This window comes from Hyaena hyaena, unplaced genomic scaffold (assembly GCF_003009895.1).
Source record: "Hyaena hyaena isolate Hyena2069 unplaced genomic scaffold, ASM300989v1 scaffold_193, whole genome shotgun sequence".
Lineage (NCBI taxonomy): Eukaryota > Metazoa > Chordata > Mammalia > Carnivora > Hyaenidae > Hyaena > Hyaena hyaena.
In genome coordinates, this window is record NW_024080823.1 from 1,439,478 (window position 1) to 1,510,959 (window position 71,482).

General features: G+C 48.3%; 1 protein-coding gene across 3 annotated transcripts; it reads left to right on the forward strand.

Annotated features, from left to right (window-relative positions):
- The first annotated feature begins 10,933 nt into the window (after positions 1-10,933).
- On the forward strand, positions 10,934-57,622 carry CAPN9 (calpain 9). 3 transcript variants are annotated; one of them, XM_039241257.1, is made up of 20 exons: positions 10,934-11,146; positions 17,660-17,729; positions 21,243-21,361; positions 22,886-23,019; positions 27,415-27,583; positions 28,768-28,851; positions 35,108-35,193; positions 37,742-37,819; positions 39,526-39,686; positions 40,939-41,096; positions 41,264-41,472; positions 44,628-44,664; positions 45,972-46,052; positions 47,916-47,973; positions 49,369-49,433; positions 50,156-50,224; positions 50,545-50,623; positions 51,477-51,593; positions 53,888-53,946; positions 57,299-57,622. In XM_039241257.1, exons 1-20 carry the CDS (start codon positions 10,934-10,936, stop codon positions 57,323-57,325), a joined length of 2,073 nt encoding a protein of 690 aa, XP_039097188.1. In that variant the 3' UTR covers positions 57,326-57,622. The 3 variants fall into 3 exon arrangements, with proteins under 3 accessions (XP_039097188.1, XP_039097189.1, XP_039097190.1); XM_039241258.1 differs by lacking the exon at positions 37,742-37,819; XM_039241259.1 differs by lacking the exons at positions 17,660-17,729; positions 21,243-21,361.
- The last annotated feature ends 13,860 nt before the right edge of the window (positions 57,623-71,482 follow it).

Below are 71,482 nucleotides of genomic sequence, written 5' to 3' on the forward strand. Positions count from 1 at the left end.
AAATTATCTTTTCATGGGAGCCTGAGCTAATAAATCCCTTTTGAACGTTGGAGCATAAGGATTGCTTTGAGATTTTATGAAAGCCATTAGCTCAAAGGAGACAAATAGTTCTTTTCCTGAGCCATTCATCTGCGCAAACATAGCATGTGTTTGCTGCCTAATGGCACCTTTCCCAATGTAGAATACAATTTATGAGAATCTGAAAATGATGTGTCAAAAAGATGAAATGAAAAGTAACAAAAGGTAGACACGTGAAGAGATGCTGAAGATAAACCCTTACCACAGAAAGGGATGGGAATTAAATAAAATCAATGTCAATTACTAAATAGGCAGCTGGATGTATGATGTAAGAGAGAGGGCAAATGGGGTCTTTTTAATATAATTAATTATTTTAATAACCTCAGCAGCACTATGGAGAATTTACAAATGTCTGCAATGAGAGGTTGTTTTTTTTTTTTTTTTAATTCCATCTCTTTCCTGCTATAGAAGAGCTATACAAGCTTTGACCTCTGGTAGCAAAGAACCTTGTTTGTCAGCAGTCATTCCCAGGAATGATGCTCTCTTTACTATGTCCCTGCTTATAGCAAGCAACAAATTTGTCAATGTTCCCTGTAATTAAAATAATAAGTGCCCAATCATATGATATTGTTGATAAGGCTAAGATACCTATGAGGTGAAAGTATCTTTTTTCGTTCTGATTATTGTTTTGTGTTACTGAATCTCAAAAATCAACAACAATGGTAGTTCTGGACATCACACTGGAGATGAGTGGTTTTCAACTCAAGGGAAACAAGCTCACTGGGGAATCTGGTGAAAACTCTGGATTTCCTAGACTAGAAAAATGAGCAGGGACCAGAGATAATTTCAGGGTTGCCAGTTGGCCATCCCTGGCCCAGCCTCGCCAGGAGAGTTGTGAGTGACACCCAGAGAATCTTAGCTGTGGATTCTCACAACAGACATCCCTGGAGTCTGCTGACTGGGCAGGAAAAAGTCCCAGGTGACAGGGGCCTGTAGGGCAGGCACAGAAATTGCCTTGGTGGCTACCGGTGACTGTCCTTCCTCCTACATGATGGAAGATGCTTCAGGACATTTCCGACTCCACATTGTTCATGCCCAGAGCCACATGGCTTGTTGACAAAGTTCCCTGGAGCTTCTGGCCTCCCTTGGTCCAGTATCCCTAGAAACGAGCTCAAAATAAAACCAAGGTCCATGATGCCCGATGTTCCAGGAAATCCAAGGGCTCCTCAAAGCTAGGCTGGACTCCTCCTGGGACCCTGGGACAGGCTGTGTCATTGTCAGGCCTTCTGGATTTGGGATGATCTGGGACAGTTGAGTCTTCTGCCTGGATGTTCTGGGCTAATTCCTCTGATGCATCAGAGGGTGCCTGATGTGGTGCTTGGACTTAGGATAGAAGAATCTTCAAGACCCAGAGCAAATCCCCCATAGTATCTCTGGAAAGGAAGGAAGGAACCTCCCAGACTCACCCCAATCCATGTGTCCTTTGGGTGATCCAGTGGAGACTCGGGGTGGATTAATATCTGGGATAGGAGGTCTTATGTACAGGAATTAGGGTCAGGACAATTTATACCCTCACAGAGCCAATGGGATCAATGCCATGGGGGTGAGGGTTTCTCTAGCTCTCGTGTGCTGCTTTCTCATCCAAAGCCAGGAGGTCCCAGTGATGGTGGTGACTGTCCTAAAAGACCCCCGTTGTCCTCCTGGGTCGACCCTTGGAGACCTGGTACAACCCTCAGCTGAGCCCTCCCCGAAGCCAACTGAACTGACCTTTCTCATCAGTTCTGAAGACTGGGAGCTCAGACCAAATTTATTTGATTTAGAAAATGATGTGTAACAGGGATTTTGAATTAATTAATTAATTAATTTATTTATTTATTTATCTTTAGCTAGAGAAAGCCCATGAGTCAGGGGGCGGGGCAGAGGGAGAGAGAGATAAGGGACTTGATCCCACAACCCTGGGATCACAACCTGAGCCAAAATCAAGAGTCAGACACTCAACCAACTAAGCCACCCAGGGATAGTTTTTCAACACTAAATCCCAAACCAGTGGATTTTTACCCCCACCCCCAGTCGTGCTTGGTTCTTAGCTGCCGCATGATGACTGTCCCATTAATTCCTTATTTATTATTTCACGGGAGCTGTATCAGTTAGCTTCTGTTACATAACAAACACCTCCAACTGAAGGGCTTTAAACAGCACGCTGTTCTCCATGAGTCTGTGGTTGGCGTTTTACATCAGGTTCCACTGGGCTCCGTGTTCTGGGGGAGGAGGACTCTGTTGCCTCCGCCTAAGCTGGCTCGGAAGGGAACGACAGAGCCGGGGGGGGGGGGCTCTGGACCACCGAGATGGCTGGACCCTCTCTCCCCTCAGCCCCTTGCATAGCAGCTCACCCGCCAGGACTTGTGGATGCGGTACCAGAAGGGTTCTCAGGACCAGGCAGAAGCCCCAAGGTGTCCAGGGGCCCAGGCCGGGGACTCACAGGCCAATGAATCTGCAGCCTTGTCCTGATGCGGACTAGGCAGCCCCAGACTCAGGGTGGGAACACAGACTCTCCTCGTACCAGGGCGGCTGCAAAACCTCTGTGGCCACATTTACAATCACCTTACAAGGACAGAAACCAACCAAGGGTCCAGCCCTGAGCTTCAAAATAGAGACTGGAAGTCCACAGTGAGATCACAATCTGAAGATAAGCACAGTTAGTTAGTTGAAAAAGAATTTTCTCTAAACTCCCCAAACTCTTTTGTGTACCTAGAGCCAAACCTGGCATACTAAGGTCACTGAATACCCTAAGTCAAAGAGTCAGACAGAAGGAGTGTACGGGGTAAGGAACGTTCCCATGGGGCACGGAGAGGAAATGGGAGATGTTCCTGGTAATGGGGTGGGGGGAGGGGGAGAAGCCAAAGGTAAGAATGAGCTCCCATGTCTGAAGTCACAGCCTCCACCCACCCAACACTCCTCTTGGTCCCACCTGCAGACGGAGAGCAATAGAAAACCCCAAACGCTTGTAGAGGACTCAGAAAACAGTGCTCTCTGCGCCAGGTTCTGTTTGCATCTGTGGGAGCAGACAGCTTCACAGGCGGCTTGTGTGGGCACCAGACAAGAAGTGGCACTGAGGCTGTTCAGGTAGAGGGAGGCCTGTGAGCCCACCCAGGTTCCGGGACCCGAATATCACGTGCAAATAAGCCAAGAGTTCCCACAGGCCCCAGGATCCCTGGCTGCAGGCCACACTTGCAAAAGAGGGGCACCTGGGTGGCTCAGTAGGTTAAGCATTGGACTTCGGCTCAGGTCATGTTCTCACAGTTCGTGAGTTCGAGCCCCAGTTCGTGAGTTTGAGCCCCGTGTCCAGCTCTGTGCTAACAGCTCAGAGCCTGGAGCCTGCTTCCAATTCTGTGTTTCCCTCTCTCTTCCCCTCCCTTGCTCATCCTCGCTTTCTCTCTCTCTCAAAAGTAAATAAACATTTTAAAAAAGTGTTTAAATAAAGAAAAAAGCAAAAGAACGTTTATTAAGAGTACAGAGGTAACAGTTTCTAGGGAAGCCAGAGACCCAGAACAAAGCCAGAAGTGATGCTCAGCGCCATCATGTGGCTTCTTTATAGAAATGCCACTGTCACTGTCACTTGCAGGCAGAGACCTAGTTCCTCAGGAGGACACGACATCCTCACACAGGATACCACAAGCTTGTCGCATGCAGGCCATCAGGACCCAAATGCCTCCACCAGCACCTTGCACCCACAATACACCAAACAAATTCCTTCTCTCCTGTTTCTCCACCTGAGCTCTGAATCCGTCTCTCCCAGGGACACCTGAGAGGCAGAGCCTGAGTGATGCAGTCTGGGCAGCCAGGAAGACCTGGGAATAAGGTCCACTCCCATCCCCAGGAGATGAGGTTTATGAGATGAGTAGCTCTCTAGTTGCAAGAAGGGTGCTCACATGACCCTGGGCAGCCTCACTGTGACCATTTCCACTGTCGGGGAGGGGACTGCTGAGAATGAAGAGTCAACTCTTGATTTCGGCTCAGGTCCTGATCTCACAGTTCGCGAGTCCGAGCCCCACACAGGGCTCCATGTTGATAGTGTGGAGCCTGCTTGGGATTCTCCTTTCCCTCTCTCTCTGCCTCTCCCCATCTCTAAATAAATTAAATAAATATAAATAAGTAAATAAATAAATACTTAAAAACAAGAAATTGAAACACAAGTGACTCTAGTTGTGAACCATCTGCCAAAAATGCAGTGAGAAAAGAGGTAAATGCCCAGAGGCCCCTGCCCTGATGCCCTGAATAAGTCAGATACCCCCTATTCTGGAAAGAAGTCAGATCCCCCCTGTTGGAAGGAAGAAGGGAAAGGAAGACCATTGAGTGGGGAGAAATGGCCTCAGAAGGTGTTTGAACTTTGAAGTGACTGCTACTTTACAGGGCAAGAGACTATTTTAAAATGAAAGAGGGTGCCACACGGCAAAATTTAAATTCAATGATTACTACTGCATGGAAACGGGGGCTCCAGAGGAAGAGGTGATAAAAATGTGTCCTTTTTTTTTTTTTTTTTTAAAGTCAAGTTAGAGTGTTTGCAAGTGAAACCGTGGAGAGTAAATTCCCATTCTGCTGCGCCAGGGGTTCAAGGGCACCCCAGGATCTGTGGCCAGCATCAACCTGCCACTCCTCGGGGAGCCCAGAGAAGCTGTCATCTCGGAATGAGATCACCCTTTCAGGGAGAGAGGTGCTGGAGGGTCAGCAGAAGGAAGCCAGGGATACTGAGCTTCCTTCCACACTGAAATTGTAAAGCATTAACCCCCTCAGGACTATAAAGGCAACCTCAGCAGTGCCACCTTGGGCCATAGGGCATGAGCCTGGTGCTTATCTGGGGTGATTGAGTCTTGGAGGAAACTATATTCCACCATCAAGCCAGAAAGTCAGCCTGCAGCTGAGGGAAATCTAGGCAGCTTGAGCAGTTCCCGGAAACCTCAAGGGAGTTGATGAGTGTGTGTGTCTCCACACTGCAAGTTGCCTGCAGCCAAACCCCTGAGACCAAAGACTGGGCAGAGCACATGGGGGAGATCTGGGCCGCGTGCCCAAAGATGACCTCCTGCCCCATGATGCAATGCCAATGTGAGGCTCCTTCCCGCTGAGGGGAGGCTGGGTGCCTCACTGGGGGGGAGAGGAGACCCAGGTGATGGAATGGGGGCTATTCCAGGAAGGACACATCCTAGGGGAGGAAGTGAGAGTTTCCCAGTGTGGACATGAGAGGTAGCAGAGGGAGCCCTAGCTCTCACCTTCTAGGAGGCAGAAACAGCATTCATGACCACGCCTCCTGAACCTCCTTTGCAAGCCTTCTTGGCAGGAGAGACAGAGCCCCTCTAGAATGAGGACATTGCTGATTGGCTTTGAGCTTCAAGTTAGACTTTTTACTGTCTATGGTGACATAAGGGTCATTCCCACCTTAGAATGAAAGCCCTCTGGGATGGATCCACGATAGGCCAGGAGACTTGGGGACCTCTGGTCTGTCTCAGGCACCACGGAGGCCCTTCTCTCTGTACCCAAATGCCATAGGGCAGACACTGGAGACAATGCTTACCTCAAGGGGACCCAGCTTTGGCCAGAAGAATGCCTAAGACAATAATGCTTAAAACTGGCTGCAAACTCCCTGTTGTACACAACAACCTGGAAAGGGGTAGGATGACTGTGGGTAGGGCCCAAGGGCAAAACAAGCACCAAAAGAGAGGAAATTATATTTCTGCAGAGGGGGGAGAAAGTGTGTGAACTCCAAGATTCTGTCCCAGTCCCAGCACTTACTGTAGAAGCCCCTTCACACACACTGTGAGTGTCACTTGCTGGGCACAGTGGTCAAGTATGAGGGGGTTAGTTTGGAGACCCAGGAGGGGGAGCATGGAGAACATTCCATGCTGAAGGGATGCACCCCACCAGGTTCCTGAGGCCAGAGGGACTCGGTATGTTGGAAGGGAGGACAGGGGCCTTCATGGGCCCTCTGTGTCCCTGCTCACTGTCTAACTGCCCATTTGATGTCGACTCTGACTGTCTCCTGGGCATGAGACTTAGATTCAATTGAGTAAGCCTATAAGGTTACAAATATAAAAAAGGATTAAAAGGCTTATGGAGGAGTCTCCCTGACACCCTAGCTCTGGTTAGCTTATCCCCAGAAGAAGGAACCCTCTTAATATGTCTGGTGTATCTTCTAAGAGCTTCTTAAGCAGCTAGAAACACATGCTCTCTCCTCCCTTTCTCCACAAATGGAGACTCTGCACACTCTGGATTGTTCAGAAGAATAGCCAGCAGCCATCCGTGTTGTTGTAAAGTTTCGGTCTTCGTGGTGTTCAATTTCATGGTTATCTGTGCCATATTTTTAAAAAAACATCTGTTTAGTTTTGAGAGAGAAAGAGGGTGCACATGTGGGAGAATGGTCCCTGGGTAGGGAGAGAGGATCCAAAGCAGGTTCTGTGCTGAGAACAGAGACCCAGACTCAGGGCTCGAACTCACCAACCGTGAGATCATGATGCAAGCCGAAGTCGGACACTTAACTGACTGAGCCATCCAGGCGCCCCTGTGCCATAATTTTTTTATTATCACCCCTAATAGTCGTCCCCAAGTGCTTCTCAACTTTTTCTAAAGCAAATAGCACTGCAATGAAATAAATAAGGTTGCGCATCTTTCCCTTTTCATGGTTGTAGGTTTATCTGCTGGAGAAGTTGGTAGGAGGAATGGCTAGCTCGGGGGGTGGGGGGGCCTGGACATTTGTAATTTTGATAGATTTTATTATCTTTTTAGTTTTTAATCTTTATTCATTTTTGAGAGAGAGGGAGAGAGAGAGAGAGAGAGAGAGACAGAGCACGCATGGAGGAGGGGCAGAGAGAGAGTGAGACACAAAATCTGAATCAGGTTCCAGGCTCCGAGCTGTCAGCACAGAGCCAGACCCGGGACTCGAACTCAGGAACCACGAGATCATGACCTAAGCCGAAATCAGATGCTCAACTGACTGAACCATCCATGCGCCCCTTTTGATAGATTTTAATAAACCATGTCCAAAGCGCTTATAACAGTTTACACTCTACACTCCCACCAGCAATGACGAGGGCATTTTCCTACCATCATATCCAAAGCTTTGAATGTCTAGGTCTGTCCCTCATCCGTTCTTTTTCTTGGGTCAGAGAGCAGGAAGCCCCATCCCAGCACCCCACCAGGAAGCCCTGACACTAACTCTCCAAAGGGAACCGGTCCCTTCCCACCATCTGGCCTACCACACCTGTTGCAAGCCAGGCCCCGCCCACCTGCACACTGAGCATGCGCCCTGGCTCCCCTCCCCGCCACCTGCACACTGAGCATGCGCCCTGGCTCCCCTCCGATCTGGTGTCTTCTTCGGCCCCGCCCCGCACAGCAGGGGGCGGGCACAGACCACACCCATCGCCTGCTGAGCCAGGCACGGAGAACAGGACCATCCCGTTACAGGATCAAATCTGTTGTGTGTGCTTGTGAGGAGTTTGTCCTGCTGTGATGTCCGACCCCACTGGAGTCCGAAGACAAAGAGACTGCACCCGGAGGAGGGTTCAGACCTTTGGTTCCTGAGTTTTGCCCGGAAGCGTCACAGACCCCCCCACACACACACACCCACCCCCCAGGCATGATCTTCGCATCCCTGTGCCCTGAGCATAAACACCTGGGCTTGCTCTGGAGAAAGGAGAATAAAACGTATTCATTGCAGGCCAACGGTGTGGAGGGGGAGGACCGGAAGGTCCCCCGAGGCCCTGGTTAAGGATCGATTAATTTAGAATTCACTTCAGCAGATCGCTCTGCCAAGGGGAAGGAAATACAGCTAAAATGACGAATGGTCCCTGGAGGCTCACAGGGCTCAAAGCCTCCCAGGTCGCTAGGCTGGGGACAAGCAGACAGAATTTATGACAAGACACTGCCTTCCCGCGGGCAGACCCTCGGACCTTCCCCCCAAGGTGTTGAGAGCTTTTCCGAGGGCCTGCCAGGCCTCCAGACAGTGTCACTGAAGTTCCTCTAAGCGTGTTCCATCCTGAGAAGCAGCAGAGGTTTGGAAAATGAAACTCAAGAACGGTATCTGCTTTCCTGAGGCATTGGTTCAAGGCTCATCCAGCCGCTATGCCCGCAGCTGGTATGCAGGGCCAGGCTGGGGGGCGGGCCTCAGAGGCGCCCGGATGCAGCCCCGAGTCTGTGACAATGAGCTCTCGCAGGGACATTTGCACACGGAATCTGCCTTCCTGCCCCAGGGTCAGGCTGTTTCTCAAGGGACAGGGCTGGGAGGGGTCGGGAAGGCTGAGCGCATAATGACACCTGAGAACCCGCAGGCAGATGCCCTGGGGCAGGGTCCTGTCCTCCGTGCTGGCACCGTGGCCCTGGGGAGCAGCGCGCAAGGTGAACCCCAATAGGCTGGAGCTCACTAAACGCTTTAGTGCATTTTCCACTCAGAGGCATTTTTGCATTGGTCACAAATGACAGCACAGTTCTCTGATTTCCCAGTAACTGAGATCGGTTTTTAGTTAAAAACAAACAGATTCTGCCAGTCCCCAGGAAAGATCAGGGTGGAAAGACCCCTGCCCAGAGAGGGGTTTGTAATGGGAATGGAGTGAGGACACAATTCCTGGAGCGTGGGGAAGGTCGGACATTAAGTGGCGTGGTGGGTGCTAAATTTCACTTCTGCTGGGGCACTTGAAGGGGAAATTCTCAGGAACCTGGGCTGGTGATCATTTCCTTGATGGAGGTGCCACCAGAAATGGATGGCCCTCATGCTGTCACACCTGTTTCCCTGGCTGTTGTCCTTAATCACTGCTAAGTAGAGCTGTCTGCTGGGACACAGGACTCAGCGGCTCCACTGTTTCTAATACAGAACCACGGCAGAAGCCTTTGTTGTGCGGATGAGGAGACACAAGAAAAGAGCCTCAGAAGTGGGGTTGTGAGAGCCGGTGTCTGTGGGATGGGGCAGGGGACAGCGAGAACCCCACATGTGCGGGACTCTGCAAGTTGCTGTGATCCCATAATCCCACCGCAGCCCCGGGGACCCATGTTGACCTGCCTCACGCTGAGAAAACAGGCACAGACTGTCCAAGGTCACCCCAGGCAAAACTAGGAGATCAAGCTAGATGTCCCCCACTTCGACGTCTACACATTCCCAGTAAAACAATATGCAGGATCCACGCGACAGAAAGTGTGTGGAACTAAGTGAAAGTCCTGAGAATTGGGGTGTTATGCCTGAGTCGCAAGTCCCCAGGGACCTCCAGGAGGGGACACCGATGAAAGTACATAAGGGTCTTTATTACAAGCTTGAGCAGGGGCTCACCCAACAACTGGCGCAGTGACAGCAAGGTGATGCCCCGAACAATAGCGAGCAGGGTTTTTATGGGGTAAGGGATGGGGGTGTTACAGTGTACACGTTGTACGCATAGCATCATCACATAAGCACCAATCATAGTTGTACAGCACCCATGGCAACAGTTTTGACCATTAAGTATCTGTGAGGTGTTCGTTACTTTTGGTGGGACCCAATCATGACCTTTGAGAATCCTTTGAAAATTACCAATTATGAGGTGAGTTTAAAGGGCCCACGCGGGGTTCAGGCAAGCGGTGGGTGCTTGGCTAGTTTGTACATAGTTATCTATAGTCCCCAGACCCTGACTCAGACCACAGGAATGTTACTCCTATCTTTCTTAACTTTTTTTGATTGGCTGACCTGAGAGTAGTCCGTGGGTGGCTTCAGCTAAAGTTTTTCCTGGTACTGGGGCTATGTGCAGCCCGTGGGTTGCTCTCTGAATGGAGGCCTTAATCTCAAAATGGCGTTACTTAGGCCCTTCAGGGGGATCCTGTAAAAACTCTGTCCTGGGCTTTTAACGCAAGACCCTGTGACTCCAACAGCGACTGTTACTATTTCGAGGATCGCAGAGAAATCGTTGTAGAGTGTTTAGAAGACCAGGGGCTTTACGGAGTGGCTAATGCTTTTATTAAACTTTATAGTTTATAACTATAGTTTATAGTTTTATAACCACCTCCAATCCCCAAACTTCATTTCTTCTTACATGCGAAGTCCTCTCATAGAGTTTTAAAGGACACGAAATTTTATTGATATGATGTCTGTTTTTGCAAATGTTTCCCGGCACCTACTGCCAGGAATGTTGGAGAACAGAGGCGCCTGTACCCTGGAGGAGGGGTGGACGGCCGCTGTGAGTACACCTGTATGGGGGGCCAGTCACCAAATTCTGGCTGGATGACATCCGGCCCTCCGTCTGCTTTTGTAAGTAAAGTTTTATTGGCACCCAGCCGTGCCGATTCATCACGCGGCATCCGTGGCTGCTTTTGCGCTATGACCCAAAAAGTGGAATGGCTGTAACACAGACCATGAGGCCCACAGAGCCGGAAATGTTGACTAGCTGGCTCTTTACAGAACAAGTCTGCCCACCCCTGCTCTGAATCAAAACAAGGCCGCCTGAGAGAGAGCCGGGTGAGCTCCGTTCATGTACTGAGTGCCATGATGATTCACTCACCTCCCTCATTGCTCCATGACTTCAGATATGATTCAAGACCACCCCATGCACTCTCCTCCCGTGCAACAAACACTGCGTGCCCCCTCCCGGACCCATCTGCTCTCTTGCTCCCTTTCCCCATAAAGCAATCCTCTCTCTCCCATGGGGTCTCCCCAGCTCATTCAGCATTGCTGCTTCTGCCCGGAATTGGCCCAGGCTCGCTGCTCCCTCTGGGTCCGCAGGTCAGGAGGGAGGCAGAGAGCTCTCTCTGCAGTTTGCCATCAGGGCGTGCCTCGTTTCAGCCTTAACAGGGAGGTTCCCAGGCAAACAGGTGGAGGCCAAGGGCCACTCAGCCCAGGTGCCCCGAGCTGGCTCCCTCCTCACACACTTGCCTCGCTTCTTCCCACCTGTGGCTGACCCACGGGGGAGCAGCCATGCCCTACCTCTATAGGGCCCCAGGGCCCCAGAAGCACCCGGTTCCCAAGGACGCGCGCACCACCCACTCCTCAGGCCAGAGCTTCGAGCAGCTGAGGCAGGAGTGCGTGCAGAAGGGCATCCTGTTTGAGGACGCAGACTTCCTGGCCAACAGCTCCTCTCTCTTCTACAGCGAGAGGCCCCAGATCCCCTTCGTGTGGAAACGGCCAGGGGTGAGTCCCGTAGGAGCTGAGGGGGTTGGCAGGCAGGGGTGAGGCTCAGCAGCCCAGGAGAGGGGGTGCCGGGAGGGTGGGCTGCACACAGACACATCTGCCAGCACATCGGCCAAGTCTACTGTTGAGATGCTGTGCGGTTTGCGCAGGAAACGACACACATGGGGCACGACCGGCGGGTCAGGGACGCTCCCCGGGGGGTGCCATTGGTGTCTGGCTCCACCCCATCCCCAGCTCTCTGACTCCCACCAAGGTGAGCCCAGGACTGGGACCCAGAGCCAGAGAGGGGCTTGTCAGTAAGCGGTAAGTGGGAATCAAAGCTTATCTGAGCCAAGTCTCAAGTGACACGCTCTCGCCACGTGCTGGTGCACGTTATGTGCCTGTAGCTTCTGGCGCAGCCCAGGGTGCTCAGTGTGGACGCACCCTCACTCAGCAAGTGCTCAGTAATGTGACGGATGGGACACTTGGAAAACAAGGCTTCTCTCCCCGAAGCATGCATCCCCCTTCCCAGGGGGGAGCCAGCGTCTGAGCTGCCCCACCCCCAACAGACTGAAGGAGATGGTCCCAAGGGGCGCCAGCCAGTGGCTCGCACAAGGAGTCAATATTTGCTGTGCTGGTTTAGTCAGGCCTTGACCTCTGCCCAGGCGCCTCTGCCTGTCATTCCCTCCAGGTGGGGACTGGCCTGGGAGGGGCTCCTGTGGGGGCAGGGAGAGCACAGAAAGGGCTGGGCGGAAGGAGAGGCCCTGGGTGCTGGTCCCACGCTGCCACTGTGGTCCTGGCACTGGGTTCCCGAGCCTGTGAAGGCAGAACAGAGATGACCAATGTAGATCCAATGTCCAGCAACAGTTTGCAGTAAATGGCAGTGATTGTCCCACCCACCCCAGAGCAAAGCCACCTACAGCCTATTGACCTCCTCTCTGGACCCCGCACAAAGAGTGCCCGCAGGACGCTTATCAGTTTATCATGGGTGCCCTTGGGACCAACATCTGTGGGAAGACCGAGCAGGGGTGGGCGGAAGGAACCTTGGGGCTGTGATGTGGCCCCAAAAAGGCCGCAGTGAGCCGCATGGGACGCTCTGGAGCTGGGATGGGCTCTCGGGGTCTCCTGGGGTCAGGGTGACAGGTGCACCTGTGTCTGTGCCCTTCACAAATGAGTCACTGGATGTGGTACCCCTGAAAGCCGTGACCTTGGAAGAGGTAGCTTTCTCAACACCCCCAACCAAGGGAACAGGCCCTTCCCCACTGCTGGGGGTGTCCGAACAGCGCGCCAGAAACCCTCACTTTTCTCTATCACAGAAGGAGGGTAATAATGCTGCCCCCCATGCTGGGCTATTGCAGGGATTACTGTGTTAACGTGTAGAGCACGCAGAAAAGAGCCTGTAAATAAGTGATCGCTCCCGCTGTAATTGTAACCGGACACCATCACCTCTGGGCCCAATAGGCGCCCTGCCCCGCGGTCCACACCTGCATCCTCTGGCTTAACCTGTAATTCTGCTGCCTACAACTCCCCTTCTCTTTGCCAGAGTTGGACTTTTCTCCAGCATAAAAGGTTAATGCACATTGGCCAGGGCGGAGAACGCTTTTGTTCCCGTTCCCGGAGGTGCCCCCTGTGGAATAAGGGCTCCCGACACCCCCGAGGGATTCCAGAATCCCGAATCTCAGCTCTAGGAGGCGGTCATCTTCGCTACTGAGCTCCCTTGGGGTTGCCCCAAATGATGGGTGAGGCTGCCACTCACGGACCAGGGTCCCTGGTACACCCCAGCCCCTCCGCCCTCGGCCAAGGGGCCAATGACGTCTTTATCTTAATTCAGGTCCACTGTGTTGCTGTCCGTCCTGCCCACTCTTTCTCAGAATCTGCTCTGCCTTTGACTTTGCGTGCCCCTGAGGCGTCCCTTCTGTCCTCATTCCCGGGAACACACCTATCTGCTTCCTAGCCGTGGGGTTTGGCAGACTTCTGTGAAATCAGGAGCAAGGGGCTGGGTGGGGGGTGAGGACTGATACTCCTCTTGCTGGATGGAGGTCCAGGGTCACCGGGCAAGGGGCAGCAGGGAAATGTCAGCCGTGTCCCTCCAGAAGGCCTGTGTGGCTTGGGTGCTGTTGGCATTTCCGCCCACGCACTTAGAGGGTGCGAGCCGGGACGGTAGGTGCAGAGCTGCGCAGGGGACCATGGGGCGGGGTGCCCTCCCCAGCACCACCTTCTTGTCAAACACAGCTGTGCTTTGCAGGCGGGGGGTGAGCCCCAGAGCGGCTGGAATCAGAGAAGACAGAGGGTAGCGGGCAGCCAGCCTTGCCCCCCAGGGAGCCCAGGGCACGGGTGCACTGAGGGGGATCGTCTGGGGCCCACAGTGGGGTTGGGGTGACAGGCTGTGCTTGGGGAGAAAGTGAGATCACCTCCAGGGGACCTCACCGAAAGGGCTGTGGGTCTGAGTGTGGAGGGGTGGGGCTTGGGCACAGACGGCCAAGGTACAGTCAGCCGGTGGCCAGTCTCCCTGGGCCCACAGCCCGACTCCCTTAGCTCACAAGTGTTTCATCTGGCCTTTTCCTCCACAACTCCCTGTCCCCTCCCTAACTGCTCAGCCTAACCCAGACACCTTGTGAAGATGCCCACACCCCTCTAGCCCGGGTACACTGTGGCATGTGGCTATGACTGCGCCCCACAGGCAGCTCACCCCTATCCCTGTGCCTTCTGAGGTCGTGAGTGGCTTTGGGACTCCCCTCCCCCAGCCCAGTGTCCTCAGCCCTCCACAGACCTGGGAACACACAGCTGTCAATCACAGGACCCAGCCTCTCGGAAGTTGTTAGAAATGTGACTTTCCCCCTTTTAAATTAACTCCTTAGTACAGAAAAGTCGATGTGTGTGGCCGAGCCCCTGATGATGGACAAAGTGAACAGAACAGGCCCTGAGCAAACATTCCTAGGTGCTTGGTACTCTGTCCTCCAGGAAAACCTGCCGGTGGTGTGGAGGCCCAGCCCCTCGACCCCCACTGTCCGGGGAATGGTCTGGGTTCGCATCAGGTTTCCCAAGACTGATCTTCCCATCGCAGCGCTGTAGGAGGTGACCCTCATCCTCAATTCCCCCGAACAGCATCTCACGTGAACAAACGTGCCCCGGGCCCCAGGCACACGCGCAGAGCACCCGGATGCACACAGACATGGGCCGTATATGCCCCCCTCCCCCCCTACACCGGTCACACACGTTTCACACGCATGAGACTCACTTCCGTGATGGCATCTAGCGCTTGTTGGCACTGAGAACCTCGGGGACGACGCACGTACCCGCTGCTCACGGGCGCCCGGCACTGACCACCGTCCCAGCCACACATCCGGGGACCCTGCCGCTTTACACCGGATGGCTGACGGGGGTTCACTTGGTGACAGTTTGAGTTTTCTCCTTTTGTGCTTTCCTCCTTCAGTCCACAGTTTGATGCAATTCGGTAAAACTCTCCTGGACAAAAACTAGTAACTGCAAGATGGATCTGAGCGGCGGTGGCTGCTGCGGGCATAGTGGGCGCAGATGGGGGCATGGGCCAGCAGAAGGCGGCAGAGGGGAGGGCCGAGAAGTGGGGCGGGGGTGGGGTCTTGCTCACGGCTGCCGGGCAGAATGTGCCAGCCTTCAGAGTCCATTTTGCATATAGGGGTGAGCGGCCGTGGCTGTGGGGGTCCTGCCTGCGAGGGCCCTATAGCGCCCCCTGATGGCGGCTGGCTGTGCGGGGAGCACCGTGGGAGTCCCCGGGGTGCCCTTCGGGCAGGGCCTCCAATACGCATCTGGACCTGGCGCCGAATGTCCAAGTGGAGGGGGGGGCGGTCTGGGTGTCACGTGACAGGGCCTGGAGAAGTTAGAGGGCCTGCACAGAGCCCCTCTGCTGATCGGGGAGAGCTACGCCGGAGACCTCAGCTTCCCGGTTTACCACCTGCGGCTCTGAGCCACCTGCACCCACCCCCCAGCCCCCACTGCGGAACTGGGCTCAGCCAGGGGAGAGGGCGGTGTGGGAGGGTCCCCAGCGGCCGGCCAGGAGACCAGCACAGAGGAGCTGCCCCCACCACCTTGTGCTGCCTTTCCGGCCATTCCGGAGCCTGCAGTGATCCAGGACCCCCGGCCTACCTGGCGCAAAGGGTAGAACTAGAGGAGACTGAATTCGAGATGGGATGTTGGTCAGCCCTCTGCCAGGCCTCGGTTTGCGGCGAACCCACGACACAGTGCTCAGAAATTCTCCTGGCCGAGTTTCCTGAAATATTGTAAACATAAATCCAAGGAGCATTCTCTGGGCAGATGTTCTGGGTGTCGTGGTCACTGCACCCCGCGGGCTGCAGAGAGAGCACCGTCACTGTCCACTTTGTCTTGAGAAGTTCCCCTTCCCGCCAAGGAATCGCCATGCTCCCGTGATTCTTTGGGACCCCGCCCAGAGGAGAAGCAGGGGCCTGGAGAGCTTGAGAAAGACCATTCAGGGCACATCGGTCCCTGGAGGCATCCACCTGGGGACCGGTGAGGCCTTCTCCCTCCAGGCCTGTTTCTGGAAATAAGGGGGAAGATCCCTTACTCAGCCTGTACTCGGATCCAGTTAAAATGACCAAGCACCTGCTGTATGCCAGAACTTTCCTCTGTGTCTCCTGATTTGTTGTTTCCTCTCCCCCGACCTTCACACGACTCCCTACTCCTCTGTCTGCTTCCCCTGGACACCCTCCCTGACCGCTCCAGCTAAAATACCTGCATCTCGCGCCCTCACTTTCCATTCAGGTGCTTCTCCCTCCTGAACTTGTATGTCTGCTTGCTTGTTCATGGTCTGTCCCCCCTCACTCGGCAGGGGACAGGGGCAGGGGACAGGGTCTTGGTCTTTGCCGTGGTCCATGCCAGGAATGGAGACTGGTGCCCCAGAACACTGGAAAGAATATATGAATTTTATATAATTGCATTCAAGTGCTTTTTTGTTACTGTTTTATACATATCTCTCAGTATATGTAAATGTATGTGTAAATAACTATGTATACATAATAATATAATATGTAAAATATATAATAGAATATATATAATGCACTGAGGTCAAGTTACATGAGAGATAAATGCACATATCTCCCACACAAATAGTATACATACACACATAGTATATATACACACATATATATACGCATATACACAGTATATATACAGTATACACACACACACACATATATATACACACACAGTAAAACCTTGGATTGCAAGTAACTTGTTCTGTGAGTGTTCCACAAGATGAGTGAATATTTCTAATAAATTTTAACTTGATAAACCAGCAATGTCTTGCAATACGAGTAGTACGTGATGCCAAATGTCACATGATCACAACTGAGCCAATGGATCGTGCTCTCTCTCTCTCTCTCTCTCTCTCTGTCTGTCTCTCTCTCTCTTGCTATGGAATTGTGGGTGATCATCTCCCATACTCAGATGCTCCGTCTCAGGCTGCAGTGTTTAGCAGAAATCAGAGATTTTTCAAAACATTGGAAGGTGCCCATGACTGGCACGAGTGTATTTTTTGTCACTTCAAAGCCCCTGTGGACAGTCCTTTGCTCTTGCATACAAGAGTGAGCTTAGGAATGCCTTGTTTCCTTCTAGATCATTGGATAGGTTCCTTGTTAAAGTTGCACAAAAAGAAAAAGATTCCACTGAGCCCATAGATAGCAGTGGTTCCGTCAGTGAGAGTGAAAGTCTTCCCACACAATCACCCTCCTCTCTTGTCTCCCTCACACTAGCCACGAAGGTTTTCAGAGGTAAGTGCAGGTTAATTTGTTTTTTTTAAATGTATTTTGTATTTTCTTTATTTTGTTATATTATATTACAGTATTGTAGTTGTTCTTATATGAATATTTTTGGGTTGTGGAACCAATCATCTGAGTTTCCATGATTTCTTATGGGGAAATTCGCTTTGATATACAAGTGCTTTGGATTACATGCATGTTTGCAGAACGAATTATGCTCGCAAACCAAGGTTTTACTGCATATATATATATATATATATATATATATATATATAAATACACACACACACACACACACACACAATACATATTTTAAAAAAGAAAAGCTGGATGGGTGGAGTGGAAATTTGTATTTAATCCTAGACACCAGTCTGTGGTGTGTGTAATTACCCCACTTTAAGTTGAGGAATTCGAAGCCCACAGAAGGTATAATGGCCATAAGCAAGAAGTCAGGACTTGAACTCACGCCACCCCCCACCCCCGACTCCCAGCCTAGGGCCTGAGTGGCAGTGGGAATCTTCAGTTCGTGGTCCTGCTCTGCAGCCAGGCATGGCAGGAGTTGCTGGTTTGACCAGAGGTCTGCACCGAGAGGCCCCCCAGCAGGCAGGACCTTTCCCCATGGGGTGCTGTCTCCCAGAGAGTCTGTGTGTCCCTCCACGGGAAAAGAATCAAATACAGGAAGAAGGCCTCTGCTCCCAGAACATAGAGAGATGCTGGGGCTGCTCCAAGCGCACTAGCCTCGTACGCGGCTGGCCTCACGTCAGTAATGCCTTTGTTTTTCCAGGAAATAGTGGAAAACCCAGAATTCATTCTTGGAGGAGCCACCAGGACAGATATCTGCCAGGGGGAGCTTGGTAAGTGTGGGAGGATGGAGCATGGATGGGGGGGTGGACCCAGCTCCTGTAGGGGAGCAGGAGGGGGCCTCTGAGCTGCTTCCATGGCAAGGACACCACAGGGCTCTGGAAACCCAAGGGACAGGGGGCTGGGGTACATCACTGCCACCACCTGCTGCTTCCTCGTCTCCTCCCTCCCAGTCTGCCCGTTTGTGCCCCCAGATGGACCCCAGGGGACTCCAGGCTCCTTGTACTCTTGTTCCCAGCGGGGTGGGGGAGATGTGCCTCAAGTGTGGGGCTCACGGCCCAGGACTTTACAGAGAACAGAGATGTCCAGTGACACTGGTCTGGCTCCCTCCACCACGACACAGCGAATCCTTGCATGCATTAACTCGTGACCATATCATCTTCCCAGTGACCCTTCCAATTTTGTAGATGAGAACCCGAAGCTGAGGGAGGCTAAGTAACGTGAGTCACAGGAGCAATAGCTAGGCAGTCAGGATCTGAACTTGCTCTTAACCATTCTGCCCCCCAGGGGCTCAGACGTTGGGGCACCTCCCCAGAGTTTAACAATCTCCTTCCTCCAATTGACCTCAGGGTGTCCCCCAAGTCAGTTAACCTGGATCTTGCATTTCAGGATTTAGTCCAAAATTTATGGAAAAAAAAAAAAGTTACCGGTGGAGCTGCAAGCTTATGAGGCCTGGGTTTATAGCTGCCCATGTCACTGACCCACCAACCCCAGTGAACCCAGAGGATGATAGTTGGTAGATAGACAGATGAGAGATGATAGATAGATAGATAGATAGATAGATACACAGATAGATGATAGATACAAAGAGAGATAGATGATACAACATGAGTCCACTTACCCATGGATTTTAGGTATAAATATAGTATTGTACTGCCAATGGATTTTCTCTTCCTCATGATTTTCTTACTAACATTTTTTTCTCTAGCTTACTTAATTTTTTTTCTAATGTTTACATTTAACATTGCAGAGAGACAGAGCATGAGCTGGGGAGAAGCAGAAAGAGACAGGGAGACACAAAAATCTCAAGCAGGCTCCAGGCTCTGAGCTGTCAACACAGACCCCAATGTGGGGCTCGAACCCACAAACTGTGAGATCATGACCTGAGCCAAAGTTGGACGCTTAACCGACCACATCACCCAGGCACCCATCTAGCTTACTTTATTGTAGGAATGCAGTACAGAATACATATAACATCCAAAATATGTGTTAATTGACTTAACACTAAGGCCTTCAGTCAACAGCAGGCTACTGGCTGTTAAGTTTAGGGGGGATCAAAATTATATGTGAATTCCCAACTGTGCCGGAGATCGGTGCCTCTCACCCCCATGTTGTTCAAGGATCAACTGTACATAGAGGATAGAATTATACATCCTACCTATAACTTTGACCTGAAAATATTTACATTCAGATTGGTCTTCATTTATTGAAAGTAAGTCTTCTCTGAGAGACTCCACCTGTCCCTTCCTCATCTGCTCTCTCACCTCAGCCCTCAAATCCTACTCTGCCTCCCCTCACTGCAGCCCCCCCAGAAAGGCATCGAACAATCTTCTTTGTGTTTCAAAGTTTTGGTTTGTCACAGGAGCGCAAACATCAATTTGGAATTTCAACTGTATATTTAACCTTAGCTTGTGTTGATTGTAACCATAATTTTGTTTTATTTATTTTTTTAATGTTTATGTATTTTTGAGAGAGAGAGAAAAAGAGAGACAGAGCTGAGTTGGGGAGGGGCAAAGAGAGAGGGAGACAGAGAATCCGAAGCAGGCTCCAGGCTCTGAGCTGTCAGCACAGAGCCCGACATAAGCCTCGAACCCACGAACCATGAGATCATGACCTGAGTTGTAGTCAGATGCTTAACCAACTGAGCCACCCCGCCTCCCCTGTAACTATTATTTTATAACACTTTTATTATTTCCTAGTACTTGATATATGTTTGGGCTATGAGAGCTAAGAATAAAATAAACAACTGTGAGTCTGCCACCAGAAATAAGAGCTAGAACATCACCAACACCATCACCCACCTCTCCCTGCTAGCAGCCTCCTGCCTGCTATTGTCTGTCCATCCAGCTGCCAGACAAACTGACCTTCAGCGGGTACCCTTTTCTGGGCACAGCGCTGGGATAACCAATACCATGTATCCATACAGGCCCAGCAGAGACAAAGCAATATTGCTTTGCTATTGAGTTTTCTCCTTTGGTTTACATTGTATGAATACCACCAGCTTCTGAATCTCCTCCTTCAAAAGCTCAGGGCTTTCCTGGCTAAATAGACCTGATCTGCAGCACTTTCAGGAAAAGAAACACACTTTCCTACACTAGGCAAAGCCAAAACTTGGAGAAGATGGGGGAGGAAGTCAGCCCACTGCAGTGGCCCCTCCACCAGACTCTGGCTCCGCCACCAGACCCCAGAGCTGAAACCAGGAACCACCACCCGGGAGGCACTCAGTGAAGCTTGCTGAACAAGTGATTCTGTGTCCTTTCTCATTAGCATCTCCCCAAAGCCAGAGAGCCGCTGGTGCTTTAGAAACAAGTGGCATGTGCCCCCTGCTGGACACTGTAGAGAAAGCAGAAGCAGAGTGACCATGGGTGTAGTTTTCTAGATGCTACACCTTCTGTGAGTCTCTCCCGCCAAGCATAACAATCAGAAAGGGGGCATGTGGCATATGGTATTTTCCAGAAATGTGAACCCCAAGGAAGCCAGACTGAGTGCGACGGGGTCTCGAATTCCCACGATGGTGGTGTTATCTATGTCAGACAAATAGATCTGGGAGAAAACAGAGGGGTCCTGTCGGTTAAATGGATACTTCCAAGTATATGCTCACACCTAGTTCCTAAGCAGCAATGATAAGGGGCTCATTCCATCCTCAACGAGGGCAAGTGGCTGAGTCTGTTAGTCTCGTACAACACAGGTCAATACTGACTGAGGTTTGACTTCTGTTTGGAGCTGTCCTCTAAATGTGTGTTCACACGAAGACGTAGCTGCAGAAATCAGTAGATGAGTCAGCAAGTCTTGACAATGAAAAATAATTGGAGCTACTGTTATCTCTAACTAAACTGAGTCTGGGCTGTGGGGAGGCATCAGTCCCAGAGATATACCCTCCAGGCACTTGCAAGGGCTGTGGCTGAGGGTCCCCCAATTTCTTGAATTGCCTATTTACCCAGCGCATGCTGACACTAACATATGGAGGCTTCGCCCTCTGGAGGGGAAGTCTCTGGAATTGCAAAAAGCTGATGCATAATGGAGCATATGTCTGAAACCCAAGTGAGCGGATCCTATAACATTGGCCAGGCAACAACAGCTGTGTGTCATAAACCGGGTGAGGGGAGAGCCAGGAAGGGAAGCAGGAGAGGAGGACAGAGACATTTGTTAGTTTTCTGTCCATTTCCTTAGATGCGGAAAAGACGTGGCCACATCTGGAACGCCCCACTTCTCCTTCTGGCATAGAGTTTTCCAATTTACTGTGAATTGGGCGCTGAAAACCGTGATTTATGGCTTTCATTTCACAGGCGACTGCTGGCTATTAGCTGCCATTGCCTCCCTGACGCTTAATGAAAAAGCTCTGGCTCGAGTCGTCCCCCAGGACCAAAGCTTTGGGCCCGGGTATGCCGGGATATTCCACTTCCAGGTAAGAGGGGGCCTTGGCTGGTAGAGCTAGCTCTTTGGGGGTCCAGCATGACGTCACGTGCCTTTTCAACTGCTTGGTGATCCTGGGAGGAATGTGCCCCCATCGGGAAGAAAGCCGCACCCCAAGCTGGGCTTTGTCAAGGGATAACCTCTAAATGCACCAGAAGGACCGCATCCGGAAAATATCCAGTAAAACTTTGGCAAGTCCGCAGGTCCACGCTACAGGTTTTCATCTCTGGAATATCTTGTGCGTTTAGCAGAAATGGCCTGAAACAGTTACATCTCTCAGGGACTGGGTTATTTCTCATAAACTGAGAGATTCTCCTTATTGAAGAAACACAGATTTGGAGACGTGCGTGAGGGTAAGAAATAGAAACGGAGAAGCACTGAGACATCACCCACCGGGATCCCGGCAGGACCCACGTTGTCCCCGTGGGACCCTTGCAGAGCCTCACGTGGGCACGGCCTGCCTGGGAGTCAGTGTGCAGTTTTCTCTCCATCCTGGTCCCTGTCTTCTCCCCGACCCGTAGTCCCTGTGCACAGCCGACCACACACGGATGCCCGCCCTTCCGTGTACATATGTGGGTGACCTCATGCAGATTTCCTAGGGACCCCAGTCTTCACAAGCTTTCTGGAAAAACAAGTACTGATATCTAGCTCGTGGGGTGTTCACAGAACTAAAAGGACCCCATGAAGGAGGCAGCACGGGGCAGGCACACACTTCTGTCCCCTGCATGGCCACCTTCCGCTCACAGGCCAGCACGCCTGGGCCAGCCCTGTGCCCTCGGCCCCCAAGGCTGGCAATCTGAGTTCTGACTCCAGTGCCCTTTTGAGGAACACACACCCACCCACACACGCACACACATACACACGCACACGTGTACATGCACGCACACAAATACGTGCATACATGTGAACATGTGCACACAGGTACACGGACCCGCTTACAGGTACACATGTGAGCCCACAAGAACACATGCGCACGTGCATACAGGTGCACGCACCCTCACCTCGTGTCTGCACACCTGGCACGAGTGTGCCTCACTGCAGACTCTGTGTGTGACTGGCCAAAAACGATCAGTCTTAAGAGTTTCCACTCCTGGGCAAGGAGGCAACTCAAGATGCAGGAACATCCAAGACAGCCTGCAACTGGTTGATAGAAGGACATAGAGAAGCGAGCTGTGCAGGAGCAGAGCAAACCCCACGCCACCCCCTTCGCTTGTGAGAGAGGAGCTAACTCAGCTCTCCCTATAGTGTCCACGTGTGACCCTGGCTTCGATGGGTCGACCCTGGGTCTTTCTTCAAGCTGATGTCAGCAATGGGGTGGGATGCTTGGTGGACAAAGCCAAGGAGACCCTGTCATGGAACTCATGTGTGATTTTCCTCAAGACTGTAAGGGCGGTTTGGTCAGAGGGAGAATGAGCCAAGGGAGCCAAGTGAGGGAGAAAGAGCCAAGCATTTACAGATGGGGCTGGACCTCCCCCGTGCCTCACCCCCATGGTTTCTATCTCCATCTGGCCAACAGTTCTGGCAGCACAGCGAATGGCTGGATGTGGTCATCGATGACCGACTGCCCACCTTCAGGGACCGCCTGATCTTCCTCCACTCTGCTGACCACAGAGAGTTCTGGAGTGCTCTGCTGGAAAAAGCCTATGCCAAGTGAGTGCTCCCTCCCACCCCACACAGGCAGGCCAGAGTCCAGGCTTGTCCAGGAAGTGGGTCTCCATCCCCGGGGCCTTTTCCAAGAGCTTCAGTGAACAGGGACACGGAGTTCACAGATGTGGCCTGGTGGGGCCAACCCACCCGGGGCTCGGTCAGGCTTGGAGGTGGAAAAAGAACAGTGTGGACAGTTTTCCTGTCACGGCTTAGCTCTGCCCATCCTTGGGCATGGTGGTGACACATGTCCCCCTTCTCTCCCTGTGTCATGAATCTGGCCTTGCAAAGAGCTAGGAAGGTAGGCAGAAGAAATTCTGGATGTGTTGACAGAACTTGGCTCCTCCGACTTCCCACCAAACACTGTTACATCTCAAACATCTGGGCTGTGGTAAAATTTACCATTTTAATCATTTTTGACATATGGTGCAGTTGTGGCATTCAGTGCATTCACATTATTGTACAACCACCGCGCCCATCCATCTCTAGGACTTCCAGAACTGAAACTTTGCACCCATTAACCTCTGACTCCCGATCCTCATCTCCCCACCCTGGCAACCACCATGCTGATTTCTGACTCTGTGGCTTTAACTACCTGAGGAAGCTCAGGGAAGTGGAATCCAGATGGTCGCTTTTATTCATCTATCACATGGCCTTAGTTCCCTCCAGCACTCTTGATTTCCAGCCCACCAGCTTGTCAGCCTGAGTTTCGTGCTTACCTGACAGCAGGGCTCCCCTGTAAGTCCCTCCTGGGCTCATCCTGGATCTTCAAGCCATGGGAATAATCCTGAAATCAACAGGACAGAATTAAAACCATCAAAGAAGAACCAAAGATGTACTACCCTCGCGTCTTGCCCATCTGCTCCACTTAGGTCTGTGCATACCCCCCATAGAGCCACCAGACAGGCTTCAGGTGGGCTAAGGGACACAGGCACAGCCAGGCAACCCAGCCCCAGCTCTGTCCCACGGTGAGTCCCCTGTCAGGAGACCTTGGCAGGATCCTCTCTGGGACCAGATCCTGTGTCTTCCAGGGCTGGCTGGTCATAGCTTCATTTTCAGTGAGCCCAGCACAGGGAAATCCTCCCCCAGCAGCCCTGGAAAAGGCTTTGGGTCAGGAATCCCAGCTGGTAGGAGTCAGTAGAATATGAAGGGCATTCACTCAAAGAGTGAAGAATAAGTTTCCTAAAAAGAAAATCTTTGTTCAGTTTTTGGTCATTAAAAGAAGCCAAAACTGATTGGGATACACCTCACCAAAAAAGATGGACGGATGGCAAATAAACACACAGGAAGATGCTCAACATCATTTGTCATTAGGAAATTGTAAATTAAAACAATAGCAAAATACCACCACACACAGCACCAATTGCTGACAAAGATGTGGGACAACAGAAACTCTCATTCGTTGGTGGTGGGAACACAAAATGGTTCGGCCATTTTGGAAGACAAATTGGCAGTTTCTTACAAAACTAAACATACTCTTACCTAATGAATCATCAATCACACTCCTTGGTAGATGAGTCGGGTAAAAAGTCATTTTGACCCAAATGGTTGGATAAAAGCTTAGGTCCACGCAATAACCTGAACACAAATGTGTTTGGCCCCATTATTCATAATTGCAAAAAACTGGAAGCAACCAAGATATCTTTCAAGACGAATGGATAAATAAATGTGGTACAGTCAGGCAACGAAACATTATTTAGTGATAAAAAAAAAAAGAGCTATCAAGCCATGAAAAGTAATGGATGAATCTTAAATGCATATTGTTGAATGAAAGAAGCCAATCTGAAAAGGCTACATGCTATATGATTCTAATTATATTACATTCTGGAAAAGGCAAAACTATGGAGACAATAAAAAGATCGGTGGTTGCCAGGAGTTCAGGGGGAGGGAAGGAGAGGAGTAGGAATGAATGTGTGGAACACAAGGGATGAAACTATTAGGGTGGTGAAACTATTCTGTATGATGCTGTAATAGTATATACATGACACGATTCATCTATCAAACCCATAACACTTCACAGCACAATGAAGCTTAATACAAGAAGATTTAAAAATCATTGAGAAGGATGAGGAAGCCCAGGATGAAATGCAGGCTAAGCATTTCATCTGACTGTATCACATATTTATGAAACAAACTCACTGCAGGGATAGGAGGAAAAGGAGCTAACCTGAGTAACAGTGGAGGTGAGTGGGGTCCGTAAGATTAAAGGCAAGAGGAATTATACACAAGCATTCTACTCAGGCTGATAACGTTGTTTCTCATAGAGGCACAGGACAACAATTTTGATACCATTATAATTATATGTATAATTATAATTGTGTGCGTTTGTGTGTGTCTATCACACATATATTATACATCATATGTACATTTATCATATATGTTTCCTAATATATATGTTTCATATATAATATATGACACATGTATATATGATTGTGAATTGAACATAAGGCAGGTGGTCGAGCTAAGTTTCTCACAGTTGGAGAGGAGGTTACTAAGAAGCAAAGGGAGGGGGCTGGAATAATGTTTGCTGCCATGGGTTAGGGCTGGAGACTCAGGCTGAACTCACGTCTTGTTTAATAGAGATGGTCCCATAAAGATATATGAATATATATCAGGTCAGTGTTCGTACATTTTCCCCCCACTTTGTCAGCAGAGACGGCCTAGAAAGAATGGCAACCCCGTAGCAACAAGCACTCCTACTTCTCGGGTCTTGGTCTCTAAATACCATTTTCCAATCAAAGGAACCAGGGCTCCTTGGAGATAAGGCTGATTGTAGGACTGGCGTGGGAAATTCATAAGATGAGCCTAGAGCATCTTGTAGTAATAAGAAGTGAGAACATGTTTTAGACACACACACACACACACACACACACACACTGATGGGGTTGTGTCAAAGGGACACAGGAACCAGTTGAAGAAGCTGACAGTAGCCAAAGCTGGAACAGTGTGAACAACAAAATAAGTAAAGTCGTATTGGGTTACAAGCCAAAATACAAAGTAAATATCCATGAGTCCGTACTGATATAAACAAATGACTGAATGAATACATTGGAGAAAAGAAGAAATCTACCATGTAGAAGAATTGCAAGTAATCTAAGGCTGAGCAAAACCCTGGCTCCTTAAGGGAGAGCTGCACATAATGGCATCCTTCCAAAGGGGAGGGCGTGGACAGGGGGAGAGAGGGTAACTTTATCATAGAGAAACCTAACAGACATGACCTCACTCAGGTGGTCAAGGCACCATAGGCCGCGATAAGTCATGATGACAGTATGGCCCCTGGATGTAATGTGATGAGAAGGACACCTTACATCTGTGGTCTTCCTCCCCCAAACCCATAACCCCAATCTAATCAATAGAAAACCAACAGACAGATCTTAATTGGAGACATTCTACAGAATCCCCGACGGTATTCCTCAAAATTGTCAAGGTCGTGGAAAACAGAGAAAGTCTGAGACACTGAGTCACAGCCACGGAGACATGAAGACTAAGTGTGATGTGATATCTTGGATGGTATAGCATGTTAGCTACAAACTAAAGAACTAAGAAGAGAGTAGGGACTTACTAATAATGTACAGGTTCAGTCGCTGGTAACAAGTGTAATGTGAGATGTTAACAGTAGGGGCAGATGGGTGGGGGTAGATGGGAACTCTCTGTACTATTTACAATTTTTTATAAATCTGAAACTGTTTTAAATGGGAAAGTTTATTTTAAAATTCAAGGAGAATGCCTATATGCGTGTGTATGTGTATGTGTGTGTTATATATATGTAAATATATGTATGTGTGTATATATATACAAACATATGTATGTGTATATTTACAGACATACTTATATTAATAAAAAAATACAACTACGAGAAAAAAAGGTTGGGATTATGCAAGACCAGAAAGGAAGAGAAAGATCCTCAACTTTGTCTCAAGTCTGGATATAACTAACACCTTCGTGGTCAGGCCCTGTTCTGTGTAAGAGGAGAGAGAAGGAGGGAGGGAGGGAAGGAGAGAAAGAGACTCACTGAAACCTCACAGCAGTCCTGGGGGGGAGCATACACCCATCACCCCCATTTTGCCAATTAGGAAACAGAAGCATTGGGTAAGGGAGTTATCCCCAGAGCGCTCAGCTTGTAAATTGTGAATCCACCACTTGAACCCGCAGCCGGTCAGAGGCCAGAGTCCCTGCTCTCTACCACCACAGCACACTGCCTGACTCACAGAAAGCCAGGATTCTTGGAGCTCCAAGTAAATTCCCATGCCTGCTTCCCATCTTCCTCCCATTCCACACAGCCAGGGTAAGGCTATGGAGGATGGCGCGTACAAGTTAGAAAAATCTCTGGCCAACGCGCGCCACCTGGTGGCCATTCTTGTTCCCTGCAACAGTGTCCCTGCTTCCTTGCCGCCCTTACAGGCTGAATGGTAGCTATGAGGCTCTGAAGGGAGGCAGCGCCATCGAAGCGATGGAAGACTTCACGGGGGGTGTAGCAGAGACCTTCGCAACTAAAGAGGCTCCAGAGAACTTCTATGAGATTCTAGAGAAGGCCTTGAAAAGGGGCTCTCTTGTGGGCTGCTCCATTGATGTAAGTCGTTCGTTGGCTTGTTCACATACCCACCACTGTCTGGACCGGGTGCCCTGGCCCCGTATCAGGAAGAACATAACTTTCAGGCAGGTGGGGGGTGGGGTGTTAATGTTTATTTATTTTCATTAAAACGAAAGTTTTAATTTAATGCTTTTCAAATTACGAAGTTGGGGCACACTTACTGTATCAAGTGGAACAATCCTGAGATCTCTAAAGGCAAATCCCTATCTCCCTCCCTAAATCCCAGCCCTGTGACATGGACGTGTGACCTTCACACTTCACTCCTTCTTCGTACACACAGGCATGCATGTATATACACACCCATGGGAGAAGTTTGGTTTGATTTTACTAAATGGAATCTTACTATATACTTTCCTAAAAAATGTTTAAATTTTTTAATGTTTTATTTATTTCTGGGAGAGAGGGAGAAGCGTGAGCAGGGGAGAGTCAGAGGGAGAGGGAGACACAGAATCTGAAGCAGGCTCCAGGCTCTGAGCTGTCAGCACAGAGCTCAACGCGGGGCTCAAACCCACAAACTGTGAGACCATGACCTGCGCTGAAGTCGGACACTTAACCGACTGAGCCACCCAGGCACCCCATATACTTTCCTGAAATTTGTTTGTTTGTTTGTTTGTTTTACTTCATATATCATTTTAAAAATCATATCCGTAGATAGGACTCTTGACAGTTGTTTTCTAGTATCTTCCTGTGCGGAAGCTTATGCACATGTAATTTTACCTCATCTGGTTTTTAGAGTCCTCTTCAAGTTTTCTGTTTCCTCTAGGACTAACCTTGAGAAGGTATTCTTTGCTACTAAATTGCCCATTTTGTCCACTTTCAGGCGTGTGACATAGAGTTGTATACCGTTAAATGCCGGTTATCCTCTCTCTGGCGTATAGGATCTTACTTCTATCTTTGCCGTGCTACATGATGGGGGCGGTCAAGCTGCTCTGTTTGGAGGCAAAATCTGAACTTTTCACTGGATTCAGGGTCTCCTCACCCCGGGACGAGACTGGGAATTGCTGTATGTCACTGCTAGCCATCTTACGATTGTCCTATGGATCTATGTTATATGCCTCAGGCATATGGCTCGAAGGGGCCAGCCCCAGCCTAGACCTGGGTCTGGGCAGGGAGGGAAGTCTTGATGTACCCAAGGGTCCAATGGTGCTCTTTTCATGTTCCAGATCCGAAATGCTACAGAATCTGAAGCCCGGACACCTTTTGGTCTCATTAAGGGCCATGCCTACACTGTGACGGGAATTGACCAGGTAGGCGATGTGAACCCTGTGGACAGTGTTCAGGAATAGACTTGGCAGTGCTAGTCCGTTTTACTTATTTAGTGCATCCTATTACATATTTTTTCTTTTTAACATGTTGCCTTAGACACTTAGACAAAACCTTTTGGAGGATGCATGCCCAGAGGTAGGATTGCTGGATCTGACGCATGTACTTAATTGACTAAATATTGCCAGATTACTCCCCAGAATGGTTGGTAACACCCTACAATTCCACCAGCAGATGCATTAGATTTTCACCTCAAATTTCTGCCAACAGATGGTTTTACATTTTGCCAAACAAATGAGTATGAAGTGATATTACATTGTTGCTTAATTTGTATTTTTCTGACTACCAATGACTTCAAGGGTTTGAAATTTTGTTGTTTTTAACTTAAATTTTAGTTAACATGCCATGCAATATTGGTTTCAGGAGTAGAATTCGGTGATTCACCACTTACATACAACACCCAGGGCTCATCACAACAAGTGCCCTCCCTAATATCCATCACCTAGTTAGCCCATCCCCCCACCTTCCTCCCTCCATCAACCCTCAGTTTGTTCTCTATTGTTAAGAGCCTCATATGGTTTGTTTCCCACACACTTTTTTTCCTTCCCATATTTTTATCTGTTTTGTTTCTTAAATTCCGCATATGAGTGAACTACTCATGTGGTATTTGTCTTTCTCTGACTGACCTATTTTACTTAGCATGATACTCTCTAGCTCCATCCACATCATTGCACATGGCAAGATTTCATTCTTTTTGATGGCTGAGTAATATTCCATTGTGTGTGGAATATATATATCACATCTTATTTATCCATCCATCAGTCGAAGGACATTTGGGATCTCTCCATAGTTTGGCTATTGTTGATAATGCTGCTATAAACGTTGGGGTGCCTGTACACCTTCAAATCTGTATTTTTCTTTCCTTTGGTTGAATACCTGACAGTGCAATTGCTGGATCATACAATAGTTCTATTTTTAGTTCTTTGAGGAACCTCCATACTCTTTTCCAGAGTGGTTGCCCCAGTTTGCTTCCCACCAACAGTGCAGGAGGGTTCTCCTTTCTCCGCATCCTCACCAACACCTGTTGTTTCTTGTGTTGTTGATTTTAGCCACTCTGACAGTTATGAGGTGGTATCTCCTTATAGTTTGGATTTGTATTTCCCTAATGATGAGTGATGTTGAGCATCTTTTCATGTGTCTGTTAGCCATCTGGATGTCTTCTTTGGAAAAGTGTCTATTCATGTCTTCTGCCCATTTCTTAACTGGGTTATCCATAACCCAGTTAACCCAGCTAAGAAATCTATAGATCTATAGAAATCTATAAATTGTTATAGATTTGGGATACTAACCCTTTATCAGATATGTCATTTGCAAATATTTTCTCCCATAGGTTGCCTTTTAGTTTTGTTGATTGTTTCCTTCCTGTGCAGAAGCTTTTTATCTTGATGAAGCCCCAGTGGTTCTTTTTTGCTTTTGTTTCCCTTGATTCTAGCAATGTGTCTAGTAAGAAGTTGCTACAGCCAAGGTCAGAGAGGTTTTGTCTATGTTCTCCTCTAGGATTTTAATGGGTTCCTGTCTCATATTTAGGTCTTGTATCCATTTTGAATTTATTTTTGTGTATGGTGTAAGAAAGTGGTCCAGTTTAATTCTTCTGCGTGTTGCTGTCCAGTTTTCCCAACACCATTTGTTGAAGAGACTGTCTTTCCCATTGCATATTCTTTCCTGCTTTGTCAAAGATTAGTTGACCATATAGTTTTAGACCCATTTCTGGGTTCTCCATTCTGTTCCATTGACCTATGTGTCTGTTTTTGTCCCAATACTGTCTGGATGACTACAGTTTTGTAATATAGTTTGAGATCTGGAATTGTGATGCCTCCCGTTTTGTTTTTCTTTTTCAGGATTGCTTTGGCTATTCAGGGTCTTTTGTGGTTCCATACAAATTTTAGGATTATTCATTCTAGCTCTGCAAGAAGTGCTGGTGGTATTTTGATAGGTATTGCATTAAATGTGTAGATTGCTTTGGGTAGTACAAACATTGTAACAATGTTTGTCCTTCCAATCCATGAGTATGAAATGCTTTTCCATTTCTTTGTGTCCTCTTCAGTTTCTTTCATAACTATTCTATAGTTTCCAGAGTGCAGCTCTTCTACCTCTTTGGTTAGGTTAATTCCTAGGTATTTTACTGGTTTTGGTGCGATTGCAAATGGGACCAATTCCTTGATTTCTTCTTCTGCTGTTTTGTTATTGGTGTATGCCACAGATTTCTGCGCATTGATTTTATATCCAGTGACTGCTGAATTCATGTACAAGTCTAGAAATTTTTTGGTGGAGTCTTTCAAGTTTTCTACATAGAGTATCATGCTATCTGCAAATAGTGAAATCCAATCCATGCCGATTTGGATGCCATTTATTTCTTTTTGTTGTCTGATTGCCGAGGTTAAGGCTTCTAGTACTATGTTAAATAGTAATGGTGAGAATGGACATCTCTGCCATGTTCCTGACTATAGAGGAAAGGCTCTCAGCTTTTCCCCACTGAGGATGATATTAGCTGTGTGTCTTTTATATATGGCCTTTATGATGTTGAGGTGTGTTCCATCTATCCCTCCTTTTTGAGGGTTTTTATCAAGCATGGATGCTGTATTTTATCAAATGCTTTTTCTGCATCTATTGAGAGATCATATGGTTCTTATGTTTTCTCTTATTAATGTGATGTAACACATTGATTGATTTGTGAATATTGAGGCAACCCTTGGGCCATCACAGTTTAAACCACACTTTCAGACACTTTCGAGAATGTCTCATCTAAAGGAGGAAGGCTGGAATCCAAAAGAGCAAAACAGAAGAGAGAGAGACAGAGAGAGAGAGAAACATGTGAGTCCACCAGAGTACCAACCTTGTTTAGCTGGTGTGAGAGCCTGGGCTTTGTTTGTTCTTTTCTTTTTTCTTTTCTTTCCTTTCCTTTCCTTTTCTTTTCCTTTCTTTTCTTTTCTTCTCTTTCTTCCCTAATTCTACATTAGTCCTGTACTGGTCAGAGTTCTGTATAGAAACAGGACCAATAAGATATAGACAGATGAGAGGCACTTGGGTGGCTGAGTCAGTTAAGAGTCTAACTCTTCATCTTGGCTCAGTTCATGATCTCACAGTCTGTGCTGACAGTACAGAGCCTGCTTGGGATTCTCTTTCTCCCTCTCTCTCTGCCCCTCCCCAGCTCATGCTTTCTCTCTCTCTCTCTCTCTCTCTCTTTCAAAATAAATAAATAAACTTAGAAAAAAATTTTAAAAGATAGATGATAGATAAATAGATAGATGATAGATAGACAGATAGATAGATGAGGAGGAGTTGGCTCACATGATTATGGAGGCTGAGAAGCCCTGTGATCTGCCATCTGTAAGCTGGTGATGGTGTTCTAGCCCCAAGTCCAAAAGCTTGAGAACCAGGAGAACCAATGGTACAAGTCCTGGTGTCAGAGAAGAAGAGGATGGAAGTCCCAATGCAGCAGTCAGACACAGAGAGTGAATTGTCCCCTTCTTCCACCTTCTATAGTGCTATTCAGACCTTCAGCTGATTAGATGAGTCCCATCCACCCTGGGGAGGGCTGATTGCTCGACTCAGTCTACTGATCCAGATGCTAATCTCCTCTGAAAACACCCTCACAGACACACCCAAAATGGTGTATAACCAAATATCTGGGCACCAGTGGCCAAGTCAAATTGACATATAAAACTGACCATCAAAAGTCCTATTTTCTGCGGCTATAGTCCAAGGTGGAACTGATTCCCAGGGGCTGCCAGACGCATCGGCACACACCCTGACTTCTAGGGAGGGCTTGGTTTGCACAAAAGCTCCTGAGGGGCATGTGGGAAAGAGAAAGGAAGGGGATGAGCTGGAAGGGGGGGACAAGAAGCCAAGGGCTGTATCCTCTCATGTTCAAGTTCAGTGAGGTCCAAAGGCCTATCTTTGCCCACTTCATGCTTCTGTTGCACAAGTCTCAAACCCAGTTTATAGAGAACACTGGCACATTCTGGTCTCCTTCTGTTACCACCCATGTTTTGAGAAACCCAGTCCAGAAGAGTGGGAAGGAAGGAAGGTTGCCCTTCCTCCTCACTGGGGGATACAGTTGGGTTCTTTAGAATTGAAACTATTTGCATGGGCTTCTTACCTCCTCCTTCCCACTCATAATGCCATGCCAATCACCCACTTGGGAAGGAAGGTGATTTTTTCTTTTTGGCACATGATTTTTAATGTCACATCTTCCAAATATTATTTCAAGTAACAGAAACCTTTCATCACATCTGTCCAGTTGCTTTTCCTTTCCACCTGTAAGGGATTTACCTTCCCTGAACATTTCTCTTAATGAACATCTTAAATAATGAGCTGCTAGCAGCATCTTAGACCCTTGAGAGGTTACATTAACTTAATTTTTACACATCAAAAATATAATTTGTGCCCAATGCGTGGGGGTAAAGAGTTTTGAGCTAATATTTCTTTTTTTTAATAGTTTATTGTCAAGCTGGTTTCCATATAACACCCAGTGCTCATCCCCACAAGTGCCCTCCTCCACGCCCATCACCCCCTTCCCCTCCCCCCCATCAGTCCTCAGTTTGTTCTCAGCATTTAAGAGTCTCTCATGGTTTGCCTCCCTCCCTCTCCCCCACTGTTTTCCCCCTTCTTCTCCCCCACAGTCCTCCATTAAGCTCCTCCTAATCCTCCTATACGTGCAAACATATGGTATCTGTCCTTCTCTGCCTGACTTATTTCACTCAGCATAACACCCTCCAGGTCCGTCCATGTTGCTACACATGGCCAGATTTCATTCTTTCTCATTGCCATGTAGTATTCCATCGTATGGATTAAACCACATCTTTTTGATCCTTTCGTCCTTTGATGGACACTTAGGCTCTTTCCATGTTTTTGCTATTGTTGAGAGTGCTGCTATGAACAGTGGGGTACATGTGCCCCTATGCATCAGCACTCCTGTATCCCTTGGGTCAATTCCTAGCAGTGCTACTGCTGGGTCCTGAGGGAGTTCTACTGTTAATTTTTTGAGGAATCTCCACACTGTTTTCCAGAGGGGCTGTACAAGTTTACATTGCCACCAACAGTGTAGGAGGGTGCCCGTTTCTCCACATCCTCGCCAGCATCTAGAGTTCTCTGATTTGCTCATTTTAGCCACTCTGACTGGCATGATGTGGTATCTCAGTGTGGTTTTGATTTGTATTTCCCTGATGAGGAGGGATGCTGAGCATCGTTTCATGTGTCTGTTGGCCATCTGGATGTCCTCTTTGGAGAAGTGTCTGTTCATATCTTCTGCCCATTTCTTCACTGGATTATTTGTTTTTCAGGTATGGAGTTTGGTGAGTTCCTTATAGATTTTGGATAATAGCCCTTTATCTGATATGTCATTTGCAACTATCTTTTCCCATTCCATCGGTTGCCTATTAGTTTTATGGATTGTTTCCTTTGCCGTGAAGAAGCTTTTAATCTTGATGAGGTCCCAATTGTTTATTTTTTTGAGCTAACATTTCTGGTTCACTGATGAATAAAAGTCTTATTTGTACTCTTTTTCCTCTGAAATCTTTTTAAATGCCCTGGCCCTCTCTCCTGGTCCGGGGCAGAGCCTGAAGGCCATGACTGAATCATCTTTCTTTACTGGCTCAAGGGTTCTCCATATGGACAGTGGAAATCCTTACCGACACCTGAAAGTGGGGAGAAGATTGGATTCAGAAGGCTTGCAAGTGGTTTTTATCATTGTTTAAATTCCGAGCGTATGCTTATATACTTTTCATTCATCTGTGAGTAAGATGTTAAGGATGAAGAAAACTCACTAACAACTCCATGAGCACTTCTGACAACTATTCTTTACCACTTGCTGTGCTAGATGCTGAGGATACACTGATAAATGACTTGGCCTTTGTTTCTAGGGTGACTCCAGTCCAGAGAGAAAACGCGTTCATCTGAAGATTCATGTGGACTTATTTCTTGTTGTTTATAATTCTACTTTTTTTCCTAGATGGAGGGTAACCATCATGGGGTGATTAATATAACGGCATTGGTAATGCTAGCCATTTTGTCCACTAGGAATTAGAAAATTCCAAGGGCCAATTAAGAATTGATGAGTTTGGGCATGGCTTTAGCATGTCGCAGTCAAGAGGCTTTCGGTAAAGCCAACTATGGCTAGACATGAAGCACTCTGGACTTCACACGTAAACTTATCATTTCCCTGATGTTTCTCCCCTTCAGGTAAACTTCCGAGGCCAGAAAACGGAGCTCATCAGAGTCAGGAACCCTTGGGGCCAGGTTGAGTGGAATGGGTCCTGGAGTGACAGGTCAGTCCCCACCTCCTTGCCTTCCCGGGGCACAGAGGGCCAGGGCTGGCTTGTGCAGACGTATGAGGAAGGGGCTCTTTGTCTACAGTTCCCAGTTCCCTCCTGACTTGTGTTCAGGGTCCTGCTTCTGAGTGGCCTTACTTCCTCCCTCTTTAGCCTTCTGGCCCACCATGCAGTCAAAATGGAAAACCCTTATAATGGCTTTAAAAATTGTAATGCTTATTTATTTTTGAGAGAGAAAAGAGGGAGGGAGGGAAAGGGAGAGGCAGAGAGAAAGGGAGACACAGAATCTGAAGCAGGTTCCAGGCTCTGCGCTGTCAGCACAGAACCCATGAACTGCGAGATCATGATCCGAGCTAAAGTCAGTCGTTTAACCGACTGAGCCACCCAGGTGCCCCTAACATCTTTTTCTTTTTTTTTTTTTTTTAAATGTTTTTTTTTTATTTATTTCTAGGAGAGAGAGAGAGACAGCGTGAGCAGGGGAGGGTCAGAGAGAGAGGGAGGCACAGACTCTGAAACGGGCTCCAGGCTCTGAGCTGGCAGTCAGCACAGAGCCCGACGCGGGGCTCGAACCCACGAACCGCGAGATCATGACCTAAGCGAAAGTCGGACACTTAACCGACTAAGCCACCCAGGCGCCCCTCTAACATCTTTTTCAACTTTCCAGTAATTGTATTTATGTCAGTGGATGTATTCCCTCCCATGGGAATAGTACATATCCCCATGATATTGTGAAAGGCTTGATCTCCAATTATGGTAGCTTCGATATGTGGTGTGTATGTGTGTGTGTTGGGTAGGGGTGGGGGTGGCAATGCATATTTTGGGTGTAAGAATCCCTGAAATATTGCAAGCAGGTTATGCTAGTTTTCTCTCACTGGTCAGTGACCATTGGCCAGAGGCCCAGTAGAGCGACTGAGGAGGTGCAACAGGAAATTCATCTATTACAGAGCGGTCAACTAGGGTTCTTTATTGGTTCCCCAATTATAAAGAAAGGTCTGCCTTGCAGGTGTGTGTCCTCTCCTTGTCCCTTGGGCAATGGCCCAGGTGACAAGAACCAGGGAATGTTTAGATGTGCTTGGGCAGGGCCTACCCACACTGCTCTCTTGGGGTCCTGCTGTCCCAGCCCTGCCCACTCACAGCTCGTGGGGTTCTGGGGTGACTTCCGGCAAGTCTAGAACCTGAGTAGATCTTGAGCTGGTGACCTCCGCTCACAGAAAAGCCACCGCATCACAGTCATCAGCGCGTCTGTCTCTGTTAACGCGACCCCAGCCCGAGGGTGCAGCACATGCCCCCGGGGCAGCCAGTCCTCCCATTGCTGTTCTTGTCACCCCACCTGCCACCGCCATTGGTCCCGCCTTCTTAGAGCCCGGAAGCTGTGGCAGAGATGGATTCACACCCAACCAGCATCACAAGAGGGAAGAGACCCGCCTCCCTCTCCTGGCAGAAATGGAAAGCACAGAAATACTGAAACCCAAATGAACTAGATGGCTTCATATCACACATAAACACGTAGTGTCCTTCAGGTTAGAGACCACGCGGTGTAAAAGGGTGAGGGCTACTTTCGCCTTCTCCTGTGAAACACACAGAGGGAGAAATCAGGAGGGTGTGTTTACTGGGGTCAAAGCCGGACGCTCCCACTCAGCCTCGGGGTGACGGAGGGCAGACCCCCATCCTGATCCCTGATCCTGACCTCCTGTTAGGACGGAAGTGTTGAAAGATTTCCTTAGCCAGTCTGCCCGTTATTGGGGTGTGAACCCCATGGAAGGTAATGGTTCAAAAAGAAAACAATGGCTCTTTGTTCTGCTGTTCCAAGCCTGGCAAGCAAGACCTGGAGACAGGCTCCTTCTGGGTCCTCTGGGTCAAGATATACAGGGCGTGTGCAAGGTGGGCAGTATCAGCTGAGCACCACAGTGGTGGTGACTTAGCCTGAACTATCTAGGGGTGGCTGCAGGGGTCTCAGAGACACGGTGAACTTGGAGGTGAGGTGGAACTCTTGGATTTCAAGGCTGGAGGTGGCAACTGCCCACGTGAGTGCCCTTGTCCATAATCTGAGGTGTGTACCTCCCAGAACCCCACCAGGGTCTTACCAAGGTCACGTGAAGAAGGTGTTTGGTATGTGAAATGTCAAGCCCAGGTGAACATAAGGCATTATTATCACTTTTCAAAACGTCACTGACAGATGAAGAGGACAGGTCAAGAGCTGCTCCAGGGCACACATTTTAATCCACTTGTGGCTTCCATTTGGAAGTTTCTGGTACCCTGCTGGTGTTCAACATCCTATGACGGTCCCATGATAATCCCCCATGGAGGGGCTTCAAATGACCCCAAGGGCCTTTTTCCATCAGCTGCTTTGGATGCTCCCTTTTCAGCCAGCCTCCATGTCCCCTGGGACACTTCTGGGGCCCAGGAGTAGTCCCTGACCAGGGTCAGTCCCCACATGGCCACTATCCTGCCTCCTCAGGAGGGGTGCTCCTCTCTGCCAAGGCCAATGTTGTTTCGGCTGCTGCACAAGACCTTCCACCTAAAGGCTGACTTTGCTCACTCTTAGTTCCTCCGAGTGGCTCTCCGTTGGACCAGCTGAGCAGAAGCGCTTGTGTCACACGGCTCTCGACGATGGGGAATTCTGGTACAGTGCCTGCCTGTTTTCCTTTCTGTATTAACTACATGGCAGGTATGAAAGTGCCCTCTCACCCTTGGCTTGCTTGCTGGTTTTCTCTGTCTTTGTTTGATTTCTCTGGTCAATCAAATACATCTGTCTCAAACCCCTTGCATTCGCCCAGGTTGGCAGAGATTTGATTAGTTAGTGTGGCTGAGCCTGGGTCTGCAGCCCAGCACTTCTCCCCTAAACTACCCATCATCCGAGTTTGCACAGTGAATTTGTAAGCAGGGAGCCCCACTTCTCCCAGGGACTTCTCCCTTGCCCAACTTGATGATGAGGACCCCTGAAGGCAGTGACCTTGAGAGCTGAACATAGACTGAAGTGGGCACGAAACATTCCTAGTCTGGACTTTCCACAGGGTGGAATCTCTTTGCTTAACGGAAAGGTTTTATGAACATGTATTTATTCATTTTGAGAGACAGTGCATGCACGAATGGGGGAGAGACAGAGAGAGAGGAAGAATGCCAAGCAGGATCCACACTATCAATATAAAGCACAACGTGGTGCTCAGTCCCACAAATTGTGAGATCATGACCTGAGCCAAAATCAAGAGTCGGACGCTTCATCAACTGAGCCATCCAGGTGCCCCTAACTGAAAGTTTTTAATAGACCTTCGTCCCTAGAAGCTTTTTTTTTAAATCATATTTCTTCCTGTGGGGTTCAGAAAACAGTTGGCTCTTCCAATCACGCAAGACCAAAAGTTCTGGATTTCTAGCTTTATTCCCTCGGGAGCAAACCAGTCATTTATTGCCTGAGCTCACCTCTTTCTTCTATACCTTATTAAACACAACAAGCAAAAACCAACACCTATTAATATTCCAGCTTTTCCCATTCTCTTCCTCTAGAGCACAGCCTCTGTCTTCCACATTTTTACAGTTTTAACAAATATATTGCCATTTGTAACATGAATATCTATTTTCCAGTTCCAATATTTCCTTGAACCTGCCCATATGATACCACATATTTTAGAATTCTGTAATGGCGGCTTCATACTTCAAGGCACCAATGACTTGGGATACTACCAGCTGCTGTCACAAATAGACTCAGATGTATATATAAAGACTCAAATGCAATAAAGTTTCTCTCTCACCCGTTATAACAGTCCAGGAAGACACCCCTATTCTGTGGGTGACTCTCTGTGTGCAGTGATTCAGGAACCCAACCCCCTTCTTCCATATGGCTCCACCATCCCCTGGGTCACACAGTCACTTGCAAGAAGCCAGCAGAAGAAGAAAAACAAGAAAGGTTGTAGAAGACACCTCCCCTTCCTAAAAGCTTTGACCCACACATCACTGGTTACACCCCACTCTAGATAAAAGGAGTGAGTTTCAGTCCTTGGCTCCATTTTGATGGGTGAACTTTGGTGGCCTGCTTCAGGAACCATGAGGTCATAAGTCAAAGAAATTTATGGAAAACATGTAGGATCCACAAGCTTGAGAGATTAACAAGCTATTAAATTGGACATTAGATATTTACCTTGAATTTTGAGTACAGATGTTCTGGGTTTTCCTTACCTTTGTTTGTGCATTTTCTGTCTGCCCACACCTAAGCCTTCCCCATCCTTGAGGACAGATGCAGCCACTCGCTAATGGTCAGTCAGATGATGAAGCGAATGAGTGGATCATGGCATCACCATCACCTCCTATCCCTGGTGTCTCTCCACCTCGTTGCAGGATGGCGTTTAGGGACTTCAAGTCCCACTTTGACAAAGTAGAAATCTGCAACCTCACTCCTGACGCCCTGGAAGAGAATGCTGTCCACAAATGGGAGGTGATGGTCCATCAAGGAAGCTGGGTACGGGGCTCCACCGCCGGGGGCTGCCGCAATTTCCTAGGTGGGTTGTCTGCCTGTCACTCTCTGTCATTGCAAAGTGTCCCGTCCAACCTGGGGTATGTCAGTGGATCAGGGCCAGGACCCTAGAGAAAGCCTGAAGTGTGGAGTTAGACAGTAGGATTTCAGAGATGGCTGGTGAGGACTGCAGAGAAGTAGCAAGAAGCTGAATAAGAATTGCTCAAGGATGGGGCGCCTGAGTGGCTTAGTTGGTTAAGCGTCTGACTTCAGCTGAGGTCATGATCACATGGTTCATGGGTTCGAGCCCCCCGTCGGGCTCTGTGCTAATGGCTAGCTCAGAGCCTGGAGCCTGCTTCAGATTCTGTATCCCCTTCTCTCTCTGATCCTCCCCTGCTCACGCTGTCTCTCTCTCTCTCTCTCAGAAATAAATAAAACATTAAAAGTAGGTTTTAAAAAAATTGCTCAAGGAAACTCTTTTGTTTTACTACTTGGGTTCTTTTCCATTACAAGTAATAGAAAACACAATTCATGCTAGTTTAGCAATAAAAAGGGATTTTTTCCCCCTATATAAGTGCAAAATTCAGAGGAGAAGCAGCATGGGCTTTAGGCATAGTTCTATCAACACATTGGTTTGTAATTCTCTGCTCTGCCTTCTTCTCTCTGTTGACTTCTTCCTCAGTCTAGATTTCTTTAGAGTCACAGGAGGGCTACCAGAAGCATCCAGGGCTTTCAGAGCCTTCGTTTGCACAAACAGCCAGAGCTCCTGAGGGTCATCCAACAAAAGTCCTCAACTCCCTTCTAACTGGGAATTCCCTGAGCCCATATTGCCTGGTGAATGCCACAAGCTGGTTGGCTTTGTTCTAATGGTCCGAGGCAACAGGGGCTGGCAAAAACCACTCAGTGTTCACCCCTGGAGCCGGGAGTGGGGTGGATTCTGCCCAAATTGTACAACTCCAAAGGCACCGCACTCTCCTTTGAAATACCACATGGACAAAATAAGGTGGAACAAACTGTAGCTGAGTAGGCCCAGAAGAATGTCTTTTAAAAGCTCTGTGGGAAATGGTTCAAGAGAAAGTGGAAATGAAAGGGAAAGCACTTGGCATTCTCACTGGGATTACGGGAAGTAGAGCATGAGAGCCATCGGAACAGGGAGAGAAGAAATAAATGACTTTCTCAGGTTTGGGAGGATGTGTAGGGGTGGATGGTGTGTGTGTGTGTGTGTGTGTGTGTGTGTGTGTGTGTCCTTTGTGGTTTTCTAAAGGAAGGCAAAATAATTCACTTCTTTCAAATGGCAGATACCTTCTGGACCAATCCACAAATAAAATTGTCCCTGACTGAGGAAGACGAGGGACAGGAGGACTGCACTTTCCTTGTAGCCCTGATGCAGAAGGATCGAAGGAAACTCAAGAGGTTTGGTGCCGACATGCTGACCATTGGCTATGCCATTTACCAGGTGGGTAGGAAACAACCTGCTCTTCAGAGTCCACCACGTACATGCTGGATTCTCAGCTCCTCCTCGGCCACATGCCAGAGACTCAATGGCCAGTCCCCAAACTGTGTCTGAATACCCAAGACCAATGGCCCTCCTTACAGAACCACCCACTTGCGTTCCCATTGCAGAGCCCCCGCAAAGACGAACACCTGAACAAAGACTTCTTCAAGTACCATGCTTCCCAGGCCAGAAGCAAAACGTTCATCAACTTGAGAGAAGTCTCGGACCGTTTCCAGCTGCCCCCTGGGGAGTACATCCTGATTCCCAGCACTTTTGAGCCCCATCAGGAAGCTGATTTCTGCCTGAGGATTTTTACGGAGAAGAAAATTATCACCCAGTGAGTAACGGGTCCAAGAATCCCTCTTTATTTAGTGGCTCAGTCCCCAAGAAGCCACCAGGGGACAGTTGGAGCCTTGACCCCTCTCTTCCCTTCTCCAACGCCCCACCTGAGAAATCAGGCAGGAAGGTCTCTTAACCCATTTGCAAAGCAGGATGCATTTCCATGTTGGTTGTGTTCCTTCCTTCCCCCAAACAAGCCACTGAAAAGCTGCTCCCTCCAACCACTTCCAGAATCATGCTCACCAGACCCTCTTGGGTGGAGCCCTTCATTTTCCAGACCCTATGCCCAAGAAACTTCTGGAGTGGGACCCACATTTAGAAATGTTAGGACTTAATTCTGAGCATGGTGAAGGGGGTGGCCATTACAGTGACCTGTTCTTTCTAGGTTTCTAGAAAGTTTCTTGAATGACCTGTTCTTTCATCAGTTAATATTGTCAAGTTGTTTGGGGTCATCAGTCTCAGCCTAGGGACAACAATGCCATCAGCTAGGAACACCCAAGGGCACTCATCTGGGCCTGTATTACCTGTGGTGAGCCCCCACAGATGTTTCCCCAGCCGGAACCAACCATGAGGCCAGACATATCTCAGCAATGACCCAGGGAACTTGGAAATGATAAGGTTTATTACTTACAGGTTCTGGGAAGTACACAGCACACCTGGAGCCACACAGTGATGTCTTGACTAGAGAGAGAGAGCAAGAGAGCACAGGCTTGGGGTTTTGCCTTTATTGAGGTCAAGAGTAGGAGTCTAGAGTTTCAAAAGGGTCACTATTGGTGAATTAAAATGCCAGAAGGAAAAGGATATAATGATCAAATGGTCTACCAGAGCTTTCTAAAAAAAGAGGGAACTTCATGGGTGGGGTGGCTGGGTTTTTTATCTAGCTGTATAGCTCGTGGCATGTTTATTTGAGATGGATGTCTTTTAAATGGATGCCTGAACAGTCAAAAATGTAAATTCAGGCACTTACATTACCATCAACAAAGCTAATGGTCAACTGCTTACCTTGCACAAGTCTGCCTTCCATTTTATATACCCTACTTTCTGCTGCCTCCCTTTTGCAGCATCTTAGCAAAATTATATTGTATCAGATAGCTCTATGAAAAACTTTCCTGTTGCTGCCCTTTCACCATCAGTTGTTCCGTGGCAGAGGGAAAAAAAAATAGCTCAAGATGCAAGTGCCCACTTCTTTACCCAACAGAGACATTCTAGGGATCGCCGAGAATTCTGTATTTGGGCTACAGGTCCACCTCCAACTAAGGATCGACCTGAGAGAACAAGATGGAGTCAGTGCTGACTCTGTGGCCTCCAGTTTTATCTTCTATTTAGTGGGATAGAGTTGGATTGGTGGCGGGCATTGAGAATATTCCCAGTTCTCAAGTCTGGCTGGGTCTCCCGAGCTGATTACAGAAGGCGTGATTCTTTCTCGTCAGCTGAATAGAAGCAATAAGATCTTAAATTTTTAAAAATTCTGCCAGAGAGCTGTTCTCCGGTCTTCTCCCAGATAAATCTCCCAGTATCTGTTCACACAAAAGCACCTGTACGAGAGCCGTGAAGATTGGCAATTTTGTGGGCAGCCATAACAAGAGAGGGAAAGCCAGGCAGTGCCCATCCCACACTTTATGTTCCCTGCCCCGGCAGTGGGCTGAGATCAGAGTCCTGGGTATCCATAGAAGATTCACACATGCCAGAGCTAAGTCCATACTCAAGTTTGCCCTGAACAAAGTACTTTAGCTTTCTTTTTCCATGTTTATTTATTTTTGAGAGAGAGAGAAAGACAAAGTATGAGCGGGAAGGGACAGAGAGAGAGAAGGAGACACAGAATTCAAAGCAGGCTCCAGGCTCTGAGCTATTAGCACAGACCCTGATGCAGGGCTCCAACTCATGAACCATGAGATTATGATCTGAGCCAAAGTCAGATGCTTAACCAACTGAGCCACCCAGATGCCTCTGAACGAAGTACTCTAGTCTGCTGCCATCTCAAGCATAAACAGCAGCTCTGTAGCTCAGTAACTAAAGAAACACATTAAGCTCTACTTCCATTGGCTTCGTCCTCTTGAGAGGATCCTAAACGATTTAAGAAGTTCTGAAAGGGTTCTGTTGTGCATGCCCGAGGGATGGTCAGGACCCCAACTCAGTCAGGATTCTGGCCTCCTTTGTCACTCTTATCTGCGAAGTCCCACTGATTAGTCCTTCCAGATCTTCCTTCTGAAGAGCCTTCACAAGGAACCAGGCTGCCGTTCCTAATGCTGCCGGCAGCGGCCAGTTCTGGGCACCCTCTACTCTGGCTCCATTTTAATGTTTGATTATTGGTATTACCTTTGAATTTTTAGCAGTTTTTCTTGGGGAGTGCTTCAAGTTTACACTGTAAGATTGGAGTCTTCCAAATGTTTTAGGATCACCAAAAGCTAAAGCCCACTCCTCCTCTCAATATTATTGCTTTCCAGACAGTATAGGTTCCCCTAAATATGTGAGCAGAAAAATTAACATTTCCATTATTTTTACTCTTTTCCCCAAACATAAGCACATACGCACACAGCCCCCACCCCTACCTCTGACACCCATAGAGGGAGCCAGAATTTATATCCTTGGTGGGAGGGGCTAGGGGTAAAGGATCAAGCTTCTGGGGAAATTTTTGGTTCTGACCCAACTTGCTCTACAATAGTTTCCAATTCCCCTAGAAATAACCCTCAATAGACTGAATGATCATGTCCAGGGAACTGAATATGCTTTGGGGATGTAGAGCTCATGGGTGTAAGGAAAGTGCCTGGCTCTTGGGTCCTCCGGGGCTCTGCTATCCTATAAACCACTTCATAAATATCCCTTGTTAAAGCACATCCAGGAAATAGAGGGTGGTAGCTGGTAGTTTCTTTTACTTCTCGGAGTCCAGAATTTACAAGTTCTCCTCGGCTGATGGCTACACTGCTTCCCTCTCATTTTTATGCTGGGAAGGGTCTGAGGGATAGAGGAGAGAGAAAAGTCAATGCAGGAGGTCTTCAGACCCTGTGAAATGTAACCACCGTGGAAAAAGAAGGGCTTCAATGGGCCAGAACCTTCCAATCCCTCAGGGCTCCCGTTAGTGCTGCAGATCCTAGGGAGGAAGTCAATCCACAAGTAAGCCAGCATGTTTTCTGCCTCCCCTCGCCCCCCAACCAGGGACATGGATGGAGATGTGAACATTGACCTTCATGAGGTGAGCCTTCTCATGTTACTCTGGAGGGTGGGATTCAGTGACTGTTCTGAAAACTTCCTTCAATCACAGCGTCATTCAAAACTTTGGGGTTTGGGAAATGGCTTATCTGTGGTCAGGTAAGTACCTCGATTCTAACTTCCTGGAGAACAGGCTTTGTACCTTCTAAGTCTTTCATATCCCGCCAGGACCAGGCATGGGGACGAGGTAGGTGCCCAGAAGAAAGCTCTGTTTGGAGCGATCTTTCTCTGTGCTACCAACTCACTCTGTTCGGTAGCTGCTGCTTCTGAAGGGGATGAAATGTCTTTAAAGTGCATTCAAGTTAAGAAAAATAATCGATAAGAAGAAAATGAGAGCAGCTAGTAGATCCTTTTACAGTGGACTTAAAGCAACATGTTACTTCTTCCTGACGATGCGTGTGCTGGAGGGCGGAGAGGGTGGGTTTTAGACTTGTCCAAGGGATGTAAGACATTCCAGAGGGGCTGAGGTGTAGCCTGAACAGTCTGACACTTCCAGAGTCAGTTCTGATCTGCACGAGACAAAACACCCAAAACATTTACTGAGCTCTTTCCGTGCTTGAGGCCCCAGGCTCCCTGCTGGAGACCTCTGCCCTCGAGATTTTACCACCTGTCAAGACAGATGGTTAAGTGAGTAATTACAGTCAAGAGTGGTGAGGGTCAGACAGAGGAGGTGCAGGGAGATGGGTTTGGGAAATGGCTTATCTGCGGTCAGGTAAGTACCTCGATTCTAACTTCCTGGAGACCTGGCGGGGACCCCATCTCCGTCAGGATTCTGGCCTCCTTTGTCGCTCTCATCAGTGAAGTCCCACTAAGTAGTCCCTCCAGACCTTCCCTCTGAAGAGCCTTCAACAAGGAATCAGGCTGTTATTCCTTTTTTTTTTTTTAATTGTTTTTAACATTTTTATTTATTATTGAGAGACAGAGAGAGACAGACCATGAGCATGGGAGGGGCAGAGAGAGGGGGAGACACAGAATCTGAAGGAGGCTCCAGGCTCTGAGCTGTCAGCACAGAACACGACACAGGGCTGAACTCACAAACTGTGATCTTGACCTGAGGCAAAGTTGGACGCTCCACCGACTGAGCCATCCAGGCGCCCCCAGGCTGCCATTCCAAATGCTGCTAGCAGCGGCCAGTTCTGGGGGCCCCCACTAAGCAGCGAGGTCCCAGCCTCTCCCACAGGGCTGCACCATCTCCAGGGCGGGCCTCTTTTGATTTCTTGCTATTTGGGAAGCAAATGCCAAGTCTCTTTTCTGTGGGGTCCAACGTGAGTTCCTCTGGTTGCTTTTTAGCCTCCGAAGCCGACTCCAGCTGGCCAGGAGACAGAGGAGGAACTGCAGTTCCGGGCCCTGTTTGAACAAGTTGCCGGTGAGGTAGGGCTGGCTGCAAGCTGCACTTGGCCTTGATCCCCTGCAGAGCCCTGGGGCCTGGTCTTCTCCGCTGGGGGATGCAGGAAGACGCTTGTCTGCCACACTTCCCAGAGGCCTGGTGGACCTAATCCCAGCGTGAGGCCAGCCCTGGTCACTCGGGGGGCTCTCAGGACCACCTCCTCCACTGCACCCGCCCCTCACGCCGGTCCACCACCGTCAGTGGGGTAATAGCACCCAAAGGAGCTCTGCCGGCCCAGAGGCTTTCTGTGAAAGGCTAGAGAAAGCTTTGAAAAGGTGGCTCATTGAGATTTACCCATAGACCACTGCCATCAAAATGTTCACTCTGCTCTGGGGGACGGTGGTGTTGCTCGGAGAGATACCATCAAATTAGAAACGTGACTTCTGTCCAGTGACATCAGCAGCATGGCCAGGTTTGGCAGCTTGGGCCAGACCATGGGGGAAGGAGGGGATCTGTCTCTCACCTCCCACTCCCCGACTTCATTCCTTGTCCCTCAGTAGTCAGCTTGTTTCGAGGGGCCCCCTGGGTATCTCCGGGCCGGTCTCCTCTGTTCTAGAAACTGCCCCACCTGTGTTCCCTTATAGCCATAAATAGGATTAGCCATTTCATGGCAGGTGCTAATGACTGCATTAGCTTCCTGCCTCGATGGGGCTCCTCTGTCATAATACCTGTGTGACACCTACGCCGGGGGTCGAACAAAGCCGTAATGGTGGGATTTCGGGCAGTGTAATAAACAAGAGCTCAGGGAGACTTGGGGACAACTGTCTGGGTGGAGAGAAGAGAGGCCCCGTGCAGGCAAAGTGGCCATCCGTTCTCCCTCCGGGGCTGAGTGCCCAGGTGGGGAAAGGAGTGAATGGCTCATGCCTGGCACCTGATGCCATCTGGAGGTCAGGCCTGGGTGGGCACCTCCTCCCAGCTTCGGAGGGACAGAAGTTGCCGGAAATGGAGATCCCAGCTGGAAGGGAAGTGAGGGATGTTGCAGGAGATTCTTTCAAACTTTGTTCACGACCGAAAAGCACTGGCTAGAATTCAGCTCGTGGGCTCCAGTCCTGCTCTCCTGCGGACTGGCCCAGCGACTTGGGCTCGTGGCTCCATCCAGAGGAGGCTTGGGCCACATCAGCCATTCCCCAGTGGGGCTGAACACCCCAAATCCCGTTCCCCAGGCCTCCTAAGCTCCAGGGTGGGCAGGCGTGTGGGGAAATAACATCACGGGTGATTCACATGTCGGTTCAAAACCCTGGACCGAAGGAGCGCTAAGTCCGCGCTGCTCAGTCATGGACAGATACATTCTCTCAGCATCCTGGGAAAATGCAGATTTTCTGGCCAGGAGGGCGGGGCGGGGCCCGGAACTCCACATCTCTCCCCAGCTTCTAAGTGCCCTCAATGCTGAGATTTAGTGCATTGAGCAGATGGCCTTAGATTAGTGGTTCTGAAATTCACCCTAGATCATTTGAAAATAATCCATGGGATACCTTCCCTGCTCTTCCAATTGCAATGGTCCCTGCAGTGAGCTCCTGGTGCGGGCACTTCTAATACTCTCCAGGCAGGTCTGCTGCACAGAGGCCTGGAGACCCGGACACAAATGTGCTCCGACATAAGCACCTAGGGAGCTTGAGCTCAGTGGGGAAGCTTGCCTTGCGCTGCCCAGTCTTCCCATCCTTTCTGGGATGGGCATGAGCCCCTGAGAAGTTCAGCGGGCTGCAGTCACCCATGACACAGGCACACGGGCCTGCGGCAAAGTCCTTGAGGCCCGGGCTGTTGCTTGAGCCAAAGCAAGCTCAGAACCGGAAGCAATTAACAAAGAAGGCGCTGTGGGCCATCAAAAGCAATTGTCTCCCCTTCAACAGGACATGGAGGTGACCGCAGAGAAACTGGAATATATTTTAAATGCTGTGCTGCAAAAGAGTAAGTGCTCACATCCGCCGCCCATGGGGGACCCCAGGGCCCCTGTGGGGGGGACGTGGGACCTGTGACTGCATGCCACCTGGCTCTCCTCCAGCTCATCCAGGCTCCCTGCTTTCCAGGGCTGACTTTCGGTAGACTTTAAACACAGCTTTTGTTGTTTATTTCCTGATTACAAAAATGATGCCAGTTATGGGAGAAAATTCTAAAATAGTCATAAAAGCCTTGAGACAAAGACAAAAGCCACCAATAATCTAACTGCCCATAAATAACCACCGTTAAGATACGTATGTATGTCTTCATGTGTGTGAATAATATGTGTCGTCTGGGTGTGTCTCTCAGTTTGTGGATGTATGTGCATGCACATAATTGTAATTACACTATAGATACAATTTTTTACATTTTTTTATGTTTATTTACTTTTGAAAGAGAAGGAGAGAGAGAACGAGTGGGGAAGGGGCAGAGAGATGGGGAGACGCAGAATCCAAAGCAGGCTCCAGGCTCCGAGCTGTCACCACAGAGCCTGATGCAGGGCTTGAACTCATGAACTGTGAGATCATGACCTGAGCCGAAGAAGTCAGTTGCTCAACTGACTAAGCCACCCAGGCACCCCTTTACAATTTTATTTTTTTAATGTCACATTTGAGATATAATTCACATACTATACAATTCACCCACCACAACTTTTAGGATGTTCGGAAAGTTGTGTAACCACCACAACCAAGTTTAGAACATTCCATCACTCCAAGAAGAAACCGTGTACCCAGTAGCCATCATTCCCCAGAGAGAGAGAGAGAATCCCAAGCAGGCTTCATGCTCAGCACACAGCCTGACACGGGGCTCCATCCCACAACCCTGGAATCATGACCCGAGCCAAAATCAGGAGTCAGATGCTTAACCTACTGAGCCATCCAGATGCCCCTTTCTTCAGTGACTTAAAATCCTGCCTTTTAAACAGACTTTTTAATGAGCATTTTTCCAGGTCATTACATATGCTTCAAAATCACGGTTCTTAAGGACTGTGTAATAATCCGCCCTATACCCATAAACTAACTTACTGCCCCTACCCTTCCATTGGGCATTTACATCATTTCTAAATGTTTGCCATCATTAATAACCAAATGAGAAAAATCTTAATTTGTAATTCTTTGCCTGGGATTCTTAACACGAGGGTAAAGGATGGAAAGATATTCCCAGTTTTAAGGCATTTCTTTTTATAGTTCGCAAATTCTCCTCACAAAAGGCCATGTCAGTTTCCACTCTCGCCAGCATTCTGGGAATGACCACGTGTCCCCGTCACCAGCCCCAGATCTGACCACACGGTGGGACTTCCAGCAGCCGGGGTTAGAGGCATCTTATCGTGTGTCTAATGAATTCCGCTCCCATGTGTGATTTCAGAAAAGGACATCAAATTCAAGAAGCTGAGCCTGATTTCCTGTAAAAACATCATTTCCCTAATGGACGTATCCTTCCAAATCCAAGAGCAGAAATAGCCATGTTTTGCTCCAACACAGACCTTCCTGGATTGCGACATCCTTCACGGGTAGAATAGTTATCTCCTCAGAGAACAACCCAAGACTGGGAAGCCCCTAGAATTGGAGCCGAGTCAAGAGGCACAGACTGGCCAGTGAGGGGAAGGTTTTGAAGGGACTTGGGAATCTTGTTACCACTTTGGGGTCTCACCTAAGAGAATAAAGTTTTTTTAAATTTTTTAAATTTTTTTTTTGAGAGGGAGAGAGAGAGAGAGCACTAGCTGGAGAGGAGCGGGGGGAGAGGGGAGGGTCGGGGGGTCAGAGGATCCGAAGCAGGCTCTGTACTGACAGCAGAGAGCCCAATGTGGGGCTTGAACTCACAAACCGTGAGATCATGACCTGAGCCAAAGTCGGTCGCTTAACTGACTGAGCCCCCAGGTGACCCTAAAGGGTGTTTTTATTTTTTAATAATGTGCTTATTCAAGCCTTCAGGTGCCCTCCCTCATCTCACCCTTGCCATATTCATTCTTCAGAGATGCACGGCTTGTAGCTAAGCCACCTCCCTAGAGCCCTGCATCTGGTTCCCTGTCCCCCAGGCCAGCCCCTCCCATCCCTCCATCTCTGGAGTCCTACAAGGTACCTCGGGCTGAAACCCGGCTTGCCTGCCTGACTTCCTTTGTTCCTTCCTTCCTTCCTTAATGCTCTCTGCGCAGACCAGCGGCAACGGGAAGCTGGAGTTCGGAGAGTTCAAGGTGTTCTGGAACACGTTGAAGAAGTGGACAGTATGTAACCCGGCCGGGGCCCGGCCTCGGGGCATTTGGTGAGCCTAGGGCAGGAGGGGCTTTTAAACGGTCAAGTGCTGCCGGCCAGGAAAGAGCAGAAGGGAAGCCACCATGATGGAATCCCATTCCCAAGTTCACTTCTCATGCTTCCAGAAGTACCACAGTACTGGTGCCCAAAATGAAAAGGAAAACCCAAGGGGCCAACCTCTCTTGAAGCCCTCGCCCAGCCGGCCCTGAGGGGTCTGTCTCCTCCAGCGCCGGCGGTCATCATCGACGGCGCCTCCGGCCTCTGGTTCTCAGCGCCTCTGTCTTCCCCGTAGAGCCTGTTCCTTCAGTTCGATGCTGATAAGTCTGGCACCATGTCCTCCTATGAGCTGCGGACCGCCCTGAAAGCCGCAGGTAAAGAAAAGCCTAGAAGAGGCTAGAAGCTACTTGCTTCTCATGCCCTAGAGCATGGCCGGTCTTTAACCTGAGTTCATGCTTCTTAAGAGCACAGCCTTGTTAGTGGCAGACCCAGGCCACGGGCTCGGAACTCGCTCCCTCATACCAGGACCCGTGTTTTAAACGACTGTGCAATATTGGAGTCTTTAAAACGTACCCACTAGGGCTGAACTTAGCCTCACCCCCTCTCTCAGCCTCTGGCCAAGCAGGAGTACATGTGACCCTTTGATGGAAGGCGGGAGTGCTTCCAAACCTCTAACTGCTGCTTTCAGATGGTGATCATCATGGTCGAGGCAGGGTGTGCCCGATCCCGTGGTTGGGGGTCAGGGAGGAGCTCACAGAGCTCCTCGGCCACCTGCCACTCTGTCCTTGGCTTTGTCACCAGCAGACTGAATCCAAACCAGATGATTCAGTCATAACTTCTACCAACTCTGTACACACACAAAGGACAGGATCCAAGCGGTGTCTCTCACCCTCCCGCAGTCCCCGCCATGGCGGTCTGAGTGTCTGGGGCTCTGCTGTCCTTGGCACATAGCCATGGCTTTGAGGCCACTGCAGCACGAAGCTGCGTGGTGTTTCCCACAGAGTGTGACTCACAGACAGGTCCCCTGGGCCCCTCCAGAGCTTATAATCTGCTTCCCTCCCAGGTAAGCCAAACATCTAGAAACATTCTCAGCTAGTGTAGACATGCATTGTCTGAGGACGGCGGTCCCCGCTGGGCCTGGGAAGCTGCACTTTGCAAACAGAACACTGGGCGCTTCCCAAAGGTACAGAGGGCCCAGACTTGACATCTCCTCGCTCTTCCCCGCAGGCTTCCAGCTGAGCCGTCACCTCCTGCAGCTGACTGTCCTCAGGTACACAGACGAGGAACTCCAGCTGGGCTTCGATGACTTCCTCAACTGCCTGGTCCGGTTGGAGAACGCAAGCCGTGAGTGTCTGGCGGGGCTGCGCCCCCTGGGCCCCCGGGAAGGGGGTCCATGACCCCTGGGCTCCCTCCCAGGAGCTGGTGAGAGGCCGCAGACAACTCTCATCGTGTGACCTCTGTGCTGTGCGTGGTTGGCTGAGGGGTGGGATTGAGGGTCTTCTGTGCTGCGAAGTTAAGAACCTTCTCTTGCACGACCCGTGGGTTCTGGGCCCAACCTGTGTCCACTGTGCCCCTGGCTTGCTAAGAGCCATTCTCCACACATGCATTCACAGCATCCTTGTGGGAGGACGGGGCCACGGGTGGGCGGCTCCTGCCTCTTGTCTGAGGAAAGGCTCCAGCTGGGATCAAACCTGTCACGGCACCAAGAATCAGCGGAGTCTCTCTCCTTCTTCCTCTCAGTCTCCCTCCGCCCCCCTCCCTCCACCCTACCTTTGTGTCTTGTACGCTCTAAACACTGACCCAGTTATCCCAGACAAGAGTTGTTACCTCAAGAGTTTACATGCAGGGGGTCCTTAGAGCTTACGGTTTCCTGTCACAGTGTCACAGAGTTGAAGCTGAATGAAACACATCCGGGGCCTGTGACCTAGCACCTGGGTGGCTGCCAGGTTGGAGGAGGGAGCGAAATGCGCTGGTGCACAGGGCCCCACACCCCTGAGGATGCCTGCACTTGGTTTAACACTTTGGCGTCGCCATCTTGAATCTTAATCATTTTTGAACAGGGGCCCCCACATTTCCATTTTGCACTGGGCCCCACAAAGTATGGACCCATCCTGCTTGGCATTTTCTAAAGGATGTTTGCTTAGGTGACTTCAAGGCACTCGCTAAACCAAGGCAGGGTCCAGGCTCCTCGGTTCCAGGGCGCTGGGGCTCCGCCCTCTGCTTCTTTTGCACCACTTAGGTCACATGTGATTACCTGCTGAAACCTACCTCCACCAGGCTGTCATACCCGGGAGGAGGTCAGGCTTAGAGGACACACAACGCACTTGTGCTGGCTGATCATCATGATCTGAGAGAAGCAAGCAGGTCCTTGGCCTTGTACACCAAGCCGGGAGGTTGGTCAGCAGTAGTTGGTAAGAGGTGCATTTTAGAAAGGGCACTTCCTGAAAGATCATCACTTACTATAGTTACAGAGTGGCCCAAAAAGACCTAAAAATAATGAGACTTGGTGGCTTCTCTTCTCTCTGCTGCCCCTGTCCTTTCTGAGTCCCCTTGGGCCAATCCTTTGCAACAGCGGGTGCCCATTGTGTTCTTACAATGGAGGGATTTTAGGGGTGGGGGATGGGCACAATAGGAGAAGGGGTTTATAAGAAAAAATAGTGTTTTGTGATGACCGGGCTGTGCAGGAGGCCAAATGAATAGAATCCAAGGGGTGACATGTAGCATCAGTATTTATATTTTCAGGGATTTTTATACCAGCCTCAACAATGATCATTCTGCTCACCTATCATATGTTCTAACATATATTTTTTTCCTGAATTAGTTAATAACAGAGCTCAGAAATTCAGTCCCTTCTCCCTGTAAATATCTCTGACAGGCAGGCTCTAGGCAAACCCTCACTATCATCTAAGACCTGGCCCGTTCTCAACTTCCCCAGGCCCTCTTTCCACGTTGGTTTGCTTGTCTCGGGATTTACCCACCGCATTGGGCTGTTGGGCCCTGTCCATTCTAGGCCTCTCGCCTTCCCCCTTTTTGTTATATCTTTTAAGCTCCCTGGTAACTCTCAAGGGAAGCCAGTGTTGACTGGCTCAGCTACTTTGACAAGATGGGGAGACTGAGGTCCCAGCAAGCAACTTCCAGGCTATTCAGTGCGTTAGCCATGGCGTCCAGCTTAGACGGCTCTCTGTCGTACCCCTGCTCCCACGTGCGGGAGCACCTTGGGGGCACATCTCCTCGTAAGGGGCTCATAGAGATTGAACAGCGTTCAAGACTCATGCAAAACTTTACGTATGTGTGTTTTTTCTCTGGGGAGAAGGTCCGAGATTGCAAGGGATCTGTAGCTCCCAAAAAAGTTAGCACAGGGGAGATGTTTGGGGCCGAGGAGCTGGCTGGCTGACTGACAGGTTGTAGATGACAGCACGTGCCACCCAATGGTAAGGCCACCAGCTCCGCCATCCCAGGAGTTCAAGAGCCTCCGCCATGCGAGATCCCAGTGGAGCCGCCTGAGAAGCCCCATGCTCACCACCAGATGGAGCAGCTCCTCCACGGCTGCCCCGCAGGCCCCAAGATCAGGGGAAATCGTTAAACCTGCCGAAGGAACCCTCCCCACAATGATGTCTTTCCCATGTCTCTTCCATTAGGGGTGTTCCAGGCGCTCAGTACGAAGAACAAGGAGTGCATTCATCTCAGCATAAACGAGGTATGATCCAGCCAGGGCGGGGCAGAGCCCATGCTGTGTAAACACTTGCCAAATGCGCGACTGAATGCGAAGTTTGCACTGACCCACAGGGCAGTGACAACAGTGAAATTGCTACTATTTTTTAGGTACCTGTCAGTTAGCAGTCCATGCAATCATTACAATAGCCCTGTGAGCTAAGGACTAACAGCACCCCCATTTTGCCGAAGTGGAAACTGAGGCATAAAGAGCTTAATCACAGAGTGAGCCAGCAAGCCTTGACTCCTCTTCCTTCTGCCATATGGGTTCCTCATTCTGCCGCCTTCTAGCCTCCAATTTGTTCACTCCCCTTGCTCATGCTGTCCTGCGGGTCTCATGATTCTAAGGGGGGGTCGGTGTGCACGCGTGCGTGTATGCACACGTGTGCACACACCTCAAAAACCCTGAGAAAGACACACCTTGTGCCAATTAGAGGGGCTAACTGCAGCAAAAGCGATGGAGGGCAGAGCACAGATCAGAATTTCAGAGGCTCGGAAGAGGTATCCCAGGTGTAGATAGTCCTCTCCCCTCTGCCCAGAGTGTGGTCTGCAGACCAATAGCTTGGGCATCCCGTAGGGGAGCTTGTTAGAAATGCAGAGTTTCACATGGTGATTACTGTCCACAGTAAGTACTGTCCTCAGCCTCAGAGTTGCTAAGAGACACCATCTTAATTATTCTTGCCACAGAAAAGACGTGATGATTACGTGACCTGAAACACGTGTTAGCTAACGCCACAGTGGTAATCACGCTGCAATATACAAATGTATCAAATCAACACATTGTACATCCTACACTCACACAGTGTTCTATGTCAGTTATATGTCAATAAAATAAATAAAATAAAAAACCACACCAATGAATAAGAAAAGCAGAGCACCAAGCCCCACGCCAGACCTGCTGAATCAGATCTTGTTTTACGAGGATCTGAAGTGATTCCTACTAGTACTGAGGTTTGTGAATGCTGGTTAGTCATTCTCCTGCCCCAAGGGAGGGAGGGAGAAAATTATGAAACGCTTCCCTTCCATGGATCCCATGATTTTTATTTCCCATGATTTTCCTTTCTCTCCCCGTGTCTTCCTGTCCAGCTCTGCTTTCCCTTGGACTTAACGGTAGCAAAGGCAGCAGCCTGTGTCTCCTTCCCTTCCTAGGCTCTTTCTTCTCCTCACCCTTCTTCACATTCATACTGCAAACACTGGCTTATTTCCCAATTCAATAGCCACTTTGGATTTGGGTTGCATTTTACTGACTATCAAGATAAAGAGGTTGATGGCAGTGTGGGCTCTGCTTTGATTTTGGTCAAGTCACCTGCTCTGTGCCTCAGTGTCCCCATTTGCAGAGAGATGGAGGCCTTATGCTTACATCAAAGGTTTGGTTTCTACAAATATCGTATAATTTGGCCATTTATTGTGTCGGCTCACCACCAGTGTTCTCATGTGTGTATCTCAGGCCCCTGGTTACATTGCAATTTCCCTAAGGATAGAAACTGGACGTTTTCCTTTTCTAGTATTCTCTTTAACCTTCAGCGCACACAACACACTCAATAAATATAACTCCTCTGATTGTATAAAACAATATAACTATGTACAATAGCCTGGGGACTCCAAAGAAAGAGGTGTATACTCAAACTGGCTGTTTACAAAAATAAGGGAGATTTCTCAGTTTCATCAAGGTTTAGATACTATTAAGCAAGGGGAAAGGACATTTGCCCCCTATCCCCAGTGCAGGGGGGAGAGTGGGCAGGTGTGGTACTCAATACCCTCTTAGCCAAAGGCCTCAGTACCAGAGCCATGGTGGAAGGGTTCCACTGCCTCAGAGTCAAGGTGTCACTTCCAAACCAAGTGCCCACATGTGTGTGGGAGCTGGAACAAGCTTGCTTTCCTGTCTGCCCTCCCCGAAGTAGACCCAAGTCATCTGGTTCAGCTCCCGCACCCCCCCCCCCACCCCGCCCCATGTTGTCCATCTCCAAGATAACAGGACAAATCTTTGAGTCTTCTCCCTCTCTCTCCCTTCAAGCCCATCATCCTCAACTCTGGCTGCACATTAGATCATCTGGGGAGATTTTAAAATCCAAAGACCTGGCAGTGACCCAGACCAAATAAGTCCATATCTGTCTTTGTAGGGCATAAGCATTGATAGATATATATATATATTAGAGAGAGAGAGAGAATGGGAAATGGGTAGAGGGAGTTGGAGAGAGAATCTTAATTAGGCTCCATTCTCAGCACAGAACCTGAGGCAGGGCTCCCTCCCACAGCCCTAGGACCATGACCTGAGCTGAAATCAAGAGTCGGATGCTTAACCGACTGAACCACCCAGGCACTCCCAAACATTGATACTTTTAAAATTCCCCAGTGAGGTGCCTGGGTGGCTCAGTCGGTTAAGCATTCGACTTCGGCTCAGGTCATGATCTCATGGTTCTTGGGTTTGAGCCCCGCATCAGGCTCTGTGCTAAGAGCTAGCTCACAGCCTGGAGCCTGTTTCAGATTCTGTGTCTCCTTCTCTCCCTGACCCTCCCCTGCTCATGCTGTGTCTCTCTCAGATGTAAAATTTTAAAATATTTAAAAATAAATAAATAAATAAATAAATAAATAAATAAATAAAATTCCCTAATGGGTACAATATGTGGCCAAGTTCAAGAGCCACAGTTAGGAGCGCCCCCTGCCATCCACCTAGGTAACAATGAATCCTTGGACTGCCTGGGTTGGCCCCACCCACTGTTACTCTGTTAAAAGAGCCTGCGCATCATCGTCCTTCACCCGACCGCCTTCCCTGACCCTGGCATCAGCATGTGCTGTGCCCAGGAAGGGGGGCAGAGAGGAGAGAAAATAACATCCCACAAGTCACTACGTTGTGATAGGAAAACTGGAGGGAGGAGGCAGAGGCAAGATGGCGGAGATGAGAAGGAACTGCATGCAACTTCTCCACCAGTTCGCTTGTAAAGAGCCCCGCATGATGAGCCTGCAGCCTCCTCTCGATGGAGGACCACCTGTGTCCTCAGCGTGAGGTGGCCCCTCATCAAAGAGGAAAAGGCATTTCATATTGCCCTGCCTGAGGAGCCTCAGGAAGGCTGTCTGCTTTGCCAGGGAAAAAGCACATTTCCCTCTCTGTCTCACCATCTGCGCTTGACTTGAGCCAATTCAGAACTCAGGACCCCTGGAAAGACATAAAGTGCTGAGAATTCATTTTTTTAAAAAAATATTTTATGTTGAAGCCGAAGTCCACATTAGCAGCCAAGATGGTCGGATGGCAGAGCTGCCGCGAAGTCAACAAACCAGGGCTGGCGGGGAAGTAGAGGGATGACCAGCCCTTCTCTGTCTCTCTCCTTTTTTGTTCCCAGTTTATCAGCTTGACAATGAACATCTGAGGCTTCCCTGGCAAAGACGCAGCCTGTCCAGCTGAGTCTTGACTTCTGGACCGTGAACTTCAGAACGTTTCCTGGTGGGGAGCTCTCCTCCCCTTATCCAACCTCCTCCTCTCCCTGCCCCCCCATCCTCATCTTGGAAGAATGAAATGCACTCAGCTCTGACCTCTGATTTTATGCTATTTCTTTGTACAATCACTTCCCCAAGATGGCTGGTGCCACCACCTGCACCTTATCCTCAGCTTCAGGCATTGCTTCCTCCTACCTTCCCTGCCTCTTCCCACTACTAATTGTCCTAGCTTCAGGGGAGCATCAATCATTATACTCAAACCTCCTATACAGGACGATGTCGTTGTTTTTGTTTGTTTGTTTGTTTTGAGAGAGAGTGTGTGTGCATGCATGAGTGGGGAAGGGACAGAGAGAGGGAGAGAATCCCAAGCAGGCTCCACACTGTCAGCGCAGAGCCTGACGCAGGGCTTGAACTCACAAACTCTGAGATCATGACCTGAGCCGAAATCAAGAGTCAGACACTTAATCAACTGAGCCACCCTGTGGTGTCCTGAGGCACCACAGGACAATGTTTTTATATGTTGGGGCCTGAAATGAGAAGGGAAAGGTGTGAAGTAAAGCAAGAGAGGAATTGAAATGGTACAGCTAGGAAAAAAAAAATTGTTTAGCACAAAAGCAGTGAAGGGGGAACACGTTTTAAAATGAGACATAGAAAACAAAATGACAGAGCTAAATCCAACCACATCAATAATCATATTAAATACAAATGGATAAACACTGTAATTAAAAGGCAGTGATTATAAGAATAGACTAAAATAAGATTCAATGGTTATTGTCTACATGAGACACACTTCACACAAAAAGACACAAATAGGTTAGAAGTAAAATGATGAGGAAGGTATACCATGCCAACGGTAGCAATAAGAGAGCCAGAGTAGCTGTGTTACTATCAAGTGAAAATTAACTTTCTGGTCAAAAAATATTTCTAAAGACAAGAAGGGATATTACATAGTAATGAAGTGTAAATACATTAGAAAGATATAACAATTATAAATGTAACTCTATATAACAGCAAAGCCTCAAAATTTATGAAGCAAAAGTGCATAGTGTTGAAAGAATAGGCAGTCTAACAATTAGAAAGTTCAATATCCCCCTTCAGTAATTGATAGCACAGCTAAACAGAAAATCAGCAAATACACAGACACCTAAATAACACTACCAAGCAACTTGACTAAGAGACATTTTTAGAGTATTTTTAGAGTACTCTATCTAAAATAAATACACATTTTTTTTCAAAAGCAGATGGAACATTCTCCAGGTTATATTATATACTAGGCCATCAAACAAATTTCAATGTATGTATGTAATACTCCATACTAAGGGAATCAGGGACAAAAGCTTCATGATCATCTTAACATTTGCAGAAAAATGTCCAACAAAACCCAACATTATTCATGATCAAAGCTCTTGAAAGACCGAGAGTAAAAGGAAACTTTCTCAACTTCATAAAAGGCAGTTGTAAGAAACCCACAACTCTCATACTTAATGGTAAGAGACATGGTAAAAGATTGAATCCTTTCCCCCAAAGATCAGGAATATGGCAAAGATATCAGTGCTCACCATTTCTGTTCAACGCTACACTTGAGGTTCTACTCTGTAATAGGGGCCAGAAAAAGCAGTTAAATACACAGAGACTGTAAAGGAAAGAGTAAACCTGTTTACAGATTCATAGATGACATGAATCTGTACACAAAAACTGAAGATGGTACATAAAAGCTACATAAAGAACAAAGTAAGAATAGTTAGTCTGCTTGATTTCAAAACTTAGTATAAGTTATAGTAATCAATAGAGTATGGTTTTGGCTTAAAGACAAACATGTAGATAAATTGAGCAGAAGTCAGGAAATAAACTCCTCTACTTATAGCCAATTGATTTTTTACAAAAGTGCCCAGTCAATTTGATGGAGGAAAGAATAGTCTTTTCAACAAATGCGACTGAAATGATTGAATATACATATGGTCATATACGAAAACAAAACAATTAGGCTGTTATCTCATACCATATACAAAAATCAACTCAAAATGTTTCATACCTAAATGAAAGAACTAAAATTATCAATCTTCTAAAACAAAACATAGGAGTCATTCTTTGTGACCTTGAATTAGGCAAAGATTTATTAGATATGATACCAAAAGCACGATTCGTAAGAGAAAACATTGGTAAGTTAGACTTCGTTGAAATTAAAACATATGCTTTTCAAAAGACACCATTATAACAATAAAAAGAAAACCTACAAACTGGAAGAAAAATATTTGCAAATCATATGCCTGCTAAGTGAATTGTTCCCAGATTATGTAAGGAGCTACAACCCAATTTTGGGGGTTTATTTTCCTAATGTTTATTTATTTTTGAGAGAGAGGGAGAGAGACAGAGTGTGAATGGGGGAGGGGCAGAGAGAGAGGGAGACACAGAATCCAAAGCAGGCTCCAGGCTCCGAGCTGTCAGCACAAAACCCAATGCGGGGCTTGAACCCGTGAACAGGAAGATCATGACCTAAGCTGAAGTCAGACACTTAACTAACTGAGCCATCCAGGTGCCCCCTTTTTCAAAAAATTTTTTTAATGTAAACAACCCAATTTTCTAAGTGGGCCGAGATTTTACTAGACCTTTCTCTGAAGAAGATATGTAAATGGAAATAAGCACATGAAAAGATGCTCAATATCATCATTCATTAGCAAAAATGCACGCACCTATGCATTGGGGCTGTAATGAGATACCACACAGACTCACTGTAATGGTTATCATGTAAAAGACTGACAATACCCAGTGTTCATGGAGATGCATAGAAACTGCAACCCTCATCCATTGCTGGTGGGAATGTAATGTACCATTACTTTGAAAAACAGTTGGGTTTCCTTTAAAAGTTAAACATATACTTACCATGTACATCAGCAAATCCATTCTCAGTGACCTACCTAAGAAAAATGAAAATATATGATATACACACAAAGACTTGGATGTGACACTTCAGAGAAGCTTTATTTATAAAGCCAAAAAGCAAAATTGAAACCAATCCACAACTGGGGAATAGTTTAACAAAAGTCATCACAATGGAATGTAAATATTGTAAAATACATGGTTGATATATGCTTTTTTAATGTTGCATTTGCATAAAACTTTTTTAAAAGGCAAATCCATAGAGACAAAAAGCAGATCTGCGGTTGCCTGGGGCTAGAAATGGAAGTGAGGATTCGCAGAACCAGCATGAGAACAGTGGGAAAATATTCTAAAACTGGATCATGGTGATGTTTGCAAAACTCTATACATTTACTAAGGAGCGTTTGTTTGTATGCTTACAGTGGGTGTGTTTTGTGATGTTTAAATTATACCTCGATAGGGGTGCCTGGGTGTCCCAGTCAGTTCAGCATCTAACTCTTGATTTCAGATAAGGTCATGATCCCAGGATCATGGGATCGAGCCCCAAGTCAGACTCCGCACTGAGCATGGAGCCTGCCTAAGATTCTCTCTCCCTCCCTCTGCATCTATCCCCCCACTCTCTCTATATATAAATAATAAATTAACAAATAAATAATACTTCGATAAAGACTTTAGTAAAAAGTATATGATCTGTGAGATAAGAGAGAGACATGAAAAAGCATAGGCAGATAAATAATATTGAATTAATTACTGTCTCCCTTAGTGACTGGTTTCTGTTAAATCAGTCAAAATGATGATCCATGTCAGTATTTTTTTCTTAGTTTCAAGAATACTTGTTTTCATTCATCTCTGATGGGACAAGAATTCTTACTTTGGGTGGTAGCCATCAATTTCACAAAACACAGTTTGAGCTGAGCTTGAGTACATCTAAGTAGGTGAATCTGCCTGTTAATTTTCAAGCTTTTAATAATAGAGACATCAGCTTGGTTGAGTGAAATATGTATATTTCTAGACAGGTCACCACCCCTTCCCTGACTGCGAGGTTGATAACCCAAATCACTCACAGCCACATGGACATTTGCTTGGACCCCTGTGTTTGGTGGATTCAGCTTCAATTGCTCATCTAACCTTGGACAAGACATTTTAATTATCATATTGAGATTGTGTTTCTTGACCTCCAGTGTCTGCTGATCGTAGGGAAGACAAGTGAAGGCAGGAGGCCCCCCTCTCTTCTCATCCAAGGCCAGGGATGAAAGAGACCTAGTCAGTGAATGACAGTGGAAGAGAAAAATCAGGTTGCTTTCTGGGGCACCTGGGTAGCTCAGCCAGTTAAGCATTTGACTCTTGATTTCGGCGCAGGTCATGATTTTGGCTCAGGTCATGATTTCATGGTTCGTGAGTTCGAGCCCCGAGTCAGGCTGTGCACTGACAGCGTGATTCTCTCTCCCCTCTCTCTGATCCTCACCCCTGCTCACACTCTGTCTCTGAAAAATAATTAACTCATTTAAAGAAAAAAAAAAGGCTGTTTTCTGATTTCATCCTATTTGTTCAAAATATCAAGTCATACTTTACAAATAGCTCATTTAATATTCAGACCTACAAGTTTGGTTTTCTCATCCCCATGAAACAGATTTTTAAACAACCCAAACTGGGGCTCAGAGGGGCTCATGAAGCAGAAAGGATTTGAACGCAATCCTGACTGCTCCCTGTTTGAGCAGAAGCTGAATAAAGATGTTCAAGTCTCGGCTGGAGGAAGTAGAGTCCTTCCCAACCTTGAGATTCAATCGTGCCATCAAGTAACCTGAAAATTATTCTTATAATAATATAAATGACTAATGATACTTAAAAAGTATTAACATTTTGGGGTGCCTGGGTGGCTCAGTCGGTTAAGAGTCCCACTCTTGGTTTCGACTCAGGTCATGATCTCACGGTTCATGAGTTCGAGCCCCCATGGGGTTCTGCGCTGACAGTGCAGAGCCTGCTTGGAATTCTCTCTCTCGCTCCTTCTCTCTCTCTGCCCCTCCCCTGCCTGTTCCCCCCCCCTCAAAAATAAATAAACTTTTAAAAACAGTATTGACACTTTGAAGCATGACAAAAGCTTTAAGCTTAAGGAGTGATGTTCCTCGGTGAGATTTCAGGTTCAGAGAGGAAGATACATAAGATTGTGCCCCCCGGACTTCCTTCCCTGCGAGCAGCTGGCTGCCCACCTGGGCCAGCTTCCCACACAAAGGGTGTCTGTGCACTGAGTATCTTAACTCTGCTGGACCCAAAGTCTACAATGGCTGGTAGGTTGAAATTCCTGTATGTGATAGCAGAGTTTGACACATTGTAACACTGTAAGCCCTCAATAAAGGACCATGTGGGGGGCGGGGGGGGGGGAATCCTCTAAATGAAGACTTCCATGAGCTCCGAGAGAGACCTCAGATAGCAGAGCTGACCTACTTCCCCACTGTCTCTGCCCCCGGGCTGCCCCCCAGCCCAGACATCAACTGCAGCCCTGTGATCACTTGCAAAGAGCTGCACAGAGAGTGCAGAGAGTGAAACCCAGAGAGTGAAAATCTTTTCCCACCGATCCTCTGACAAAACCCCTCGGGCCCTATCAGGAGGGAACCACGGGCCCTAGACACCTTAATCTGGAATGCTCCAGGCTCTCCTCTGCCCTGCCCTGTGTGGAGCCACGCAGAGCACTGAGGTGCCAGGACTTCAGAAAGTACCAGAGCAGGGGACCCGATTGGCAGGAGTCCTGGGGTCAGTGGTGCCAGCTTGGCTCAGTGCTCTGGATCATTCATGGTAACAAAGCACCATTCTCCTGCCAGCCAGGACCGCTTGCCAAGTACCAGCGTGAGGGCTGTGTGGGCGCCACAGCTGTGAGTCAAAAGGAGGTTGTGCTTGCTACCAATGCTCGCCTGGGGCACTTTCCCAGCCTCACACAGTCTTTCTGAAAGGGGACAGAGAGCTGAGGGGACAAGGGAGAGAGGGAGCGCGTGAGGGAAATACAGATCGGAGGGAGAGAGACTCTTCCTGGATCCCTGAATGGTGCCTGTGGATGGAAGAACCCAATTATTGAGGAGGAGATATCTCTGCACACCAGTAGAACTCTGCAGGAGGTGGGTGGGCAGTCTTTTGTTCCGGAGGCAGGCAGCTGATCCACGTGGAGCAAGTCCAGAGTCATGTAACACAAATGGCATTGGATTTAGAGTCTGGAGACCTGGATTCTAGTCTGGAATTTATGTCCAGCTAGCTGTGTGACTTGAACCACATCACTTGACCTCTCTGGGCTGCCTTGCACTGTGCAATTATATGACTCCTTCTCTACCTCTGGGGCTTTGAAGGCACGTCACGCGTGGCTCAGTCCTGGTTCAACAGGGTGGATGGAGAGACAGGTAGGAGGTTAGCAGAGGTGGGGCCGGCCAGCCTGAGGTGTCCCTGATCTGATTCCCAGACAAGGCTCAGCATTCTGAGAAGACTGAGACCGTCTAGAGGAGCCTCTCCTGGCCCCATCAGGACCCGGCTTCTAGGGAGTTCTCGGTTCTTCTCCTCCCTTTCAGCATCTCAACATGCTCCTCCATCTTCCAAACTCGCCAGAAGCCAATGATCCATATGATTTAGCTTCCTCTCTCGATCCTCGCCATTGACCTTCTATGTTCCACAAAGACAGTTAGCCGCCCAGGTCTCCCTCATGCTCACTTCTCAACACGCTGCCGGAACGGGTTTCCTCTCCCCGCCACTGTGTAGGGACATACCAGGCCCTGGGGACACGGGGGCCTCCTCCTATGTGAGGTCTCCGGCAGCCTCCAGCAGCACCCGAGGCTCCCGGCTGTGCCTCCTTTATGAACCCCTTCCTTCACTCTGGGCGCGGTCACCCCCTGGCCCTCCCCTGCCTTCCGGGCCACCCTTGCCAGCCCCATGTCCGTGCTTTTCGGCTCTGTTCGGTCTTGAACGTCGGCGTCTTTGGCACCCAGCCCTCCGCGCGTCCGTCCCACTGTGCACAGCCCTCGTTTTGCGTGCTCGTGGCTTCGGTCGCCGTTTCTGCACCCTTTACCGCCGCCGCCCCCCCCCCCCCCCCCCCCCCCCCCCCCCCCCCCCGCCGCAGAGCTCCTCGACAGCACACCGTGGAGGAGAATAGTGTCTGCATGTGCCCCTCGCAGCTCCCGCCTGTGACAGGTGCTCTGTGACCCTCCTGCTTTGAATACAGTCAGGCCTCCTCCTGGCTCCCAGGAAAACGTCCAGAACTCAGTACGGCCCTGCTCACCTCTCAGCGTGTTCTCAGGAGCCGGGTTGCTGCCCTCCCACTCGGAACTGAGCCCCAGCCTTGCGGGATCATAGCACTGCCTCTACTGTGCACTCACTCCTGCCCACTGTCAGTGTCCCCTGTAGACCAGGAATGACCTGTGGGGTGCGGATGGGGTCAAGTCCTGCCCACCTCTGTGTTCCCCAAGCGCCCAGCACAGCTTCTGGCCCACGTTTAATGTTTGGGCCTTTTCTGTCTCTAATGTGTGTGGACCACAAGCAGGGAGGAAGGGAAATCGGACCCAGCATATGTATTCCTAAACCCCTTTGATCCCTTTGCTCGGTCACAATAGGCTTAGCTTTTGTCGCTACACAACATCTGTCCGTGAGCTTGCAATACCAGCTCTCTTTGCTCAAAAAGCACACATGGTGTTCTGCTCCGGACACGGCATAATGCCTTCCAGATATGAGAACTTTCAAGCATATAGGGTGGCCCTCGCCGAAGCAAGGAGTGCTATGGTGAAACTCTTTGATAGAAAACAGACGCCGGTCCCTTTTTCTGAACAAAAGAATCGTTGTGCCGTTCACAGAACATGCCTGCTGTGTTCAATAATTACAAGTTTTTAAAAATCAGTGCATCTGAAGAGTGTTCAGTTGGTTGGTAGGAAGTCCCAACATGTGGGGTTGAGAGTCGCACAGAAATCCTGTATCGCGTTTACCTCTATTATTGCACTTGGTAGAAATCTGTAAAAGTCAGTCTGTTTTTTGCAAAGCTGATATTTCTTTTGCTGATAATTGACCATTGTATCTACAGAAACAGAACTTTCTTTGGCCAAAACCACAGAGACATATGTGGCCATGGATAGCACCGTATCACAGGGCATTACACACAATAATTCATGGGGCTCTTGCCAAGCTCTCCCAGACTTTCTATAAGTCCTGACATTTCTAAAACCCATCCCAACAGACACATGAAATGATGCTCAGCGTCCTTCCTCATCAGGGAAATACAGATCAAAACCACACTGAGATACCACCTCACGCCAGTCAGAGTGGCTAAAATGAGCAAATCAGAGGACTCTAGATGCTGGCGAGGATGTGGAGAGATGGGCCCCCTCCTACACTGTTGGTGGGAATGTAAAACTGGTGCAGCCCCTCTGGAAAACAGTGTGGAGGTTCCTCAAAAAATTAACAAAATAACTCCCCTAGGACCCAGCAATAGCACTGCTAGGAATTTACCCAAGGGATACAGGAGTGCTGATGCATAGGGGCTCATGTACCCCAATGTTCATAGCAGCACTCTCAACAATAGCCAAATCATGGAAAGAGCCTAAGTGTCCATCAACAGACAAATGGATCCAGAAGATGTGGTTTATCTATACCATGGAATACTACATGGCAATGAGAAACAATGACATCTGGCCATGTGTAGCAACATGGATGGACCTTGAGGGTGTTATGCTGAGTGAAATAAGTCAGGCAGAGAAGGACAGATACCATATGTTTTCACATATAGGAGTGTTAGGAGGAACTTAACGGAGGACCGTGGGGGAGAAGAAGGGGGGAAATAGTGGGGGAGAGGGAGGGGGGCAAACCATGAGAGACTCTTGAATGCTGAGAACAAACTGAGGCCTGATGGGGGTGGGAGGGAGGGGAGAGATGGGCATGGAGGAGGGCACTTGTGGGGATGAGCACTGGGTATTATATGGAAATCAACTTGACAATAAACTATTTGCAAAAATAAATAAATAAAACCCATCCCAATACTTTTATTTATTTATTTATTTTTAAATGTTTTATTTATTTTTAAGAGAGAGCTCATGAGCAGGAGTGGGGGAGTGAGAGCAGACAGAGACAGAGGATCTGAGACGGGCTCTGCTCTGCCAACAGAGGGCCCACTGTGAGGCTCCAGCTCACCAACCATGAGATCATAACCTGAGCTGAAGTCCAACGCTCAACTGACTGAGCGACCCAGGCGCCCCCATCCCAATTGTATTAGGGGTTCCTAGGTGGCTCAGTCAGTTGAGCACCCAACTTCAGCTCAGGTCACAGTCTTGCAGCCCATGAGTTTGAGCCCCACATCGGGCTGTCTGCTGTCATCACGGGGCCTGCTTGGGATCTTCTCTCTCCCTCTGTCTCTGCCCCCCCCCCCCTGTCTCAAAAATAAATACACATTTAAAAGAGAAACTGCTAGGGGGGCCAGGGTGGCTCAGTCGTTTAAGTATCTGACTTTGGCTAAGGTCATGATCTCAGTTTGTGAGTTCGAAGCCCCACTTTGGACTCTGTGCTGGCGGCTCAGAGCCTGGAGCCTGCTTCAGATTCTGGGTCTCCTGCTCTCTCTGTCCCTCCCCGACTCATGCTCTGTCTCTGTCTCTCTCTCAAAAACAAATAAACGTTAAAAAATTGAGAAAAGAAAAGAGGCTAGTTAAAAAAAAGACACAAAATCTCAAGGTGCTGATGGAGAAAAAGGGGAAAACAGATATTTTGAATGTCAAAACAAAAACTGAGCTTGTCTCCAACAGCTGGTAGTCACTATAACATATTTCCTCTTTCTTTCTCATGAATTGTGCAAGGCTTGAGAAATCATGAATGAGGAAAATGCAATTATTCTTCTCAATGATAGCAGTGTATCTTGAAGCAAAACGGACTTTCATAAAAGCAAAGACATTGAGTAACGCTGAAGGTGGGTAACAGCTGAAATGAAATGTAAGAGAAGGTCTTAATTTCCTTGTTATTCGTGAATAAGCTGTTTGAATCATTCTTTCTAAAAAGTTGTTTTCTCCCATAAATTTCAGAAATAAAATTCTAGGGGTTCCTCGGTTGCTCAGTTGGTTAAGCATCTGACTTCGGTGCAGGTCATGATCTCACGGTCAGTGAGTTCAAGCATCACGTCAGGCTCTGTGCTGAGAGCTCAGAGCCTGGAGCCTGCTTCAGAGTCTATGTCTCCCTCTCTCTCTACCCCTCCCATGTTCATGCTGTCTCTGTCTCTCAAAGATAAATACACATTAAAGAAATTTTTTAAACATTAAAAAAAAAAGAAATAAAATTCTAGCATTCCCGGAAGTGGATGGAAACAGAAAGAAAGAATGGCAGAAATGGTGGCCTCCCCAAGTCAGGAAACCAGGCCTTTGAAAGTAGTCTGGTTGAAGCCACAAACTTAAAAACCTCAACCGGCATATTGTAGTCTTAGCATGAAGCTGACCTGAGAGAGGAAGGTCAAGTGAGTGAACAGCTATAGTACAGTATCAAAGGATCTCATTGCCTGCTGCTAAGGACACAGAGGCCCTGGTTTGACTGAACCTAAGTATAAACTCAAAGCCAGGATCCAGTTTGAGAAGGATTAATGATAATTCTTTAAATATTTGTAGGATTCACTAGTGAAGCCATCTACTCCTGGGCTTTTTTTTTTTTTTTTTACAAATTCAATCTCCTTAACTTGTTAGACTTCTATTCAGATTTTCTATTTCTTCATGAGTCAGTTTTGATAGATTGTGCATTTCTGAAAATTTGCTCATTTTCTACAAGGTATCTAATTGTCTCCTCTTTCATTTCTAACTCTAGTAATTTGAGCCTTGCAATATCTCTGATAAGAAAGCTGTTTTCATCTTTATCTTTGTTTCCTTATATATAATGAGTCTCTATTTTCTGGCTTCTTTCAAGATTTTTTTCTTTGTCACTTGTAGCAAACAATGTGATTATATGGATATTATTATAGATTATATAGATTATATAGAGTATGTATAATCACATTGCTTGCTACTACATATGTTATATTTTTTAATGTTTATGTATTTATTTTTGAGAGAGAGAGCATGTGTGCAATGCAAGTGGGGGAGGGGCAGAGAGAGAGGGAGACAAGATCCCCAGCAGACTCTAGGATGACAGCACAGAGCCCAACACGGGGCTTGAACCCACAAACTGTGAGATCATGACCTGAGCCAAAATCAAGAGAAGGATGCTCCACTGACTAAACCACCCAGGCACCCTACAAGCAATGTGACTATAATGTACCTTTGTAGTTTCTTTGTGTTTCTTGTGCTTAATGTCCTTTGAACTTCTTGGCTCCGTGAGTTTATAGTTTTCACTAAACTTGGAAAGTATTCAGTCTTTATTTTTTCAAATATTTTTGTCTTCCCGCCCTTGAACTCTGCTTTGAGCACTTCAAGATTTCTTGAAGTTGTCCTACAGCTTCTATGGTCTATTTTTTATTAGTCTTTTTTCTCTCTCATTGGCATTGGAATAGTTTCTTTTGCTATGTCTTCAAATGTACTGCTTTTCTTTAATGTTTACTCTCCTATTAACCCCATCCTGTATATTTTTTTCATCTAACCCATTGTGATTTTCATCTCCAGAAGTTTATTCTGGGTCTTTTACATTTTCCACGCATCTACTTCTCAGGTTCTGTCTGTCCTATAACTTCCTGAGCACATGGAATACAGTTATAACAACGTTTCTGTGTTGTCCACTAATTCTACGACCTGTGTCAGCTCTGGGTCAGTTTCAACTGATTGCTTTCTCCCTCATTATGGGATGTGTTTTCCTGCTTCTTTGCATGATGGATCGTTTTTTATTGAATGCTAAACATTATGACTTTTACCTTGGTTGCTAAATATTATTGTATTCCTATAAACATTCTTGAGGAACATAGCTCAGTTATTTGAAATAAGTTTGATCCCTCTGAGTCTTGCTTTTAAGCTCTATTAGTGTTTCACTGGAAGTTTATATTCCACTCTATCCAGAAAACCTAGGATAAAGTACCTATATAAGGTCTTTAACCTTAAGGACATTTACACAATCCCCTTTGCCAGGTAATATAGCATAGTCACAGTTCTCCGGGATCAGGGCATGAAGACTTTGAGGGGTTGTTATTAGGCCTCACACGATTCACCTTCTAGTGCCTCTTCCCCCAGACCCCTGTCTGTTCCACACGCCTTCCGGGCTGGCGCCCCATCAAAGGTATCACCAAGACTGGAGATGCCAGATCATCCTGACCTCTGTTCCAGCTTGACGCCTCTCTTGCTGCCTTTGCAACTGCTGGGAATGCCACACGACCAAAACCAGAAATGGAAGGTTCTCCCTTCCTTCTGTGTCCTGATCTTCTCCCAGGCCTTGCCCTATTGGCAGCGCAAAATAGTTTACAGTCACCTCGCCTGGCAGCCCTCAGTCCGCAGAGGCGAGGGTGGGGCTGACGCTTCTGGCTGCGCTCACCTCTCCTGCTTCCCACCGGTGGAGGTGATGCACAAAGAGCAACATGTGAAGCATGAACAGAGAACCAAGTAGTCATCGCTGCGCACACCCCCCGCCCCCGAAGCGCTGCTAAAATCTGGCAGCGGGTGAGGCCCGAGGGTAGTGTGGCATCTGAAGAGGGTGCCTTAGGTTGCCTCTGCAAGGGTTGGGGGAGCTGCAAACTGGCTTTTGCTGCCGCCTCCTGGGTGCAGAGGCATCACAGGGTGATGCACATAGGAGTGCTAAGTGGACAAGATGCAGGCAGGAAGCAGGGAGTCCCCATTCCCCCCCCTCCCAGCACAGGCCCTGCTGGCTCTGTGGAGACCCCCTACTGGCAGGGCCCAACTGGGAGCGGCTGGCTCAGATGCAGAAACCGGGTTTGCAAGGAGCCAGCCTCAGCATGGGTGTCCCTGAGATATAGCGCCTGGTAACGAGCATGCCCCACACATGGATGGTGCTCCACGTGCAGAGGTGATGCTCGACCTCTCAGCTCAGTGATCGTACAGACACTGGCTTCGGGATGTCCGTCCCTGAGTGATCCTATGAGCCACTCGTCCAGGGAAGAGAGAGCCAGGGTGCGGGCAGAGCAGAGGCCTCTGCAGGGGGAGAGAGCACGGAAGTCCTCCGAGCCAGGGCTGCAGCGTAAGGAGGGCCAACACCTCCCCTCCCTTCCCAGCGGCCCAGGGCCCAGGCATGGTGACGGTTGCAAAGCCCACTGGTTCCACAAGAACCTTTCCAGCTCCAAGTAAAGATGCAACTTGTGTCATGAATGTGGGCCGTTGGAGAGCACATGACCAAAGAGATCTTCGGTGAGAAATACAAAAATTGAATTTTAATTCCCCACTCACATATGGATATGTGCACAGGATTGTTCATCCCGAGATGAGAGTCTTCTTGAGAGAATTTTCTATGCTATGACTAGTCTAAGGAAGACCAGAAGTAATGCAAATGTGATGCCCTCACATTGCACAGGATAAATCTTTCTAAGGAACATGTAGCTCAGATGAATAGTCAATCACCTCAGGGCTCCGGCATTTTTTTTTTCTAAACCCGAAGAGTTTCCTCTGAATGGATTCTTGCTTTTTTTCCACAAATCGCAGAAAGTATCTAGAGAATTGGGGTGCCCGGGTGGCTCAGTTGGTTAAGCGTCGGACTTCAGCTCAGGTTGTGATCTCATAGCTGTGGATTCGAGTCCCGTGTCAGGCTCTGAGCCTGGAGCCTGCTTTGAATTCTGTATCTCCCTCCCCCTCTCTCTGCCCCTTTTCTGCTCACACTTTGTCTCTCCCTCCCTCTCTCTCTCTCTCTCTCTCAAAAATAAACAAAAATATTTAAAAAACAAAAAGAATATATGTACAGAATTGAATAACATCAGGAGTGAGCCCTAATGTAAACTATGGACATTAGTTAATAATGATGGATCAATACTGCTTCATCAATTGTAACAAATGTACCACAAGAATGCAAGATGTTAATAATAAGGAAAGTTGGGGGTGGAAGGGATATATGGGAACTCTCTGTACTTTCTACTAGGTGTTTCTGTAAACATAAAGTTGCTCTAAAAAAAAAAATCTATTAAAACTCTCAGACTGTAAAAGAACACTTCAATCAGGGGCAATTCCAAAGAACACTTGGGTGGGGGTGAATGGGGTAGATTTTGAAAAATATCTTTCTTGGAAAGATTTAGGGCCCATTTCCTGAGTCAAGAGAATTTGATTAATTAATAATTTTTTTCTCCTCTTTATAAAAGCTTACTTGGC

Bases quoted from the DNA above. Each gene is read 5' to 3' on its own strand.
- CAPN9 (XM_039241257.1), top strand. From the start codon at position 10,934: ATGCCCTACCTCTATAGGGCCCCAGGGCCCCAGAAGCACCCGGTTCCC. The intron at 35,194-37,741 runs GTCAGTCCCCAC...GCTCACTCTTAG, and splicing joins AATGGGTCCTGGAGTGACAG to TTCCTCCGAGTGGCTCTCCG. The intron at 39,687-40,938 runs GTGGGTTGTCTG...TTCAAATGGCAG, and splicing joins GGGCTGCCGCAATTTCCTAG to ATACCTTCTGGACCAATCCA.